Source organism: Lolium rigidum, chromosome 4 (genome assembly GCF_022539505.1).
Source record: "Lolium rigidum isolate FL_2022 chromosome 4, APGP_CSIRO_Lrig_0.1, whole genome shotgun sequence".
Lineage (NCBI taxonomy): Eukaryota > Viridiplantae > Streptophyta > Magnoliopsida > Poales > Poaceae > Lolium > Lolium rigidum.
In genome coordinates, this window is record NC_061511.1 from 32,144,315 (window position 1) to 32,216,403 (window position 72,089).

Here is a 72,089-nt window from a genome sequence, read left to right on the forward strand (position 1 = left end):
GCAACCCTCGCAACCACAAAGCAAGAAGTCTCTTGTGTCCCCAACACACCTAATAGGTGCACTAGTTCGGCGAAGAGATAGTGAAATACAGGTGGTATGAATAAGTAGTAGCAACGGCACCGAACGAGTGCTTTGCCCAGGACGAGTAAACAAGCAGTAGTAACGCAGTAGTAGTAACGCGATAGAAACAATAAACAAGCAAGTGATAACGGTATTTAGGAACAAGGCCTAGGGATTACACTTTCACTAATGGACACTCTCAACATTGATCACATAACGGAATAGATAAATGCATACTCTACACTCTTGTTGGATGATGAACACATTGCGTAGGATTACACGAACCCTCAATGCCGGAGTTAACAAGCTCCACAATAATGCTCATATTTTAGTAACCTTTAGTGTAAGATAGATCAAAAGACTAAACCAAGTACTAGCATAGCATGCACACTCGTAATCTTCATGCATATGTAGGAGGAATAGATCACATCAATATTATCATAGCAATAGTTAACTTCGCAATCTACAAGAGATCATGATCAGAGCATAAACCAAGTACTAACACGGTGCACACACTGTCGCCTTTACACACGTGCGGGAGGAATAAAACTACTTTAATAACATTGCTAGAGTAGCACATAGATAGTGGTGATACAAAACTCATATGAATCTCAATCATGTAAAGCAGCTCATGAGATTATTGTATTGAGGTACATGGGAGAGAGATGAACCACATAGCTACAGCGGAGCCCTCAGCCTCGGGGGTGGATTACTCCCTCCTCATCATGGAGGCAGCGATGGCGGTGAAGATGGCGGTGAAGACGGCGGTGGAGACGGCTCCGGGGGCAATTCCCCGTCCCGGCAGGGTGCCGGAACAGAGACTTCTGTCCCCCGAATTGGAGTTTCGCGATGTGGCGGCGCCCCTGGAGTCTTTCTGGAGTTCCGTCAAAAGTTATCGAAGTTTTAGGTCACGACGGCTTAAATAGGCGAAGAATCGGAGTCGGAGGGGCCATGGGGTGGTGCCACCATAGGGGGGCGCGCCCCCCCCCCCTTGGGCCGCGCGGCCAGGTGGTTTGGGCCCCCCTGGCACCCCTCCGAATCTTCTCTGGTGCTCTGGAAGGTTCCGGGAATTATAAGGCCCTCGGTCTTGATTCCGTCCGATTCCGAAAATATTTCTTTACTAGGATTTCTGAAACCAAAAACAGCAGAAAACAGCAACTGGCACTTCGGCATCTTGTTAATAGGTTAGTTCCAGAAAATGCACGAATATGACATAAAGTGTGCATAAAACATGTAGGTATCATCAATAATATGGCATAGAACATAAGAAATTATCGATACGTCGGAGACGTATCAAGCATCCCCAAGCTTAGTTCCGCTCGTCCCGAGCAGGTAAAACGATAACAAAGATAATTTCTGAAGTGATATGCCATCATAACTTTGATCATACTATTTGTAAACATATGTAGTGAATGCAGCGATCAAAACAATGGTAATGACATGAGTAAACAAGTGAATCATAAAGCAAAGACTTTTCATGAATAGTACTTCAGGACAAGCATCAATAAGTCTTGCATAAGAGTTAACTCATAAAGCAATAAATCAAAGTAAAGGCATTGAAGCAACACAAAGGAAGATTAAGTTTCAGCGGTTGCTTTCAACTTGTAACATGTATATCTCATGGATAATAGTCAACATAGAGTAATATAACAAGTACAATATGCAAATATGTAGGAATCAATGCACAGTTCACACAAGTGTTTGCTTCAGGTGGAGAGAGATAGGTGAACTGACTCAACATAAAAGTAAAGAGAATGGTCCTTCAAAGAGGAAAGCATCGATTGCTATATTTGTGCTAGAGCTTTTATTTTGAAAACATGAAACAATTTTGTCAACGGTAGTAATAAAGCATATGAGTTATGTACATTATATCTTACAAGTTGCAAGTCTCATGCATAGTATACTAATAGTGCCCGCACCTTGTCCTAATTAACTTGGACTACCGGATCTTTGCAATGCACATGTTTTGACCAAGTGTCACAATGGGGTACCTCCATGCCGCCCGTACAAAGGTCTAAGGAGAAAGCTCGCATTTTGGATTTCTCGCTTTTGATTATTCTCAACTTAGACATCCATACCGGGACAACATGGACAACAGATAATGGACTCCTCTTTAATGCATAAGCATGTGGCAACAATTAATAATTTTTCATTTGAGATTGAGGATATATGTCCAAAACTGAAACTTCCACCATGAATCATGGCTTTAGTTAGCGGCCCAATGTTCTTCTCTAACAATATGCATGCTTAACCATAAGGTGGTAGATCGCTCTTACTTCAGACAAGACGAACATGCATAGCAACTCACATGAAATTCAACAAAGAGTAGTTGATGGCGTCCCCAGTGAACATGGTTATCGCACAACAAGCAACTTAATAAGAGATAAAGTGCATAAGTACATATTCAATACCACAATAGTTTTTAAGCTATTTGTCCCCCGAGCTATATATTGCAAAGGTGAATGATGGAATTTTAAAGGTAGCACTCAAGCAATTTACTTTGGAATGGCGGAAAATACCATGTAGTAGGTAGGTATGGTGGACACAAATGGCATAGTGGTTGGCTCAAGTATTTTGGATGCATGAGAAGTATTCCCTCTCGATACAAGGTTTAGACTAGCAAGGTTGTTTGAAGCAAACACAAGTATGAACTAGTACAGCAAAACTCACATAAAAGACATATTACAAGCATTATAAGACTATACATCGTCTTCCTTGTTGTTCAAACACCTTACTAGAAATTATCTAGACCTTAGAGAGACCAATTATGCAAACCAAATTTTAGCATGCTCTATGTATTTCTTCATTAATAGGTGCAAAGTATATGATGCAAGAGCTTAAACATGAGCATAACAATTGCCAAGTATCACATTACCCAAGACAATATAGCAATTACTACATGCATCATTTTCCAATTCCAACCATATAACAATTTAACGAAGAAGAAACTTCGCCATGAATACCATGAGCTAAGAACACATGTGTTCATACGAACCAGCGGAGCGTGTCTCTCTCCCACAAAGTGAATGCTAGGATCCATTTTATTCAAACAAAAACAAAAACAAAAACAAACAGACGCTCCAAGTAAAGTACATAAGATGCGACGGAATAAAAATATAGTTTCAAGAGAAGAAACCTGATAAGTTGTCGATGAAGAAGGGGATGCCTTGGGCATCCCCAAGCTTAGATGCTTGAGTCTTCTTATAATATCCAGGGATGAACCATGGGGGCATCCCCAAGCTTAGACTCTTCACTCTTCTTGATCATAGTATATCATCCTCCTCTCTTGACCCTTGAAAACTTCCTCCACACCAAACTCGAAACAACTCATTAGAGGGTTAGTGCACAATAAAAATTCACATGTTCAGAGGTGACACAATCATTCTTAACACTTCTGGACATTGCATAAAGCTACTGGACATTAATGGATCAAAGAAATTCATCCAACATAGCGAAAGAGGCAATGCGAAATAAAAGGCAGAATCTGTCAAAACAGAACAGTCCGTAAAGATGGATTTTATTAGGCCACCAGACTTGCTCAAATGAAAATGCTAAAATTGAATGAAAGTTGCGTACATATCTGAGGATCATGCTCCTAAATTGGCTTAATTTTCTGAGCTACCTACAGGGAGGTAGACCCAGATTCGTGACAGCAAAGAAATCTGTAACTGCGCAGTAATCCAAATCTAGTACTTACTTTACTATCAAAGACTTTACTTGGCACAACAAAACTCAAAACTAAGATAAGGAGAGGTTGCTACAGTAGTAAACAACTTCCAAGACACAAATATAAAACAAAGTACTGTAGCAAAATAACACATGGGTTATCTCCCAAGAAGTTCTTTCTTTTTAGCCATTAAGATGGGCTCAGCAGTTTTAATGATGCACTCGCAAGAAATAGTATTTGAAGCAAAAGAGAGCATCAAGAGGCAAATTCAAAACACATTTAAGCCTAACATGCTTCCTATGCATAGGAGTCTTGTAAATAAACAAGTTCATGAGGAACAAAGTAACAAGCATAGGAAGATAAAACAAGTGTAGCTTCAAAAATTTCAGCACATAGAGAGGTGTTTTAGTAACATGAAAATTTCTACAACCATATTTTCCTCTCTCATAATAACTTTCAGTAGAATCATGAGCAAACTCAACAATATAACTATCACATAAAGCATTCTTATCATGAGTCTCATGCATAAAATTATTACTCTCCACATAGGCATAATCAATTTTATTAGTTGTAGTGGGAGCAAATTCAACAAAGTAGCTATCATTATTATTCTCATCGAGTGTAGGAGGAATAGTATAATCACAACAAAATTTACCCTCCATAGTAGGTGGCACCAAAAGACCACTATCATTATAATCATCAGAAATAGGAGGCAAAGTATCATCAAAGAAAATTTACTCCTCAATGCTTGGGGGACTAAAAAGATCATGAAAACCAGCTTCCCCAAGCTTAGAACTTTCTATATTATTTTCAACAATGGTGTTCAAAGCGTTCATACTAATATTACTACCGACATGCAAATAAGATTTCATAGGTTTTTTAATTTTCGCATCAAACCATCCATGTCTTAAATCAGGAAATAGAATAAGAAGCTCATTGTTGTCCATTATGCCAAACTAGTGTAAACAAGAAACAAAAAGATGCAATTGCAGGATCTAAAGGAAATAGCTTCGAGCACAAACACAATGGCGCCGTGAAAAGTACTGTACACGGAACCGGAGTATGAGTGCCTTTTACCTTTCCTCCCGGCAACGGCGCCGGAAAAGTGCTTGATGTCTACGGGAGCTTCTATTCTTGTAGACAGTGTTGGGCCTCCAAGAGCAGAGGTTTGTAGAACAGCAGCAAGTTTCCCTTAAGTGGATCACCCAAGGTTTATCGAACTCAGGGAGGAAGAGATCAAAGATATCCCTCTCATGCAACCCTGCAACCACAAAGCAAGAAGTCTCTTGTGTCCCCAACACACCTAATAGGTGCACTAGTTCGGCGAAGAGATAGTGAAATACAGGTGGTATGAATAAGTAGTAGCAACGGCACCGGAACAGTGCTTTGCCCAGGACAGTAAACAAGCAGTAGTAACGCAGCAGTAGTAACGCAGTGAAACAGTAAACAAGCAGTGATAACAGTATTTAGGAACAAGGCCTAGGGATTACACTTTCACTAATGGACACTCTCAACATTGATCACATAACAGAATAGATAAATGCATACTCTACACTCTTGTTGGATGATGAACACATTGCGTAGGATTACACGAACCCTCAATGCCGGAGTTAACAAGCTCCACAATAATGCTCATATTTTAGTAACCTTTAGTGTAAGATAGATCAAAAGACTAAACCAAGTACTAGCATAGCATGCACACTCGTAATCTTCATGCATATGTAGGAGGAATAGATCACATCAATATTATCATAGCAATAGTTAACTTCGCAATCTACAAGAGATCATGATCATAGCATAAACCAAGTACTAACACGGTGCACACACTGTCGCCTTTACACACGTGCAGGAGGAATAAAACTACTTTAATAACATTGCTAGAGTAGCACATAGATAGTGGTGATACAAAACTCATATGAATCTCAATCATGTAAAGCAGCTCATGAGATTATTGTATTGAGGTACATGGGAGAGAGATGAACCACATAGCTACAGCGGAGCCCTCAGCCTCGAGGGTGGATTACTCCTCCTCATCATGGAGGCAGCGATGGCGGTGAAGATGGCGGTGAAGACGGCGGTGGAGACGGCTCCGGGGGCAATTCCCCGTCCCGGCAGGGTGCCGGAACAGAGACTTCTGTCCCCCGAATTGGAGTTTCGCGATGTGGCGGCGCCCCTGGAGTCTTTCTGGAGTTCCGTCAAAAGTTATCGAAGTTTTAGGTCACGACGGCTTAAATAGGCGAAGAATCGGAGTCGGAGGGGCCACGGGGTGGTGCCACCATAGGGGGGCACCCCCCCCCCTTGGGCCGCGCGGCCAGGTTGTTTTGGCCCCCCCTGGCACCCCTCCGACTCTTCTCTGGTGCTCTGGAAGGTTCCGGGAATTATAAGGCCCTCGGTCTTGATTTCGTCCGATTCCGAAAATATTTCTTTACTAGGATTTCTGAAACCAAAAACAGCTAGAAAACAGAATCGGCACTTCGGCATCTTGTTAATAGGTTAGTTCCAGAAAATGCACGAATATGACATAAAGTGTGCATAAAACATGTAGGTATCATCAATAATATGGCATAGAACATAAGAAATTATCGATACGTCGGAGACGTATCAGCTACTCGTTCAGGCGGTAGATAAAACCAGCCCAATCTCTGACCTTATCATGTTGGTGCGCTCGCTGTCGTCCACCTTGAGTGCATCGTGTGATCGTGGAGCACTAAGCTTCGTCGGAAGAACGAGCACCATGTTTGTGCCAGCCGATGTTTCATCATCGGCTTTCCTTTGCTTGGGGCGCCACTCCATTTTCCGTGGGCGACCCTCTTCATCCAGGGTTCGCTGAACCTTCGCAGCCAGATCAGGCCTTGCCTTCCTCAATGTATGCAAATATAACCTCTCGGCTTCCTCCGGGCCGCGCAATCGCTGAACCCCTGCGTTTCGGGAACGGCTGAGTCCATCGAGGGCACCAACTTGGCCGGTGGTACCTGTCTTCTTCTTCTCCCTCGCCTTCCGAATCTTCGAGATCTTCCAACCGAGGGGACTCGACGACGTTTGCTTTGTGGCGGGAGAGGCCCTAGGCGCTTGAACACGGACACGTTGGCTGTCTCCTTCTTCTTCCGGTTGCATTCGGGCGGTTGCCGATTGTGGGCAATCGGCTCATTCCCGAATCCCAGCGAGTGTCCGAAGAAGGGACAGTCCCAGTGCCTATCCTCGTCGACTCGCTCCCCCAACTTTTCCTTGGCACGGCGCTCGTGCTCCTCCTCATCACGATCATGCCGACGACGTCTCCTCGTCGTCCCTAGCCGGACGATCTTCTTCATCATCGTCGTTGTATCGCCGGCGTTGGTCATACTCGACTCACATACTTGTTGAGGAGGTGGTCGGAGAGAGGTCGTTGATACCTTATGTTTTTCACCTCTCCCTCCGTGACGTAGCGCTTGCCGTCTTGGCGGAGCCGATCGCGTGGAGCGGCTTCCTCTCGTATCTTTGCTATGAGAGCAGCTGCCCTCATCTCCGTCCTTACCGAGTGGTGTCCAGGTCCTACCATGTTGATATTGCACGAGAAATCCGGCTGGCACCCTCCATGGTAAGTATACTCCACCATGTTTACGGCGGGGAAGGGGTGTGTGTCGACCTTCATGGCGTATTGGTTGAAAATCAACCGTCCGTTTTCTATCGCCATTTGTATCTGCTGCCGCCACACCCTGCAGTCGTTGGTGGTGTGGGTGAACGTGTTATGCCACTTGCAGTATGGCTTTCCGTTCAGCTCAACTTGTGGCCTTCGGGTACCTTTATATGCTTCTCCGTGAATAAGAGATCAAAAATCTGCTCAGTCTTGGTCACGTCGAAGTCGAACCCTTTTGGAGGGCCTTGTGGCTTCACCCATTTGCAGGTCACGGGGCCTGTCGCTCGAGTCCATTCAGCCACTTGCTACCTCTCGATCTCCCGCAGCACCTTCATCCTTGTCCGCCTCAACCAGGGTCACCGCACGCTTGAATTTGTCCCGGTAAACATCCGGGTGACGCTGCTCATATGCTGACGGCTTCGCACCATGTGCGCCAATGAAGGGTAGTCTGCTTGGGAGGCCACGTCCTTAATCGATGATGAGAGACCCACCACCGCCAACTCGACTGCTTCTTTTTCACTTACATGAGCCGAAAAGCATCGGTTCCTAATGGTCCTGAAGCGCTGGACGTATTCTGACACTGTCTCCCCGCGCTTCTGTCGTACTTGTGCTAGATCGGCAATACCAACCTCGGAAGCCTCTGAGTGATACTGCTCATGGAACTGTTCTTCCAACTGCTTCCAGGTCCGGATGGAGTTCGGTGGCAGCGATGTGTACCACCCGAAAGCCGATCCTGTGAGGGATCGTGCGAAGAACCTCACACGCAACTCGTCCGATGCTGAGATCGTACCCGGCTGTGCCAAATATCGGCTCACATGCTCGATGGAGCTGGAACCATCTGATCCACTAAACTTTGTGAAGTCCGGGAGCCGATATTTGGGTGGTAGCGGGATCGGTTCGTAGTCGTTGGGGTACGGCTTGGTGTAGCCGAACGTCTTCCTTTTCGGCATCATTCCGAACCGATCTTTCGAGATTGCACAAATCTGATCCGCTGTGATGGCTGAAGGTGTCGAACCCTGAAGATTCGCCGGGGTGGCATACTTAACCATCCATGCTTGCTTTTCCGGTTCTAAGCCAACTGCAGGAGCTGGGCTTTGGAGGTTTGTCGGAGTGGCGTACTTAGCTAGCCACGTTTGCTCGGCTCCCGATGTTCCTCCTGTCGTTCCAGAGGCTCCTGATGTTTTAGCCTGGTTCGAGAGTGCCCAGGTGTTGCAGTCTGGAACGTATGCGCACGCGTATCCGTGCGGGATCTCCTTGGGTGCCTCAGGTAGGAATTGGTAGTCACTAGGATCACCACCAATCTTGTAGACGACGTATGCCGATGAGTTCGGCAGTTCCGGTGCTGCCCATGCGAACGGCTGGGGCTGGAGTGGCATCTCTCCTTTGAAAGTCCCCAGAGCTGGTCCCGACGGAGAATACCGGTGGCTCATGATTTCCTGGACCACGCGAAGAGCGACACGCTCCAAAGTGTTTACCAGGCTCTCAGAGTGGCGGTGCAGCGACTGAGCCACCATGTAGTTGATTTCCTGCCGCAGCGACCTGGTGCGTTCTTCTGACGGGGCGGACAGGTCCACTCCATCGAGTGCGCCTTCAGGTGTGAAACCCTTCCACCTGACGCCATGGGAGCGGGTTCGGTGGAATGAGCCGATGAGTTCGGCTTCGAGGACTGCCTTGATTTCGTCATGCTTCTTCTTGAGCTCATCAGGCAGATCCTCGTACTTGACCGGAGTGTCTTCCGCCATCTCGGATGTAGATGGCGATGTTGTTGATGTCGAAGGTGGTCCCACCGGGCGTGCCAGAATGTGTTGACGTCAGAAACCCCCTGGCGGGCAGAGACGGGCAACACAGTAGAGCCGGGAACAACTAGGGCTGCGGCTGGCCCCGGTCCCTCGGAGCGACGGCCCGCAAAGCCTCCCGGTCGCACGTCCGATGCAATCGCAAGGGCGTGCCACCCGACCTATACCCGGTCGGGAAGGTGTGGATGATGCCTCGCTTAATTTCCTGCATGGCATACACGTAAACATTAAATACGAGCCTCGATCGGCTCTCGAGTTATCTCGTGAATCGGCTCAAAGAGCCGATCCACCCATGATTCGAACGGGGTGTCCGAATATATGGTGGTCCTGCTTGATCAAGATAAAGCTAATGAGATCTACGACGATTTAGGGTTTTCACCGCATAATCGGATCATCCTACTCACGATTGGGCCTCGCGCTCGCGCACGGTGACCGTAAGCCGATCCTAGACAGGGCCTAAAAACCAACACGAGGTTGATCCCCGGAACATCCTTTCTAGGGCTAGCAAACGTCACCCTACACGCCGCTGGATCCTCCAACCCTTTGTAAGGCCTAACTATTGCGGATGTTAAACTAATCCTTGATGAACAAGGAGCAACCGTAACGGATCAGATCTACTAAACTATGATCAAGCGGGTGCCGCCCCTACACCTAAGATAGGTGTAAGGGCGGCTAGATGTGCAAGGGTTGCATAACGAAAGCATGTAATTCGAAGAACAATGCTAACCCTAACACATCTAAGATAACTACGTTGCTCGCCATCAAAAAGGTTTCGAGCACGAGCAACGCATGAACAACGTAGGCAGGCTTGTGCTGCCTAGATCGCAAGATGCGATCTAGGCAGCATGGTGCTTACCGGAGAAACCCTCGAGACGAAGGAGTTGGCGATGCGCCGAGATTTGTTTGTGTTGAACGTTGGTTGTTGTTTATTCCATAAACCCTAGATACATATTTATAGTCCAAGGGACTTTCTAACGTGGGTGTGCACCTAACCGTGCACGGGTAAAACTCTAACTAACCGACACGCAATCTAATATGTTACAGATACAAGGGCCAACTAGCCCAAACTTTGCATGTAAGGCCGATTCACGTATTTCTTCTATACATATATCTTCAAGTCCATCTTGATCGCGGCCCACCTTTGACTCGGTCAAATTCTGGTGATAACAAATACTTAAACTTTAAGTAATAAAATACCCTTTATAGAAAAAAAATACGACTTCTGGACCTGTTGGCCTAATCTACAACGTTTAATATGAGCCGTTTGTGCAATTCATACCACATCCTCTATTATGAGTGGTAAAAGTACAAAGAATGAAAAAGAAACGACATGTGTAGTTCCAATCAGATCAGTCTACTCGAGTCTGAGGCTGGGATGAGTCCAGTCAGGATTAGTGGGCCGGTCAACAAGTGGCCTGCAGCCTGGTCGGTACGCATGGTGATGGGCTATCTAAACCTGCACTTTCTTTTACAGCACCTGCTGCACACTCAGCTTGACCTGATCGATCGCACGGGCCGCACTGCATGCCATGGGCTCTCGCGATCGCTATATTTCCCTCATTGCGAGTTTTTTTTTAGAAAGTTGTTAGTGTCAATAAAAGTTATGCACTCAGCGGGAAAAAAATACCTCTAGGGTTTGCCTACCTCTCCGGCGATCTCCGGGTTCCCGTCGAGAGGGCCTTCGTTTCGCCCACGTCCTGGCCATCCGCCTCTCCCGCGTGCCTTCTGTTCGGGCTGATCAAGGGGCCGGCTCGTCCGGCTACCCGGCCTTGGCAGATTCTCGTCGGGGAAGCGTAGATCGGATCAGGATAATGGCGGCGGCTAAGGAAACTGGTGAGGCAAGCGGATCGGATGATCGGGCTGGGAGGGAGTCGTCACTCGAGGAACTCCTCCGTAGCCGGAACCTGAAGGAATATGAGATTGGTGGACTTTTTGTGGCAAGGAACGAGGTTGAAGCGCTGAAGGAGAGCACCAAGTGGATGGCGGTGATGCGTGTGCTCACGTCCAAGGCTTTCAGTGCGACCTCGCTGAAGAAGACTATGGAGTTTGCGTGGCCTCCGGCGAAAGAGGTGACTTTTTCGTGACGTGGAGAATCATCGCTTCATTGTCTAGGCCAATTGCCATGGCGATTGGCAGCAGATCACCGAGCAGGGGCCGTGGATCTTTAGGGATCATGGCGTACTGATCGAGAAGTATGATGGGAGTCGGAAAGCGTCAGAGGTGGAGCTGTTCCGTATCCAGGCTTGGGTACAGATTCATGATGTTCCAGAACTGTTTCGGAAGAAAGCTATAGTCATTGGTCTAGCAGCGAATGTTGGAGAACTCATCTCCATTGATCTGGCCAACCCCACGGATGGGCGGAATTATGTGCGCGCTCGTGTCTGGATTGATACCAGGAAGTGCCTGACTCGGTTTGTGACAATTAGGCCGGAAGGAGAAGCCCCAGTAATCATGCAAGTGAAGTATGAGAAGGTGCCACGTTTCTGTGCGATGTGTGGGTTTCTGGGCCATGTGCAAGAGGAATGTGGCACTGGGAGCGCGCGCAGGAGCAGTACCCTTTGGGCTCTGGCTGCTAGCTGACACTGCCTGGAATAGAGCTCAGCTCAGGAAGGATGAAGATGCAAAGAGGCAGAATAGTCGACCACCTAGATGTGAGTTCCGTCCGCCAGGTCAGGATTCTGGTGGGCGGGGTGCTGGCCGCGGTGGGCGTACCTCTGGACGAGGTGGCCGAGGTGGTAGAGATGGAGAATGCGGCCATAGAGTTCTGCTGCCACCACACGATACCAGGAAGCATTCCTCCGATGAGGCATCACTATCGGAAGCTAGTCCAGCGAAGGACAATGCGGTGCAAAACCCTCCGTTGCTGTTGGAGTGGAAAGCACCGGGAGTTGTGGAGCCGACGGAGCATGAAGCAGCCAAGAAGAAGCTGGATTTCGGAGGGGGCAAGGTGCTCCTCCTACGTACGAGCCCCACTCGGGTACACCCCCTCCCCTCCATCAGCGAGGGAACAGAAAAGATCCAGGAAGAGTGGTACACCCAAGAAGGACAAGAATGCAGGATCGGCGGGCTCCAGTGGGGAGCTCCGCCGGGATCAATGAGTGTGTATCTCTGGAACTGTCGCGGACTTGGCAACGACATGACAGTTCGAGAACTTCGCGATTTCGCGAGGGAGTTTGCCCCGTCCGTACTCTGCATAGTGGAGACTCAAATCCATAAGAGTAGGGTGGAGATTCTTGCCAGTACCTTAGGTTATGATAATGATTTCTTTGTTAGCAGCCAAGGCCGTAGTGGAGGCCTTGGTATTTTCTGGAACAACGAAATAAAGATTGATGTTTTACCTTACTCTCAGTACCATATTGATGCTGTCGTGACGCCTAATGATATGGATCCATGGCGGCTCACTTGTGTGTACGGAGAGGCTAAAGCCAACGATCGCCACAAAACATGGGATATGCTCAAATTCATCAAGGCATCATCGCCGTTGCCGTGGCTTTGTATCGGGGACTTTAATGAAGTACACCATAGGGAGGAGCATATGGGTGTCCATGAGCAGTGTAATGCTCAAATCCAGGCATTCAGGGAGACTGTTGACGTGTGTGAGTTGATGAACTTGGGTTTCACTGGGAACCCATGGACGTTTGAAAAGAAGGTATGCCGATAAATCGAGCGAATCGGCTATCAGACTGAAAATCGGCCGAAATACCGGCGCAGGCGATAAATCTATATGCCGTAATGTTATCGGCTACCACCCGATTCATGATAAATCGGACGATAAATCGGTATCTCGGCCGATTTTTTGAACTGTGACTTCGAAAACAAAAATTTGAACAAAAAACAAAAGAAAAAGAAAAGAAAAATAAGCATGTATACATGTGCTGGTACGATCTGAACATGCGTTGATGTACCTGATCGCTATTCTTTCTTTTTAAGTGGCCCACGTTGCTCTTCGCTGGTCGCCTAGATGGACGCTGGGCTAGGCCCATCGAGCACGATATCACGAAATGGGTGAGTCGAGGTCCGGCATAAGCTATTGTTCAATACAATAATAAATTATCATATGATCTAATCCGAATAAGCAGTAGATTTTGCATGATCACGAAAGCAGGAAATAAACTAAACATATGAAGTAAGAAAGTAGATAAACAGATCACATCTGAACAAGAGATCACATCTACTCCGATTGTTAGAACAAGAAACTCTAGCAACATCTCAAAGAGGAAAGACATGATTACATACGATGCAGCAGCGGCAACAGCGTTCGCGCTGAGGGTGCCCATGTCACTGGAGAGGTTTTTAATATCCGGGAAGAAGTTGTCGCCCCCGCTAGAGTGCTCTATAAAAAGTTGATCGCCCCTCACCCATACAGATCTACGAGAGGCAGGATTCCAAAGACCTATTGTTCCATCCTTCAGTGTCTGCTTGAGTTCACGCCTAAGGTTATACAGTGCATGCAGGTCGGGTAGAACGTGGGGCGCAACCCCCGTCCGAGTTAACACAGCTCAATAGCCGCAATGTAGTTGCACTCAAGAAAAAGAAGGCTCTCATGTCTGTTTTTTTTTCTCTAGGTAGGGTATAGTTAATTTCCTTGATCACTAATTATGCGACCGTTCCTCTTTGTACCTTCTGACGTAAACGACAAAATGATAAGAGCTGAGTTTCCTCTCGATCAGCTTTCAGAAGAGGATGCTGCATGATAAGAGCATGTGCAACCTGCTGATCTCCTAGCTATTTCTCCCTAATTAATCAACTATATACTTGCTAGCTGCAGTAGCCAACAACTTAATTAACGCGTCACACATCCGTTCAATGGCTTAAGCCGTACGTTTCTGCTCTCCTTAATAAGTTCTTTCCAATGGATTAAGTATATTGTATAGATCTCTGCTTGAGCAGCTGCATTTTGCTACGTATGTGAGTATATTATTACTATTACAAGTATGAGAGTTGCGTTGGGATCTTGCTTCTCGATCGCGTACAAACACTAGTTTAGCTTAAAGATTCGATCGCTTTAGAAGTTAGTAACAGTGTGTGCTGCTCCTGGTTGGATCACACGACTAGTGGTAGACGGAATCATTCATCAAAGCTACGTATTCGTGTAGTATTATAAAAACAAGGGATGCTAAGTCGGATTTGTCAACAGATCGATGTGCTCATGCTAACCTCATCAAGCTTATTATATAGTTACGGGGAAGAAGTCCTTTTAGTGTTGCTGTATACAGGGATTCTAAGCTACAATGAGCACTAAATTTTCTGACAAAATCACATTTGATGTTTAAAACAACTGTGCAGAAACACTACATCAGCCTATAGATGTGTCGTACATGTCTATAGAATGTCACTGAGAAAATCTTTGATTGTTTAGATACACAAAAGAACTACTTCATTGATTTACATGTACATTAGTTTTCTGAAACTTTAAACTGTCGTTTTCATTTTATGTGAAATCAGGCTCAATGGAAGCTTAAATCAATGTGGGGTTCCCGGGTAATACCTTTAATTTACAGGATTTTTTTAAAGGATTTGTGTAGGATTGAGATTCTATGAAAAATTCCTGTGGAAGCCATTTGATTCATATGATCATACCCCACAGGGAGTTATTCCATAAAAAACTTGTAGTGTACATTTAATAGTAATTATTCAAGTAGACATGCATCCCAATACTATATGTTTTCTATATGTACACTTTTCTTATCGTATGAATCAAAGGAGTTCTGCATCAAAACTGTTTATTGTCGAAGACAGAGAGTCATTTGTTGATGTAAATTATTGTTCACTGGAAACAGTTGGACACCGATGAGTTTCTCTTATTGGCTAGAGAAGTATAAGAAGTAATTTGCACATTTCTTCAATTTACTAGCGGCACTAAATAACAAGATAACACTGGTATATAATTTTTGTTTTAAAAAGTGTATCAGTAACTAACTGTAATCTCTATTTCAGAAATACCGCCGAATAAATAATTAAGTACTTAAAGAGGCAACATTGCATGTATCAGCAACAAATAAACCACTACTTGAATTGAATAATTACATTATGTGAAAAAAAACACAAGATATATATACTTTATAGAGAATGCCATGAGATTATAATCTACAATAACTCATCTAAAGATAGTCTATTTGTGTTATGCGAAATTAGCAAGATGTACATATTCCACGTCTCTACTATACACACAAAAAAATTGTCATGTTTTCGAATGAATTTCTACTGGCACCAAATATGTAGCATTACACAAGTTACATTTCTTTTCATTTGTTCTGATTAAGCTAAGGTGCAAATTAAATTTAATCTAAATGAGTTTGTTAAGGTATGGAGTGCGGTTTTTTTTTCCAAATGTATGAAATTATATGAAAAGAAAACACCAACTAATATGCTCATGTATGTTCTACGCAGCAACATAAACAACAAATGTTTTTTCTTGTCTTTTTAGGGGATATAACTAGTCACATTTTGTATAATTCCTTTTGCAGATTATTATTTCACAGAGTTTCCGATATGAATGAAAACAATTGCCCTTATTTAGAACATCCGAAATAGAAACCATTTTTTTGTGAATGAAAACAAACCACTCGTCAAAACTAGGTCTGAATTCATGTAAACAGTAACAGAGATTTCAGTGGTAAGTGCACAAGGTAGTATTGTTGTTTAGAGTCAGGTTCGCCCTCAAAGTAATTAGCAGACAAAAGTAGACATTCTTACAAAATTAAATTTTTCCGACATACATACTAAAAGAAGCAAAATAACATGGAGCGCCAACTGAAACAAACATAAGATCTATATGCATTTTACTCTGAGTAAATAATTACATTACACACTTAGCCAAAGTTCTCTTTTACTGTCAACAGCAACTGGAAACCCCAAGGCATCAAATTGAGCACACTATCATCTCAGAAATAAATGATCTATGTGCCATGCCATGCCTTCGATTAGGCACTCATATATAGTTATCTACTGCTACAAAATGTGGATGAATTTCTCCATCCATGCAAAAATAAATAGAAGCAAAAGTAGTAGGCAGCACATAGAAAATATTTGCACTGTGCCACTCTCCAGCAAAAAGCCGGCAATGAGGAAGAGAGTGAGGCGAGCTAGTAGCCGACGCAGTCCACCGCCATGGTGCCCGTATCCAGGAACTGGTGGAACGTATACCCGGCAGCGGGGTCGTCGTGGCCGCACTCTCGGCTGGCATCGGTGTCGACGTCCATGCAGCCGTCGTCACCGCATGGCGGCTGGTTGAGGTCGAGCAACAGACGGCGGTTCATGCCACCGCCAACAGCGACATCGTCGCTTTCTGCACCTTGCTTCTTGATCGCTGCCACCGGCGGCATCACACCGCCTCCAGAAGCCACGGCGCGGTGGCGCCGCATGTGGCCGCCGAGCGCCTGGCCAATGGCGAATTCGAGGCCGCAGATAGAACATGCGTGCAGCTTGGGTTTGAGATCTCCGTCCAGCCGCGGCTTCTTGTGGCTGGCCCGGTGCCCTCCCAGCGCCTGGAACGACGGGAATACGCGGCCGCACGTCTTGCACGTGAACGCCCGCTCCGGTGCACGGTCACCGCGCCCAGACACCGGCATCGCCATCGCCATCGGCTGCTCCCGCGACACGAGCAGCAGCACGCGCGCCATCTGCGCTTCCTCGAACGAAAATCTGTTCATCATCGTTATTGCTTTCGATCTGCCAAATCAATCCTCGAACCCAATCGAATATCGATCGATCTCTGGCAAAGAAGAAGCTAGCTGAGATGAGATGGAGAAATGGATGAAGAAGAAGCGCATCGGACTGCATCCGTATTTATAGTCATGGTTTTTTCTAGCCATAAAGTAATCAGCCAGTAGCAAGGAAGCAGTGAATGGAACAGACTTTGCAGGAGTTCCTGATTAAAGAAGAGCACACGATGCCCCTACAATGAGAACAAGAAACGGTTGCTGTTCTCTGCATTTCGTACGCGGCGCCACGGAACCATGATGATTTGTCACTTCTCTTGCGTTAATGGATAAACTCGCAGCAGAAGGGTGATGCATGGTGCAGGCTTCCAATGAATTGAGGACTCCTGTGTCACCATGAAAACAAGAGACAGGTTTTGGCGATGTGAAAGAGCCCAGAATCTAGAAACCTTCTAGGTGATGCATGGTGCAGGCTTCCAAATGAAAACAAGGGTGATTCTGAGTCAACTGTTCTTCATCTAGAAACCTGTCTCTTGTTTTCAGACGAACTGGTGAAAATATAAAAAAAATCAAGTCAAGGACTCCTTCCCAAAATAAACAAATCGTAGAACTTGCAGTGTTAATAGGGACGTGAATATGAATTGAGGATGCGAATATGAATTTGCGTGTTGCAGATTCTTGCATTGATTCAGCCAAGTGTGGTAGAAGTAGAGAACAAGAAAGGACCTTCCATTCAGAATGTAGAAAAATGATGAGACCACATCAGAGTGCATAATCCACCATTAATTTTGTTTTGTTCTAGACGCACCATTGAAAATTGACAAGGCTCCAAGTTGGTCGATTATAATGTGGGATGATACTATTTTTTTACTAGGACAACATAGGGCCCAAACATACACTCTATATATGTCGATTATAATTGAGAATTTTAATATGCTTCAACTTTTAAAATATTTTAGGTCAAGGTCTCAAACAGTGTAACCAACGTTTTCCGTCTTGAGGGTCGTATTATGAGATGAGATCTTTGGAACTAGACCCCTTGTTGATATGATTTCTTTAATGTTTAAAATTACAACCCCACAGTTTATCAATTTTTTTACCACCGTATTTTTACTAAAGTCACCTGGTGTTATTGCCTGATAACAAAAGAGCCTAGATTTTTTTCTTGAAGCTTACACAAGAGTTTTGAATCGTCCATATGAAACCAACTGTAAAAAACAGATTTTCAACCGAGGAAGAATTGTTTGAGCTCCAGGCCATTTATAAAAATCAATGGTGTATCTAGCTTAGATCTTTTTATACACATGTCTACTTAGAAAATACTGATCCAAGCATATACATGCATGCATATACTGTTGCCCACAGAACCTCCAATCCTGCAGGGTTTACTTGAGTTGCTGTCAGCTCATGACTCATACATGACTAGACCAGCAGTACCTTTGAAAACAATTATGCCGATGACGATCAGTACCTGCTCGGTGAATGATGATCTCATGAAATGCCTCGTGGCAATTCCAACTTTCCAAGTGCCACATGGAAAAGTATCTTACATCTGATATCTGGGATATTCACTTTGGCTCATAGGACCATTTGCTCCCGTTGTGTGAATTTACACTTCGAAGTGTCAAAAAATTCTAAAGGAAAAATTTTCATGTACATCTACATATTTTTATATTCGTACACAAGTTTTAAAAAAAAACTAAAAAAGTTTGTGGCTCCTGTAAAAAAGACAAATTTTAATGCTATAACACGATTGCATACATGATTATTTTTTTTATCTTTTTTGTACACACCACATAAAATGTTGTTTTTCCATGAAAACTTGTGTACTAACATAGAATGTCACGATGTACACCAAAAAAATTATGTCAGAATTTTTTGACATTTTTAAAATTAATTTTTAATTATTATGTATAATGGGAGCATTTGCCCCTATGAGCCAAAACGACACCTCCCTGATACCTAGCTTATGCACTCACTCACACACATCGCTTGCTCGCAGTATGAAAAAAAAAGGTGTATTCCAATCTGAGGATTCATCCAGCCGAAAAGACAACTTTGAGTGTTGAACAACCATGTAGTAATTATCCGAGCATCTGAGAAGAGATGAATCTTGCCGGAGAATGGGTGAGGGAGATTTTTTCTGAAGTTTTCTATACCCATGAGAATGGAGTATCCCCTCACGGTGCGCCCCTAGCTATTGATACTAAATTTGCATTGGTCCTGTATACGAGGGCATACGTTGTAGAAACTGGAGAGTAGGCAATACTAGGTTCGCGCCAAACTGCTTCAGAGGGACAGATGAAACACCAAACAAGATTTACCTAGGTTCAGTCTGCAGATGTGGATAGCACTATGCCCTACTTGATCATTTTCTTATATTCTCATAAGGATTACATCGGTGTTTGGGACTAATCAGAGGGCTAACTCAATCTTGGCAACTAGGGTTTATGGTGCTTGTGTGTTGCGCTTGTGTTTCATTATGGCCTCTGGACACTTTTATGTTCTCCTTGTTTTGGCCTCTAAGGCGAGATCCGATCCGATCCAATCCGATCTGGGGACTTCGTAAATACTAACAACCTAACAAAGCATATGTCTATATCGGTTTTAGTCCTGATTCCTTGTCATCTGTCTTTGTCTACACAGTCATTCGGTTAGAAGTTGTGTGCTTTCGGAGACACACTAGTACTCGCACATGGAGATTCATCATATAATCATAGAGATAGGGTATTTATGGAAATATTTTGGTTCATCTGTTGGTAACAAGATTTGCACATCCGCATGATCCAAATTTATTGCTAAATCTTATTCAAACGCTGTTCCACCACCCCCAGCATGTACATTTTGACAATAATTTTGAGCACATGATTGTCCCTGCATGCAAAGGTTAGCCACAGTTTGATTACAGCAAGTGTCTCCTAAGCTTTCAAGGCGATAAGAGGAAGTTTGTAAATTACTTTCTGCAGTACCCAACAACATACATCATTGCATCCACGGATTGAATACATTTTCAGTCTGCTGGCCTCAAGAACAGCTTCAGTTTTCTGCGTACGTATGCACAATACCATTATTAATATTGTGAGAACAGCTGCAAGAAGAGTTGCAATAGAAATTTGCTTCCTTATATAAACTTTTTATATCATCAAGAAGGTCTGACTGTATATCAACGAGAACCACCACCATAGACTAAATTAAATTAGAAGAAACTAAGGCCAGATTCGATTGCTTTAGTAGTAACAGTGCTACGTGCGTCTCCATGAAGGAATCGATCGACGAAGAATCAGTTCTTGTATTGAAAATAATAGTTGGGGATGCTTTGCATTTTGTCAACAGATGTGTGCTCATGATAACCTCACCAAGCACTACATAGTTAGGGCGAATAACAGCCATTTTTGTACATGCAACTACATATAGGTGGGTATGATATAATCTGGATTGTGTAGTCCAACTTGTACGGCACTTGCTATGCAATTAACTTTAGGAATTTTTCAAAATAAATCAGGAATAAACCACTTTACAAGATATTATAACTCATGAGCTTGCACAGAAAATAAAAATTCAAATATGTTTCTATAGAGTATGCATCCATTTAAAATATAAAGCTAACAAAATTAAGGTAAAAACCTTACTACACGTACACATGGATTTTATATTTTCTTGTTTATTTTGTGATGCCACCATTCCAAAATAACATCTCAGCAAGTAGCTATTGAATCAGGATTCGTGGTTTACACGACGCTGGGTTTCTAGCAAAAATATGGCATGGAGGACAAATGTATTGCTACATAGCATGGCATATGTGTTACCAACAGATCAAGGAGGACCGGGTGCTCTAAACTTGACTACCTATAACAAAGCTCAGTAGCAGAAAATTTTCAGAAAATTCTATAATAAGGCTGGCGTACCTTTGATTAAACTTTACATTATAACAATACAGGATCATCAAAGGAAAACTTGGTCTGGTATATAGGGTAGTGGGTTCTTTCTTTCACAAAGTTTGTTTTTTGTTAAATCCAAAATTCGCATCAAGTGATACAAACAAAGACGACTCTACATCCAATATTTGCATAGATTGATAGATAGCACGCACACAACCAAAGAGAAAGAGCAGAAGAAGATCCAAATAATATGCATCTGAAAAAGTCACATATCATGCTATGGACTAAGTCTCGTCTAAAAGTCGAGCCTTTGGAAATTGGAACTGTTGTGAAGTGTATATGTGGATTGCCTAGCCCTTTCCATCAGTTCGGACTTTTGGTTCAAGTGGCTAGTGCATGAAGCTTAACATGGTATCAGAGCCCCAGGTCTCGAGTTCAAATCCTGGCTTTCACATGGTTTTCGCAATTAAGCCTAAAAATTGCTGTTGTTCATGGTTTTCGCAATTAAGCCTAAAAATTGCTGTTGTCCCCCTCTTTAGCCACCGCTGATGCCCTGTTTCGGTGTGCTCTTCTTCTTTCACGTGTTGACTTTCTCTTCTCCCGTCACACGCGAGTGGGGGTGTTGTGAAGTGTACAAGTAGATTGCCTAGCCCTTTTCATCAGTTCGGACTTTTGGTTCAAGTGGCTAGTGCATGAAGCTTAACAGGAACTAGACATATCATCATATTGGTCTTAGAGAGGGGCATTTCCTAGCCATTAATCCCCCGAGAAAGGAATTTCCGTGCCATAGATAATACATGAAGATCGAAGGTGGAATAAATGTTTCTTTGACGTCATCAAGCCGACCCAAATGTGCAAATTTATCGGTTTCCAGTAACTTTTCAGAGCATTTTTAGAACCCAATCTGATTTTATACACAAAACAATTGTATGTAAAAGCAGATTTTCCTCTATTTGTCACATGAATGTACTTCAAGCACACTTTTATCTCTAATTGTATACCAATATAAATCAAAATTATTAAATTTCAACATAACACAATACATCAGTAGTTGGAATTAGAATAGTAGATCAAATTATAAACTCAATAGATAACATTGGACCGGGTATGAATGCAACAAATGGTCCAAATCAGACATGAATAGAAATGAACAAATATAAAGGGACTATATCCCATGTAATTGCCACTGATGCTGGATGAGATTGTCGTGAAGCTGAGTATGCGAACCCCAGTCTTCCGTCTTCCAGTACACCTAAGGAAAAGCTTCAAACCAGTCCAGGTTCTTCCGAAGTTCCGCACGAGTACCTATATTGTCATTCTCGAAGTCTAAGCCCAAGGACCTCTCAGCCTCCATGATCTTGTTGCGAAAATCACACACGTGATCATGATGCTGGCAATGAACATCTTGTTCACATAACGAGCAGGACCCCAGATAATGGCAAACCGAGCTTGCAACACACCAAAAACTTGCCCAATGTCTTTCCGACAGGATTCTTGCGTAGTGGCAAACTCGTATTGATAGCCCTGATCGCTCACAACTCACGACAATGGAGATCGAAACTCAGAGAGAGATGACAGTAGACACGAGGTGTTTGGTGCTGTGTGCAACGTACAGCTTTTCTCTTCTTCTTTCTGTATTTATTCAGAGTTTACAACTAACACAACCGAAAAACTAGGAAGCGATCAGGCACACGACGCTGCCATCCCAACGTCACCTCCACGCCTCCCTTCTTTGACGCCATGATCCTTGATTCGTGCCATCCCACGAAAGACCTGGACGTCAAGCCTAACAGCTAGAAAAACGAATCCTAGGCTGAGACGCAGCTCAGTTTATTTTGACTGAAAAACTAAGCCAAACTGTCTATACTGACAGTGGCAGCTACAAACTCTGAAACTACTCGACAGTAGCAGCTGATAACTAACAATCTCCCCCTAATCAGCTGCCTACGTTGATCATCCCCAGCTTGGCTCGAATTTCCTGAAACTTGGGCTTGGGCAAGGCCTTGGTCAGTACATCAGCTAGCTGATCGCCAGTAGGAATATACTCGACGATGACTGAACCATTCTGGACATGCTGACGGATGAAATGATATCTTGTGTCGATGTGCTTGGTCCTGTCGTGGTAGACAGGATTCTTGCAGAGCTGAATTGCCGATTTGTTGTCGACGTAGAGCTGAACCTTCTCCTTCTCATCTCCAAGCAAATCGCCGATCATACGCCGGAGCCAGATTCCCTGGCATGCCGCAGTACTGGCGGCGATGTATTCCGCCTCACATGAGGAGAGTGCGACCACTTTCTGTTTCTGGCTCTGCCAGCTGATCACGCTCCCCCCAAACAGGAAAACCATGCCAGTGGTGCTCTTCCTGTCGTCGACATCTCCAGCGAAGTCTGCATCGCTGAAACCGACGAGCTGAGGCCTCGTCGTGCTGCGGCTGTATCTGCACCCGAGGTGCAGAGTACCCGCGATGTACCTGATCAGATGCTTCACCGCCGCCCAATGCTCCGTCGTCGGAGCCTCCATGAATCTGCTCACGAAGCCGACGGCGAACGATATGTCTGGCCGCGTATGCACCAGGTAGCGCAAGCTCCCCACTATGCTCCGGTAGTGGGTGGCGTCGACAGGTGGGTTGGAGCTCACCGTGCTCATCTTCAGACGAGGCTCCATCGGGATGTGCACAGGATTGCATCCCAACAGCCCAGCCTTTTCAACCAGCTTTGCCGCGTACGCAGATTGCCCGAGGACGATGCCGTCGCCGTTCTGCTTGACCTCGATGCCGAGATAGTAAGACAGCAGCCCCAAATCGCTCATGGCGAACATGGACTGCATCTGCTTCTTGAAGCGCTCGATGGCCTGCGTGCTCGTGCCCGTCACGATCAGATCATCGACGTACACGCCAAGCAACAGCCGCTCGTTGCCGTCGCAGCGCATGTACACTGCGTGTTCCGATGGGCTGCGCTGAAACCCAAACCCCAACAGTGTGTCGTCGAGTTTGGCGTTCCACGCCCGAGGTGCTTGTCGCAGTCCGTACAGGGCCTTTGACAGGCGCAGTACCTTCTCTTCCTCGCCGGCTCGCTCGAAACCGGGTGGCTGCGAGACGAAGACTTCCTCCTCAAGCTCACCGTTCAGGAATTTGACGTCGAGGTGATGCACATTCCACCCGCAGTGGGCGGCTATGGCGAGGAGCAGGCGGACGGAGTCGAGGCGTGCCACTGGTGCAAATACCTCGTCGAAGTCCACCCCGGCTCGCTGCACATAGCCCTTTGCAACGAGCCTGGCCTTGTGCTTGACCACCTCGCCGGCGGCATTCTTCTTGAGCTTGAACACCCACTTGAGACCTATCGGTCGTTTGCCGGCGGGCAGCTTGGCGAGCTCCCACGTCCTGTTCTCCTCGATGGATGCCATCTCCTCCATCATTGCGGCGCGCCAGGCAGCATGAGATTCTGCTTCCTGGAACGTGTTCGGCTCCCCACCAGAGGCAAGAAGCAGCTGCTCACCATCGGGCTCGTCGACGACAACGAGGTCGTCGCTGACACTCTCCAGCGTGCGGTAGCGGCGAGGCGCTTCCTCCCCCACCAGCTCGGCGTCCGGCGTGGCCCCTGCTGGCGGTGACACGTACCCCGCTGCCACTCCCTTGCCTTTGTGGGGCTCTGGAGCAGGGGTGGCCTCCGGTCCGCACGGCGTGGCCACAGGTGTACGGGGCGAGGACGGTGATGCGTCCGGGCTCGACGATGTCGCGGGTGGTGTGTTCATGCAGCTCTCCTTGTGCGGCGTGGGCGTTCTGACGACACCCACAGGCGAAGCATTGTCGATGACGAAAGAGCCAAGCTCCTGTGGAGGATCGTCCCAGCTCCAGCTCGCCACCTCGTCGAAAGCGGCGTCACGAGTGATGTGGACGCGCTTGCCGACGGGGTCGTATACCCGCCAAGCCTTGGAGCCTTGCTCGTAGCCGATGAACACCGTGCGAAGACTCCGGTCGTCCAGCTTTTTCAAGCCAGGCCGCGTGATCTTGATGTGCGCCACGCACCCAAAGGTGCGGAAGTGGCCGACGGCGGGCTTGGCACCGTGCCAGGCCTCATGCGGCGTCATGCCGCGAACCGCCTTCGTCGGCGAGCAGTTCAGGAGGTGGACGGCAGTCGTGACTGCCTCCCCCCAGAACTCGTTTGGCATCCCCTTCGCCTTCAGCAGACAGCGCGCCATGCCCACGACGGATTGGTTGCGCCGCTCGACGACGCCGTTTTGTTGAGGGGAGTACGGCGCCGTGAGGTGACGCCGAACGCCGCGATCAGCACAGTATTCGCCGAACTCGGTGGAGGTGAACTCGCCGCCTCGATCGGTACGGAGGACGCGCAGCTTCACCCTTGTCTCCACCTCGACGCCGGCTTGCCACTGCTTGATTGCCGCCGGAGCTTCGTCCTTGCTGCGCAACAGAGCCAACCACATGTATCGGCTTTTGTCATCCACAAGAAGCAGAAAATACCTTCTCCCACCATGCGTCGGCGGCGAGATCGGCCCGCACAGATCGCCATGGACCAGGTCCAGGCGCTCCGTGGCCCTGTAGTTGGCCTCAGCTGGGAATGGCGAGCGGCGCTGTTTTCCGATCAGGCACCCGTCGCACAGCTGCTCGACGTGCTCGATCGCGGGCAGGCCACGTACCATGTTGCCGCTGGCCAGCCTACGCAGTGCATCAAAGTTCAGATGGCCGTAACGCCCGTGCCACCTCCAGGCATCCTCACCGGCCGACGCGGCGAGGCAGACTGGGCGTGCGATCTGCAGCTCGGTGGTGTACAGGCGGTTTCCACTTCTGGGCACCTTGATGATCAGTGCATCCTCCGCGTCACGGACCACCATTTGGCCGCCCTTGACCAGCGTCGAGCACCCGACCTCGTCGAGCTGCCCGACGGAGACGATGGACGTGCGGAGGCGGGGGATGAAGTACACCCTGGTCAGCACACGGTGACGTCCTCCGTGCCCGGTGAAAACCACCGTCCCGCGCCCCTTGATCTCCACGACGGATCCGTCGCCGAAACGGACCGTGCCTGAGACGTGGCGGTCGAGCTCGGAGAAGACCGTGTCCATGCCGGTCATGTGGTTTGACGCGCCGGTGTCCAGGTGCCACTTGGGCTCTTTGACGTCACCCATGGCGCCGACGGAGGCCTTGGAGTCCTCCTCGTTGAGGTGCACGACCAGGTCGTCGTCCTCTGACGCGCCGTAATCGGCAGGCACCACCACCGCCATGAGGAGGGCAGGATCGGCATCCTCCTCTGCCTCAGCGACGTGCGCCTCGCCGTTGGCCTCGTCTCGTTCCTTCTTGCGGCACTCCCGGGCCCAATGCCCGGCCTTGCCGCAGTAGCGACAATTCCCGTCGCGGCGTGGCCCGCCCTTGCCGTTGCCACCGCGCGCGCCGTCCTTGCCGCGATCAGCGCGCCCTTTGTGCGGCTTCTTGCCGCCACTGGAGCCGCTGCCTGGTGACCCGCGCCCCGCACGGGCCCGCCACTCCTCTTCAGTAAGGAGCAGCTTGGCGCCTCCCTCGTCATCGGCGTCCTCCCTCTCCTCCGCCGCCTTGAAACGACCCACCAGTTCCTCGATGGTGGTCGTGTTCAGGTCGACGAGGTTGTCGATGGAGTGCGCGAGCTGCGCGTATCGCTTGGGGACGACGCGCAGCCACTTCTGCATGACCTTCTTGTCCGTTTCGGGATCGCCAAGTTCAGCGAGCCTCGCCGTGATCCCCTGCAATCTCAAGGCCAGATCATCGATTGACTCACCGGATTTGTGACGCAGCTGGTCGTACTCCGAGCGCAGCGTCTGCGCCTTCGCGTCGCGGACCTTCTCCGAGCCCGCGCGCATCTTCCGGATCGCCTCCCACACGTCGTGTGCGGTTTTGTGTTTCCGCAAGACGGGGAGCAATCCCGCCGGCACCGACTTGAAGATCAACTCCAGGGCGCCGCGGTCGTTGCGGTAGCCGTACTCGTCGTCGAGGTCCTCTCCACCCTCGATCGCCAGCCACAGGCCTCGCGCCTGCAGGCTCACCTCCATGAGGAGGCTCCACTCTCCATAGTTGGAGCTCGTCAGCGGCGGCACGTTGGAAGAACCCGCCACGACCGGCGCGTGTTGCCGCGCCACCGCCAGCTCGCGCCCCTTGGCGGCTGCGGTTGGGTTCGGAACCCTAGCGCGCGGCGATTTGCTGCCGTCGTCGTCCTTGCCCGACGATGAGTCGCCTGGTGCCATTGCTGATACAGAACCCTAGGCTCTGATACCACTTGACAGCCCTGATCGCTCACAACTCACGACAATGGAGATCGAAACTCAGAGAGAGATGACAGTAGACACGAGGTGTTTGGTGCTGTGTGCAACGTACAGCTTTTCTCTTCTTCTTTCTGTATTTATTCAGAGTTTACAACTAACACAACCGAAACTAGGAAGCGATCAGGCACACGACGCTGCCATCCCAACGTCACCTCCACGCCTCCCTTCTTTGACGCCATGATCCTTGATTCGTGCCATCCCACGAAAGACCTGGACGTCAAGCCTAACAGCTAGAAAAACGAATCCTAGGCTGAGACGCAGCTCAGTTTATTTTGACTGAAAAACTAAGCCAAACTGTCTATACTGACAGTGGCAGCTACAAACTCTGAAACTACTCGACAGTAGCAGCTGATAACTAACACGTATTGCTTGTTACCTTGAGGATTTGTAATTATATTCACAAAATGTTCGGCACGATGGATAGATGCCACCAACTAGATATACACATCAAACCGCAGCTATATTTATAGGCCATATGCACCATAAACTAATCATCCAGTAGTAACCAGGAGTAGTGACCGCTTCATCTACTGTGTGTGGCTACGAATCTACGATATTAAAATGGAGCAGCATAAAGGTTGCTGCCCCTAGAGGCAGATGAAGAGTGAAGAAGCGGCGCCGATGCCAAGTGGGTTGAAATCGAGCTGCGCGCGACGCGTCGCGGACCGGTGAATCTCTTTGCTTAGCGGAAAAAAAAATCTTATGATGCACGAAGGGGAGCAGTGAGTTTCTTCAGGTTTGACTTGTGCAGTTCATGAGCTTCTTCAGTTTTTGACTTGTGCAGTTTTAAGCCTAGCTAGTTTTAAACCATCAAACTGAACTAGTAAGAAAACCGTACGTGCTGCAGCGTTAAATTACAGTTTTTCTGCCGATGATTGGTTCTCGGAGTTGCTTGCGCACACTGCACCGGCCTGATTCGGCTGAACTGGTCAGTAATTGCTACCTGATGTCAGCAAGAAAGAAAGAAGTTTAAGTTACGCAACAGTATTCTTAATGCAACTTGTGCTAGTAGTGCCATGTTTGGCGTTTCATGGATCAGGATTCAGGAGTTCATGGCGTCTTGGATTGTTCCACACAACAGGAGTGTTTGATGGGGGTCAAATGGAATCTTTCCCATTTTCACATTTCAGAAGAAAAATAGGAAGTTGTGGAGACAAGATTCTGTGCGTTGGATCTTATCGAACTCTCGGTTGAGTCTGACTGATAAAACCTCTAAAAGAGACTAACCAGAAACTTAAGACTTCAATCAAAGCGTCTTTGGGAAATCCATTATATACCTGCTCCTCAGTACTTGAGATTCTTTAGGTTAGTAGTAGTACATTGATCGCGCGCATTATGCCTGTCTGTTTGCTGCACCTGGTCATGTTGGATGCAACCGAAAGAGCAAAAAATTCACAACGGCCAACTGGCAGGTTAGTCCTTTGTGGACCCTGAAGCAACACAATCCCTCAGTGCCCGTGATACGCTTAAGTCAGTATATTTAACAAAGGAGAGCAATTATTCTCTGTCAACCAGCTTCCCAGTTGCTGTAAAAGACTCAGGTAGCTTGCTGAACACACATTTCCCAGGAAACAGAAATGGGCAATTTGCCAATAGATAATATAAATTCTGCAGATGATTGGTGTTTGGAGTTCTAGTGGACCCTGCATCTTAATCCAATTGGTCTAGCCTAATAATCACCATCATAGCACATAAAATATTACAGAAGTAACTTTCATGTCCCTCTGAAGTCTCAATATGAATTTGGAGCATAATTTGTGCTCTGTGTGCCCCCATTCTCCGCATAGTTGAGCTAAGATAGAAACTTGCTTCCTTGTCCTTATAAACGACAATTGGAATAACCCTGCTGTTTTTCCGCATAATAAATGGTGAAAAGTAGAAATTTGCTTCTTCGTTTGTTTCAAGATTCAGCAACAAGTGCACCAGATTGTTAAGCTTCATGCACTAGCCACTTGAACCAAAAGTCCGAACTGATGGAAAGGGCTAGGCAATCCACATATACACTTCACAACACAGATATCCCAAAACTCCTTTATCATCATATGTCAAACGGCTGACTCAGAGTTCCCAAAACCTTTGGTCCCTCTCAAGCGAGTCTCCATCTAACCTTGGATCATGTTCTACACCTTCCGGTCACCACATAATTGAGCAATAGAACTTTGCTTCCCTTTTGCAAAAAAGAACTAGAACAAGGCCAGCTTTTTGCCGCATAAATGGTCAATAGTAGAAGTTTCCTTCTTGATTTGCCTCAAGATTCAGCTACAGTTGCACCTGAGATTCCAAAAACTCCCATATCAGCATGTCAAACATATGCAGAGATTGTTTAAACTGGCACACAGCTTTTTACCAAATGCTGAAAATTGCTTTTGTTGACTTGCCTGCTATGCTAGTTATATCTGATTTCTTCGCACTGCAGTATCAAAGCAAAGATTTGATACTTTTTTAAAGAATATTCTCACTACGTAAAACATGCTGAGCACAACATATATGAACAAAATATACATTAGAGGAGCAATGTCAACCATTTTTTCTGATGGAAAAAACCTAAATGCATCTACTTGGCAAGTGACAGATTGAGGCATCAAGCGGTTCTAGTTTTCTGCATCCACTTGGTAAAATATGCAGTGTGCTGACCACTGAATGCATAAGAATCATCCAGGGAAGGGACAGTACTTTAGATATATACTACTGTTACATTTAAAAGGTTGGGCTACATAATATGATATTTAGGCGCTGTGTCACCATTGAATCTACAGTTTCGGGTTGCGAAAGGGCAGTATATTCCCTAATGATTCTTTGGGGTCAAAATTAGCATCAGTTATGCAACACCTTGCTACTCAAGAGCCAGTGTCTTAATTTTGTGAAAGACATGGACAAGCAATCTGGACAGCTACAAATTATTTTCATCGCTGATTTTTTCTACGCTTTGGAAAATCAAACTGAACTGAAAAATCAGAAAGCAATGACCTGTTATAGGATATGCAACACTGTTCTGCTTAGAACCCTAAGATACTGCTTTATGATTTAGTTTTCCTGACATGTTCTATCCACTTCTCTTATGTGTCACAGTTTTAGGCTCCACCAAATAAATTAATTTTGGAGTCTTAGAGAAATTATGAATTGTATACTTTGTGCTAGTAGTGATGTGATGCAGCTAATATCACTCGAATTCTTTTAAAGAAGAAATATTCGATTAGCACACCACACAAAGGGTAGAGATGGATGACTTAACAAAACGACAGTCAAATAAACTTAATTAGGAGTTTTTCATAGTTTTTTGGGTGTGTGAAGGAAACATCACAGAAGGATCATGAGCTTTTTTTTGTACAATATTCAAGATGGAAAAGCGGTTGATGGCGGTGACGAATTTTGAAGCGAGTGCATGAAGTGCTCGCCCAGGGTCTGCTAAACCATATGAGTGCTCCTGTTTCCGCCATTGGGTGACTCGGTGATGCCCTGGTATTTAGCTGATGTGGTGTTATTTCTGTTTTCTGGGCACAAAGCCCCGACGACATGTTTCTTGACTCATTGTTGGGTCTGTAGACATGAAATGGTGGCTTCGGGTTTTGTGATGTATGCTTTGACAAGTTTTTGTTGAATAAAAATATAAATAAAGTCCGTATGCATCTCCTCGGTGCAGAGGTCAGGGGTCTCATCCTCTATTTTTTTAAAATTGAATAAAATAAGATTACCAAAATGTTCATTAGGTAATTCTTCTTCGTTACCATAAAATTCCTTCTCTTCAACAAATTTAACAATCCCAGGGTTGACGCAGAATTCATAAGCTTCATAATATCACACATGTAGTAGGGGCATAAAAACTATCGGCCAGAGAGAAAATCTTCAGTAGAGGCTTATTACCTATTGAAGCTTGGAATCCCTCGGAATATTTAATAAAATCATAGTTCATAAATGTCCCAGTAAAATCATTGCATTGAGGCCTGAGTGAACTAAGGTTATAAGGAGGACCTTTTCGGGTCAGCTGGATCAAGCATTAATGTTGCATGAACACATTAACTCCACAAATTATAGCTTTCCCCTTGACATCCTATTATTAAGTGTCGGGGTCGCAGGTTCCAAACAATAACAGGTGAAAGAATTTGCAGGTATGATCCAAATGCAAAAAATATTGTCAAACAATGTAAGGTTTGGATCTGCAATCGTGTCACTCGGACCCTATTAACAAGCATTACCCATTGCAAAGTTGCATAAACATATCAACAAGAACATACTCAAGCCAGGCAACATAAATTCTTATGGATATTCATCATTACCTGATTGATCTCATCCAATTCTTATTCAACACATATACCTAAAGAGAATTACTCACACGTGATGGATAAATTTCAAGGCATGGCGATGGATATTTGCTAGCCGACGGTGGTGGTGATGATGGGGTCATAATCCCCCTCTTCAACGTTGGGAGAGAGAGAGATCAATCTGTTCCCAAAAACAGTGGTCGTGATGATGACGGTGTTGTGTTTCGCGAAATACTCCATGCCTCTCAAGGGAAAAAAAATACTTAAATGGAGTCGTCGGGAAAAAGGAGAGGGTGATCCAAGCAGCTGGTGGAGCTGGCCCCCTATTGCATGGCTAGAAGCATAGAAGGGGGCGCCTCATGGCCCCAGCTCCCCGAGGTGGCCTTCTGGCCTCGCTCTTCGGTGTGCTGACTGTTGGATCTCTCTTGTTCCACGAAACATTTCAATACATTTTTGTTTGTTTCATTTCCGTCGTTTTCTGTTTTCTGGACAAAAATATATTTTAGCTAAAGACACATTAATTTTCCTAACAATGTTTTATTATGAGACACCTTTGCAGAAAATTCAGGTATTCATCTAGAATTTTTCATTGTTCATGTTCGGTATAACCAAACGTTAATTTAAGTCTCCAGTTGGAATCTTTTTCTAAGATTAAACTTGTATGCCATAATTAGCACGTAATAAAAGAGGGGACATAAGATAGAGCACCAAATGGTCCACAAGCTCCATATATATTTTACTCTCAGGCTGACCATAGTGCTAGTATCATAAGTAGTATCATGCATCTTAGGCCCACAAAAATGCTGATGTGGCATCTAATTAATGAGGAGAGACAAGATTAGAGTAACATAGGTGGATACTGTATCATAGCGCACATTACGAGAAAATTTAATGCTAAATAGATCTTGTACACACATTTTGTATTGGGATTCTACAAAACAATAAATTTAGAAGATTATGATACTACTCTATAATACCACCCACTATAGTGATAGTATCATAGATAAGTATCATATGCATGATACTACAATATGATACTATGCACTATGACCAGCCTCACTAACTATGTTACATTGAGCCAATTGACAAAGGGTTTTTTCATCAATGCATATATAACCGGAGAAATAATGACCGGTAAAGCCACGGTAACTAGCTCTGGTGAGCCTACAAGCCACCAAATTGAGCACATCACCTAAAAAAGAAATGATCTATGTGACATGCCTTCCATATTAGGCACTCATATCTACTGCTACAGAAGTGTAAAAGGAAAATACTCTACTATCCGGCAAAAACCCGGCAAATGAGAGTGGGAGCAGCTAGACGCAGTCGACCGCCAAAAACTGATGGAACGTGTACCCGGCGGCAGCAGCTTGGTGGCCGCACTCGCCGTGATCGGCGTCGTCGCCGCAAGGCGGATGGTTCAGGTCGAGCCACAGCCCGCGCTTGCTGCCGGCGCCAACAGCGATGACCCCGCGGGGCTTCTTGATCACCGCCAGCGGCGCCATGGCTCGGTGGCGCCGCATGTGGCCGCCGAGCGCTTGGCCGATGGCGAACTCGAGGCCGCAGACGGAGCACCCGTGCAGCTTCGGCTTGAGGTCGTCGCCGTCCAGCAGCGGCTTCTTGTGGCTGGCGCGGTGCCCGCCCAGCGCCTGGAACGACGGGAACACCCGGCCGCAGGTCTTGCACACGAACGCGCGCTCCGGTGCCACTCGTACCGGCATGGGCATAGCCATCTGCATCGCTTGCTCCCGCGACACGAGCAGAAGCACCCGCGCCATTTCATTCTCCTCGAAAGCAACACTCTTCATCATTGCTTTCACTGATCAAATCTCCTGAAATGCTAGATCGATCTCTCAAGAGGAGGAGGAAGAAGCTTGTGAAGAAGCGTATGAAGCCGCATCTGTATTTATAGGCCATATTCGCCCCTAAGCTAATCATCTAGAAGTAGTGACAGTGTATGCGTCTCCGGATAAAGAAATGGACAACCCGCCCCTAGAGGGCCATCAAGAGAGCCAAAACAGCGGCGGCGAGTATTTCCTCCTTCAGAGCTGCACGCTACGCGTCGCCGAATGGATGCATCTTCTCGATCGGGATAAATGAAAAAAATATGCAGCCTGATGACGCACGGCCGATTGAGTTTAGAACATCAAACAGGTTTGACCTGTGTAGTGTGTACATGTTCATGAGGGGCCTTTCTATATATATATTCTGAAGGTTAATTAACTGTTCCCTCTTCAGAAACCTGTCTCTTTTCGAAATTTTGAATTTTGTTGTAGGCACTTTTATTTCAGAAATCAAAAAAAGGACTGCAAGATGATGACAGGGTACTTTGTGTCAATGAAGATCTTTCTAGGGATGCATGGTGGCCCAACCATAGTTTAAAATAGCGGGCTATCTCGTTTAGCCGCAAGTTTTTTAGAGGCTATAAAAGGCTATAGCCGGGTTATAGCGGACTATTCCATTTAGCCTTTTTCAAATTTTTGAAATATTTTTGTCATATCTTACGAAAAGAAGAGGAAAACTATGACTCAAATACGATTCGTGATACAACTTATTTAACTATTCAAGACAAACAAGTATTCAGATATTCAACTCACAAGTTTTATCTAATTATACTGAACGCAAATTCGGAAAACAAGAAATAAAAAAATAAAAGAGAAGATAAATTCAAAATACAGGAGGTTTAGCGGCTAAATTAGAGGCTAAACAGGGGTTAAATTAGGCTATAGCAGGCTATTAGCGGTTTTTTCTCATTTAGCCTACAAAGGGCATAGCCGCAGCGGCAGGTCTCCTGAAAGGCTATAGCCTATAGCCGGATATTTAAAACCATGGGCCCAACTAGTTGCAGTTCTGCTGAGTTTACTAATGTCACTCAGTCCCATCAGTTTCAGTCATGGCTAGCTAGGCTGACTGATTAGTAGGGCAATCTGGAAGTACAATTAGATTAGCATCGATAACGATCGCATTGTTATTGACGAGATGGCTCATGCCTGCTCCAAATGCCACATGAAAACAGTAGCATCTTCCCATTTTTGGTTCTGTTTTTTATTTCTTGGGGGCATCTAATTCCTTCTACACTTGGTTACTTGCAATGCTGGTACAGTATCAGAGATGGCTCTTCCAGTCAAAAGTAGCAAGGGTTAATCAAAACCAGCAGCTAGCATCATCTGAGAATGAATTAAACTAATCCAACTCTCTGCACCTTAATTGGTTTTCGCCCCATCGATGATTGGTTCTCGGGCTTGCTTGCGTCCACACCGCACTGGCTGATTGGACTGAGCTGATCACTAATTGCTAACTGATGTCAGCAGCAGGCCCTAGTTGTGCATACTCTACTTAGTACTAATTTCCGTATCGCAACAGTTTCCATTTTTTATTGCAACTTGTGTTTGGCAGTGGCTTCTGTTTCTGTTTAATAGATGAGAGTTCATGGCATCTCGGTTTGTTCAGAGAGATGAAAGTATTTGGAAGGGATGAAATAGAATCTTGCACATGTTCACATCTCGAAATAAGAAGATACTGCCAGAATAAGATTATACACCATGAATCAAACTCTTGCCATATGGAGGATTAAACCTCTTTAAAATATGTTTTTGCTCACTGGAGTACTTGAGATTCTTCGGATAAGTAGTAGTGCGTCGCATCTATTCGCTGCGCCGCGTCATGGTGGGTGAGGTGCAAGGAGCAAAGGATTCGCAAAGGCCACTTGTCAGGATAGTCCTTTGTGCACCCTGAAGTCACATAATCTTCGGTGCACGCGATACGCTCAAGTCAGTACTAAAAAAAGAGCACTTATTCTCTGCTCACCAGCTGTCCTGAAAGATTCAGATAACTTGCTGGGCACACATTTTCCAAGAAACAGAAATGGCCAATTTGCAGTTTGCTATAGATTGGTTCTTGGAAGCTGGAGTTCTAGTTGTGCCAGCAACCTAATCCCATTGGTTTAGCACATGACATATTAACATAAGTAACTTCTGTTTCCGTCTGAAGTCTCGGTCTAACCTTGGAGCCAGCCGTGCATCTGCCTTTCCCCGCATAATCGAGCAAAGATAGAATTTTGCTTCAGTTGTAGAATAAATAACTGGAACATGGCTTTATTAATTTAAAGCTGGGCGTAATGCCTTATGTTTAAAAAAATAACTGGAACAAGCCTGGTTATTCGCCGCATAAACAGTTAAAGAACAAGTTCCCGTCTTCATGTGCCTCAAGATTCAGAAACAGCTGAATCAGAGATCCGAAAACTTCTTGTATCATCATATGTCAAACAGGTGACCTGGAGTTACGAAACTTTTGGGTCCCTCTCAAGTGAGTCTCCATCTGACCTCGTAGCTTTCTCGATGTCTGCTGCTGTTCCCCGTGTAGGCTTTTGGGGAAATTGTGGATGGGTTGGTCACTTGGACCTCCACACACTCTCATATATATAGCTCAACTTAGGCTTACATGTTAACTCATACACTAGAATAGTCTAGACACTACTCCCTCCATCTCATAGCTTAGGGCGTAATATTTTTTTCGTTTTTTGGTCAGAGCTTAAGGCGCGCATGGTGTAGAAACCGGAACTTGTCAATTCTGCCCCTCCCTCAGCCTGGAAACAAGGAAACGATGCGGGTTGTGATTGGCTGCCCATGGCTGTAATTATGGTTAGTTGGTTGTGTGTGGCTGGGCTTGAAATTAGGAGGTGCATGCAACGAATCAGTGGGAAGGATCTCAACCGTGCTAGCTAGTTAATAGGGGTAGGACCGGCCAAAATGAATTTGCATGCTTCTCCTTAATCGACGTGCGTAAACTTTTACGCCCTAAGCCATGAGAAGGAGGGAGTACTACTATACTAACACTCCCTAGAATACTCTAGACTTTGCTAATAAACTAACTTAGATTCTAGCACACTACTGGAATATTCTAGACTTTCCTAGGAGACTACTAATCTCCAATTCCCCTAGAGCATTCTAGACTCTACTAGAGTACTATTACACTAATCTTAGATTCCAACACTCCCCCTCAAGATGGGCGATGGATATCTATCATTCCCATCTTGTTACATGCCAACAAACATTCCTTACTACCTAATCCTTTGGTTAGACAATCTGCTATTTGTTCTCTAGAGGTTACATGGCTTAACTTCAAGGTTCCTTCGTCAAGCCGTTCTTTAATGAAGAATCGATCTATTTCCACATGCTTTGTTCGGTCATGCTGAACGGGATTGTTAGCAATGTTTATTGCTGACTTGTTGTCGCACCAAAGATTCAATGGCCCTCTCCGCAGTAGCTTCAATTCTGATAGGAGGCCTTTCATCCATAACATCTCACACAAACACACCGCCATTGCTCTATACTCTGCTTCTGCAGTTGATCTTGAGACCACATGCTGCTTCTTCTGTCATCAAGGCAACTTGCCCAATCAGCGTCACAATATCCCTCCACACTCAAGTGCCCATTGGCCTTGAACCATAGACCTTTTCCAGGACTTCCTTTCAGATAGCGTAAAATTCTATAAGCTGCCTCTAGATGTCCACTTCTTGGGTCATGCATGTAGCGGCTCACCACACTCACGGCATAAGATATATCAGGTCTCGTATGGCATAAATAGATAAGTCGACCAACAAGCCGTTGGTAGCGCTCTCTATTAACTGGATCTCCTGACTGAGCACATAGCTGGTGATTTTGCTCAATAGGAGTTGAAGCGAGCCGACACCCAAGCATACCGGTCTCATTGAGTAGATCCAACACATATTTCCGTTGAGAGATAACTATTCCTTTAGGAGATCTCGCAATCTCAATACCCAAGAAATACTTGAGTTGTCCTAGATCCTTAACCTCAAATTCTCTCGCTCAATCTCATCTTCAGCTGGCTTATTTCATCATTATCGTCTCCGAGTGATAACAATGTCATCCACATAAACTGCAAGGATGGTAATACGACGCCCTGAATGCCTATAGAACACGGTATGATCCCTATTACATTGCTTGTAACCCATATTGCGCATGGCTCTCCGGAACCTATCAAACCATGCCCTTGGTGACTGCTTGAGACCATATAAAGACTTCTTCAATCTGCACACCTTCCCCTGGGTGTTGGAGTTACTAAAGCCAGGTGGAATGTCCATATAAACTTCTTACCGGAGATCTCCATGCAAGAAAGCACTCTTGACATCCAGCTGATGCAAGGGCCAACCAAAGTTAGCAGCACAAGAAATAAGAGTTCTTATAGTACTCATCTTTGCAACGAGCGCAAAGGTCTCGTCATAGTCAATCCCATATGTTTGACTCGTAACCCCTTGCCACCAACCTTGCCTTGTATCGTTCTATTTTCCCTTCAGGGATTGCTTCACGGAATACACCCATTTGCAAGTAAGCTGGACGTTTTCCAGTTGGAAGAGTAACAAGATCCCATGTATTGTTCTTCTCAAGAGCTTTCATTTCCTCCAACATGGCCTCGTACCACTTTGGGTCTTGTTTTGCTTCTTTCCAATCTCTTGGGATCACCACAGATTGCAATGATGCGATGAAGGCCCCTGTAGTTCGTAGATAGAGATGCATATGATACATAATTAGCAATGTCATGCTCCTCCCGGTACCAATTTGGAGGTTTTCTAGCTGCAGCTCGGGTTCCTTTTCTTAAGGCAATGGGCAAGTCCATTGAATCCCTCGTAATAGATGGACCTGCGTCATCAGACAATTCATCAGTTTCAACACCTGTTGGAGCATGTTGCTCCCCTGCACCTGTGTGTCACTTGTCGTGGGAACCTGTTGTTGCACATGTTGCTCCCCCTGCACCTGTGTGTCACTTGTCGTGGGAACCTGTTGTTGCTGCTGCTGCTCATGCTGCGACTTTCTCCGTGTATACACTTTCAAGTTCTCTTCCTCGTTTGGCTTTCTCCATCTCTCTTCACTTGTAGCTTGTCTCCTTGTAGACACCCTTAGATTTTCTTCCTCATTTGGCTTTGTCCATCTCTCTTCACTCGTAGGAGATGGAATTGAACCAACAACAACTCTGGATGGTTCATGTTCCTTTGTCCTCAAAAGTTCACTCTCCCCTCTCGACTAGCTTCGATTGTGCTAGGAGAGTCAAAGTCAAACAACGAGCTGAGGTCCGTCTTCTCTCCATAGAACGGCTCAGACTCTCTAAATGTCATATCCATGCTAACAAATGTTCTCCGCTCACTAGGGCTCCAACACTTGTAGCCCTTTTGTCCGGATGGGTATCCAATGAAGATGCACTTCACAGCACGAGGATCCAATTTTCCCACCGAAGGTCTATGGTCTCTAACAAAGCAAGTACACCCAAACACCTTTGGCGGAACGATGAACTCATTTTGGCCATAGATCATTTCATATGGAGTCTTCATCCCAAGCACTCTTGAGGGCATCCGGTTGATGAGATAAGTAGCGATCATAACCGCTTCACTCCACAAGAATTTGGGCACATTCATGGTAAACATAAGTGATCGAGCCACCTCCAGCAGATGACGATTCTTCCTTTCAGCTACTCCATTCTGTGGAGAAGTATCAGGACATGAAGTTTGATGAAGTATTCCTTTTTGGAAAAGAAAATTGCCAAATTCATTGTTCACATACTCCGTCCCATTATCTGTCCTGATAATTTGAATACTAGCGTTGAAGCGATTTTGGACATATGCATAGAAGTCCTTGAAGCATGTAAGCACCTCACTTTTATGTTTAAGAAGATATATCCAAGTCATTCGGGAGTAGCAATCAATGAAGGTGACAAAATACTTCATCCCGCTAACAGAGACCACTGGGGAAGTCCATACATCAAGTGAATCGAGTACAAAGGGCAACGTGCTCCGCAGATCCACGACTCACATATGATGTCCTGGTGTGTTTTCCAAACTCACATGCATCACACACAAGTTTTTCTTTGTCCACCTTCTTCATTTCTTCAGGGAATATCTTACTCATAGTATCAAAGGACATATGGCCCAATCGACAATGTTGGAGTATCAACCTTGCCTCATCATCATTGGTAACAACTGTGAGAGCAGTGCACAACGCTTCATCGGTTTCCCTTCTATCCAAGTACCACAATCCCTTATGTCTCACACCTATCCCAAGTGTAACATCCCAAACATTTCAAAACAAACAAAATGAATTTCCCTAGTTCCAAATTTTGGAACCAACAAAAACTTTTATTAAATTAAGTTGATACATAGAGATCTTGTTTAATTCTTGTGCTATTGCCATGATTGCTTGTTCAATTAGTATTGAAATACTCTTAAACCCTAAACCTCACACCCCTTTTACCATCCAAGTTAAAATAAAATAAAAAGAATTTAAATAAGAAAAGGTATATGTGCCTATGGCTATTTTTATTAAACTTTACCCTAGACCTTTCCACTTTATTTAGAGGTTTGGAAAACCTTTATAAACCTTATATAGTACTTCTCAAAACCAATCCAAAGTGAAACAAAGGATTTTTAAAAAGAAACTAATAATGCCAAAGAGGCATATGAGAGCAAATATCAAATTTGTGAATTTGAGAATCTTGACCCTAGGACTTGATGTGAATGGTTGGATCACTCCTATATACCATTTCAACACTCAACAAAATCAAATGGGCCAAGAACAATCAAATTAAAAATCAAATGCAACATATGCATGGAGGCATATGTGGCACATAGCCATTTTACCCAAATCTTGACCTATGCACTTCTACCTTGACCAAATGGTGTGAAACCATCTCTAAACCTAATCTAACACCAAATTGAACCTCAACCTTGCCCAAGTAAAGCAAGGAGAACAAATTACAAGAATAAGAAAATTTGACACATCACCTCTTATGTGTTATGGCCAATTTTGCAAATCTTTGAGCTAGACCTTTTGGAATGGTTTCAATGATTTGGAAATGTTCCTAAACTAATAAGAATCACTTTAGAGTCAAGCAAAATCAAATCAAAAAGAGAGAAATCAAATAGGGAGAAAATCCCATTTTCACTCACATATGGCCTATGCCATTTTTGCAAATTCTTAACCTAGACCATTTTGGTTTGCACCATTGGTGGTAAATGGATACTCAACACTTATTAACACTTTTGGAAACAATCAAACTCAATTCAAATCAAATTTGAATCAAATTTGTGATCACATGTGATTATGGTCATATGTGACAATTTCAGCATGATACCCACTTTGAGCCCCTGGTTTTCAACTTTCTCCTTCTACACTTGGCCAACTCTTTGCACCTCTTCCAAGATCTCATCAAGGACTACAACTTTGCTCAAGGGACCCACCTCAAACTCTGTCTCTATTTCAAATGACAAGCAAGCAAAGTGGAGACTTTTTAACATATGTAAGATCACATGACATATGTGATCTTGCAAACCTACACCATTTTGACCACCACCACCTCCATTCTACTTCTCTTATTATATGATTACAACCCACCAAAAAGATTTTCAAAATTTAAAAATAAATTTCTTGCGGGCATTTAATCGAACACCTTGCAGGCAGAAGTAAAATTGAAGCCCATGCTCGAGTTTGTGCTTGGACCAAGTCCACCCCCGGCCCTCCTATGCTGCCCCGACACATCACCTCACCCCTCGGCATCCATCAAAGCCACTGCACCCCTCTCTCTTGGTCACCATGACCAGAACCCAAACCATGCCGGCCCTCATGTCACTCCCCATGCCAAACCCCTCTCTGGTCAATTCTACCATGCCCACCCATGTCCTGGAGGTTCTCCACGTCACACTGGACTCGCTCGTGTCAGCCCTTGCTCGAGGAAACGTCGCCACTGGCCAGGAACTGACGTGCCCAGACGCGCCCACGACGCCCAGGGAATGCCCACGCGCGCCACGGTGCGCATGGTGACGCCCCAGAGCGCGACAGGACGCCGCCATGCCCCGTCGCCTCACGCCTCCCCTCGCTCTCCCCAGGCACCAGTCGCTTCGCCACGATGCCCTCTACCTCCCAGACAACACCAGTTGGCCACGGACCTGCTGTAGACGACGACATCGTCCACGACTTTCCGCCACCGTACTGCCCTGCTGCGAGGAAGAGAACGACGCGACCCTTCCTACCACTGCCTCGCCACGACGCTCGTTAGCCTCGCCTTGATGTCGCCCACGCTCAGAGCCCACTCCTTGCCTCTTCACCACCCTGGAACGACAACATCAACGCCGACCTCGCCTGCTCCCCGCAGCACCTCTGGCCCCTATAAAAGCAGGCATCCCCGGGACGAATTCATCACACCCTCGCGTTCCCCTCTCACCACTGAGCCTCCTCGACCGCCCCTCTCACTCAATTACTCACCGGAGCCGCCCAATTGATCGCCGGAGCCCGCGGAGGAGCTGAGATCACCGCCGTCGATTGCGGCCACCATTTGAGACGCCGCCGGTGCCATCTGCTTCCCCTTCCTCGACAACCTCGCCGTAGCTCAACTCCGACCGTCGCCGTGCCGCCGGTGAGCCTCCCACCCCCCACCGTCGCTACGCCAGTGAGCTCTCTCGTCTCCGTCGACGATGAACTCCAGCCGTGCGATCCTCTCCTAATCCTACGGCGCAGACAGACTCGTACCGTTTCGCTGTTAAATGGCGCTGACAGTGGAGCCCACTGTCAGGCGGCCCGTTAGCATCGCCAGCATAGCTGGGCCGGCCCGTTTAAGTTTCCCGCGCGTCGGTTTAATTTGAATTCGTTAGAATTAATTTAACTCAAATTTGAATACTGGTGCTGTGTTCAAAATTGCATAACTCCAAATCTACTGAGCCAAATTCGACAAATTTTATATTGTTAGAAAGCCCATGAAATTCTCCATCCAACCCCACTAGTTTCAACCTCATAGCTTGTGTAGAAATTGAATAGCAAAAATAACAAGTCAGGGACTTTTGTGACTTAGAACAATTATTAAAAATCAACCAAAAATGCTATTTAGTTGATTCCAACTCCTATAATTCACTTTTCACTTGTACTAATTGTTTCTGCAAAAATATGCCATGCTTACTTTGAATGATCATGGCCTAGTTTAATTAAAGGACTCTATGGCTATTTCTAGTCAATGATATTGTCCAAAACTATTAATAAATCATATGGGAGTCTTTCTCTCATTTAAATCTTGTCATGAACAATTCAAAATGAGGTAGAGACTCTGGTCATTTAGGTCTCATATGAATTGTGGATGATATTAAATCATTACCATGTTAGGATTAAATTGTATGAGGTGCTTCACCTCATTTAAATCATTTTCTTAAATGAGGAGTATGAAGAGGTGACTTTGGTCAACCTAGGTCATATATTCATCATGAAGGAAATTAAATCTTAAACAAGATTCAATGAGAGGAAATTATTTCTCTAATAAATTAAAAGTAACACCCTAATTAGTATGAGAGGAAATTATTTTTCTTAAATAAGAAAAACACATCCACCCACTTAATAGTAGTGTGTGATGCTAGATTAAGTTGTGTGACTCATGTGTGTGCTTAGTTTTAGTACATAAGTTTGGTATGATGATTGTATACCCCGTATTCGTATTTTAGACGCTAGTCCCAAGGAGTATCCAGAGGAGGAGGAGGTCTACTTCCAAGGAGAAGAAGATCACTTTGACCAATTCCCCAACCAAGGCAAGCTAGACTAATGCAAGTTATATTGTTGCTAGCTAATATTCTTGCAAAGTGCAAAGCTCTACTAGAGCAAGGCACACTCACCAATTACTTTATGCTTCATGATCCCATCCCAAGTTTTATTCTTCCAAACTTTTACTTTGATTTTTATAACTTGCTTTTATAGTTAACTTTGGTCTAGAGATAGAGTACTACAAGAGTATCAAAGTTAGCCTAGAACAATGAAAGCTAGATAGCACCCCTCATGATTAGTTGCTAGTGCTAACAAATAAAATTGACTACTCTAGATGGGAACTTGTGAAACGAAATGACTTCGAAAACCTTGGAATGATGAGTCATTCTATTGAAAGATTTTGAAGGTGAATATGACTGGTGAATGACATGGTGAACTTTACAAAAACTGATGGTTGGGTTCGGATGCGATACCATTCCAATTTTACAAGTACCCCCACAATACCTGATATGGGTAGGGCTTAACTAGAAATTTATATATCTTAGTATGGGTTCCCTCTAAACAAGCGTCATCGGGGTTATGCCAAGGGCTGCCTCCATAGAAATATGGAATGATGTGATATGACGTGAATATGAGGTGAATGTCCGGCCCAAGCCCTGTGCAGTTCCCAGGCTGACAGTTTGTCTTCACTGGGAGGCCAAGCTCATGGGGAGAGGTGCCTATACTAGGGTATGTAAGTGAAAGGTTATGGTTGGTAGTCCGCACACGGAGTGTGGTAAATCAGGGCCGATTAACCACGACGGATTATTGCAAATGTTGTGGCACAAGTGTACGACCTCTGCAGAGTGTAGATCTATTCGAATAGCCGTGTCCACGGTTATGGACGGTTGGAAAGGCCATATTGTTCCGTCATCAGACCATTTTCAAAATGTGACATGTGAAGGGTGACTTGTGACTTGAACTTGAAAAGGTGAATGGTGAATTTGACATGAATCACAACACAGTTGTGGGAATGACACTAATGTTCCCACTTGAGTTAGTTAGCAAATGAAGAGGCTTTTACTAAATGTTTGTGAACTAAAATTGGCTTTATGCAAATAAACTTAGAGCTTAGCACCCCCTTACTGTAGTTGATAGTACTTACATTAGTATTAGTTTGCGAGTACTTTAAAGTACTCATGGCTTTGTCCCTGGCTATTCAAATGGCCAGACTATGAAGGAGAACAACAGTACGAGGAAGATGGACAGCAGGACGTCTACGACAACTAGGATCACTCCTGACGTCAACAGTTGCCTGTGGTATAGATGGACCACAACCGCTACTACTTCGCTTCCGCTATGTGTTTTGTAACAGGATCTCTAGATCCACTATGATGTATTAAGACTGGATCATGTGATCCTTTGTTGTAAGACGATTATGTGTTGTAATGAATGATGTGTTGTGATATCAATCTATTATGTCTCGCAAAAACAATATTCCTGGGATTGCGATGAATGGCATAATAGGCATCCGGACTTAAAAATCCGGGTGTTGACAAGTTGGTATCAGAGCCATTGTTTGACCTTAGGAGACCCTAGTTAGAATGGACGTCTGCAAAACTTAGTTTCAAAACCAAAGAAGTGAATATTTGTGAAAAACTTATTCTCACTCTTATCCTTGAGATCTTTTTCAAAGAAAGAAATCCATACCCTACTTTTCCTTGTAATGTTACATAAAATTTTGCACACTTGATCACTTCTCTAACTTACTCATCCTAATTGCTCACAGATGGAGTACCAATGGGAGTTCTATCAGCTTGGTCCCGAAGGCGACCTAGGGTTCGAAAAGGATTTGAAGCAACTAGTGGAATACCTAGGCCACCCGTATCCCGAGTTCTTCGGAATACCCCTCAACAACCACTCCGGAGAACCACCTCGGTGGGAAGTTTCTACTGATCTACGAAGAAAGCTTGGAGCCCCGGTATGGGAAACCATCTGGTTTTCTGTAACGGGAAACACTTGGAAGGAAGGACTAGTCAGAGCTATGCAAGAAGCAATTTCCCGTTTGTGTGGGCAAAATGAGAACAAGATCAAGAACACTCGCTTCATCTACTACCCAAGACATGACTCCATGGGAAGACCGATGACCATGCCCCCGCTCACGGAGATGAACCACTATGTAGCACACCAGGACTTCAGGCTGTACAAAACCCGCAGGGATTTGGACAACGCCCTCGCCTCTCGCCAAGCACATCACCCGTGAAGACGAAGAATCCACCCTGAAGAGTAGTATCACCCCAGCACTTAAGTAGGTGTGAGTTGTATCAGGATTCCCTTGTATCGTAGAGCGAATGAATGGTTCTTCAAACCAACGGTGTGTTAGATTTGTAATGTGTGATGCTTGGTATGAATGAAAAAGTGTTGTTGGTTTTTACCCCCGCAACACTACTCAAAATTTCAAATTGTGAACTTTTTAAAATTTAACAAAACAAACCATAGAAATTTTCCTCTTATCTTATCATCTACCTCGATACTCAGATGGCCCCCCCAACCCGCAGCGCCAATCAAGACGCCATGATGCAGATGTTGCAAACCATGCTGGAAGATAGGCAAGCTGAACGAGCTGAACGCCAAGCCAACATTGCAGCACTTCAACAGCTTGCAAACAACAATCAAGGCCATCATGATCACCCAGGATCGAAGCTCAAGAACTTCCAGAACACCAACCCTCCAATATTCAACAAGACTGAAGAACCCCTAGATGCTGATGACTGGCTCCAGACAATGGAGAACAACCTAGAAGTTGCGGGAGTTGAAGCCGCAGAGAAAGTGTTGTTTGCCACGCACTACTTAGCCGGACCAGCAAGAGCTTGGTGGACAAGCACCCGTGCAATGAACGCAGGACAGATGATGACCTGGGAAGACTTCAAGCTGAAGTTCAGCAAATACCATGTACCCCAAGGACTGATCAAGAAGATGAGAGACGAGTTTCGCGAACTCAAGCAAGGAAGAATGTCCGTGGTGGAATACCGCGACAGGTTTCTCACTCTGTCAAGGTATGCCCCGGATGAGACCGACACAAATGAAAAGAGGAAGGAAAGATTTCTGAACGGACTGCATGACGAGATGCAAACTGTGTTAGTGAACATTCCGTTCGCTGACCTCGAAGCCCTGGTGGACTCAGCCATCCAGATGGAAGGAAAGCTGCATCAAGCCAACGAGAACCGCAAGAGAAGAATGATGAACCAGAATGGACCCAACCACGCCCAGAAGTACCGCAACAACTCAACTGGAGGATTTGCCTCAAGATACAACAAGCCCCCAGCTCAGATTTACCGCCCAAGCAACAACAACAACAGCAACCAGAACAACGGCAATCGCACCAACAACAACAACCACCCCAATGGCAACAACAACCACCCCAATACTGCCCCTGTGACTTGGGGTAACGTTGTTCCCGTCAACCCCAAAGACAAGTCCACCTTCAACTGCTATGAATGTGGAGTTGTGGGTCACTACTCCAATGAGTGCCCCAAGAAGCTTGCCAGGATTGCCGCCAACACCGTAGCACCTGCTCAGCAACAGCGCCGCTTTGCAGGAAGAAGGAACCAGAACAACAACAACGGCCGTTTCTACCACATGACTGCAAATGAAGCCCAGGAAGCCCCTCAGGCCATGCCAAGTATGTTATCCGGTTAATCGCACTGCTCAATCTTTCTTAGGAACCTAACTTTTCTTAAAATCTCGGGACGAGATTTCTTTAAGGGGGAAGGGTTTGTAACATCCCAAAAATTTCAAAACAAACAAAATGAATTTCCCTAGTTCCAAATTTTGGAACCAACAAAAACTTTTATTAAATTAAGTTGATACATAGAGATCTTGTTTAATTCTTGTGCTATTGCCATGATTGCTTGTTCAATTAGTATTGAAATACTCTTAAACCCTAAACCTCACACCCCTTTTTACCATCCAAGTTAAAATAAAATAAAAAGAATTTAAATAAGAAAAGGTATATGTGCCTATGGCTATTTTTATTAAACTTTACCCTAGACCTTTCCACTTTATTTAGAGGTTTGGAAAACCTTTATAAACCTTATATAGTACTTCTCAAAACCAATCCAAAGTGAAACAAAGGATTTTTAAAAAGAAACTAATAATGCCAAAGAGGCATATGAGAGCAAATATCAAATTTGTGAATTTGAGAATCTTGACCCTAGGACTTGATGTGAATGGTTGGATCACTCCTATATACCATTTCAACACTCAACAAAATCAAATGGGCCAAGAACAATCAAATTAAAAATCAAATGCAACATATGCATGGAGGCATATGTGGCACATAGCCATTTTACCCAAATCTTGACCTATGCACTTCTACCTTGACCAAATGGTGTGAAACCATCTCTAAACCTAATCTAACACCAAATTGAACCTCAACCTTTCCCAAGTAAAGCAAGGAGAACAAATTACAAGAATAAGAAAATTTGACACATCACCTCTTATGTGTTATGGCCAATTTTGCAAATCTTTGAGCTAGACCTTTTGGAATGGTTTCAATGATTTGGAAATGTTCCTAAACTAATAAGAATCACTTTAGAGTCAAGAAAAATCAAATCAAAAGAGAGAAATCAAATAGGAGAAAATCCCATTTTCACTCACATATGGCCTATGCCATTTTTGCAAATTCTTAACCTAGACCATTTTGGTTTGCACCATTGGTGGTAAATGGATACTCAACACTTATTAACACTTTTGGAAACAATCAAACTCAATTCAAATCAAATTTGAATCAAATTTGTGATCACATGTGATTATGGTCATATGTGACAATTTCAGCATGATACCCACTTTGAGCCCCTGGTTTTCAACTTTCTCCTTCTACACTTGGCCAACTCTTTGCACCTCTTCCAAGATCTCATCAAGGACTACAACTTTGCTCAAGGGACCCATCTCAAAATCTGTCTCTATTTCAAATGACAAGCAAGCAAAGTGGAGACTTTTTAACATATGTAAGATCACATGACATATGTGATCTTGCAAACCTACACCATTTTGACCACCACCACCTCCATTCTACTTCTCTTATTATATGATTACAACCCACCAAAAAGATTTGCAAAATTTAAAAATAAATTTCTTGCGGGCATTTAATCGAACACCTTGCAGGCAGAAGTAAAATTGAAGCCCATGCTGAGTTTGTGCTTGGACCAAGTCCACCCCTGGCCCTCCTATGCTGCCCTGACACATCACCTCACCCCTCAGCATCCATCAAAGCCACTGCACCCCTCTCTCTTGGTCACCATGACCAGAACCCAAACCATGCCGGCCCTCATGTCACTCCCCATGCCAAACCCCTCTCTGGTCAATTCTACCATGCCCACCCATGTCCTGGAGGTTCTCCACGTCACACTGGACTCGCTCGTGTCAGCCCTTGCTCGAGGAAACGTCGCCACTGGCCAGGAACTGACGTGCCCAGACGCGCCCACGACGCCCAGGGAATGCCCACGCGCGCCACGGTGCGCATGGTGACGCCCGGAGCGCGACGAGACGCCGCCATGCCCCGTCGCCTCACGCCTCCCCTCGCTCTCCCCAGGCACCAGTCGCTTCGCCACGATGCCCTCTACCTCCCAGACAACACCAGTTGGCCACGGACCTGCTGTAGACGACGACATCGTCCACGACTTTCTGCCACCGTACTGCCTCGCTGCGAGGAAGAGAACGACGCGACCCTTCCTACCACTGCGCCTCGCCACGACGCTCGTTAGCCTCGCCTTGATGTCGCCCACGCTCGGAGCCCACTCCTTGCCTCTTCACCACCACGGAACGGCAACATCAACGCCGACCTCGCCTGCTCCCCGCAGCACCTCTGGCCCCTATAAAAGCAGGCATCCCCGGGACGAATTCGCCACACCATCGCGTTCCCCTCTCACCACTGAGCCTCTTCGACCACCGCTCTCACTCAATTACTCACCGGAGCCGCCCAATTGATCGCCGGAGCCCGCGAAGGAGCTGAGATCACCATCGCCGATTGCGACCACCATTGGAGACGCCGTCTGCGCCATCTTCTTCCTCGTCCTCGACAACCTCGCCGTAGCTCAACTCCGACCGTCGCCGTGCCGCCGGTGAGCCTCCCACCCCCCCACCGTCGCCGCGCCAGTGAGCTCTCTCGTCTCTGTCGACGATGAACTCCAGCCGTGCGATCCTCTCCTAATCCTACGGCGCAGACAGACTCGTACCGTTTCGCTGTTAAATGGCGCTGACAGTGGAGCCCACTGTCAGGCGGCCCGTTAGTATCGCCAGCATAGCTGGGCCGGCCCGTTTAAGTTTCCCGCGCGTCGGTTTAATTTGAATTCGTTAGAATTAATTTAACTCAAATTTGAATACTGGTGCTGTGTTCAAAATTGCATAACTCCAAATCTACTGAGCCAAATTCGACAAATTTTATATTGTTAGAAAGCCCATGAAATTCTCCATCCAACCCCACTGGTTTCAACCTCATAGCTTGTGTAGAAATTGAATAGCAAAAATAACAAGTCAGGGACTTTTGTGACTTAGAATAATTATTAAAAATCAACCAAAAATGCTATTTAGTTGATTCCAACTCCTATAATTCACTTTTCACTTGTACTAATTGTTTCTGCAAAAATATGCCATGCTTACTTTGAATGATCATGGCCTAGTTTAATTAAAGGACTCTATGGCTATTTCTAGTCAATGATATTGTCCAAAACTATTAATAAATCATATGGGAGTCTTTCTCTCATTTAAATCTTGTCATGAACAATTCAAAATGAGGTAGAGACTCTGGTCATTTAGGTCTCATATGAATTGTGGATGATATTAAATCATTACCATGTTAGGATTAAATTGTATGAGGTGCTTCACCTCATTTAAATCATTTTCTTAAATGAGGAGTATGAAGAGGTGACTTTGGTCAACCTAGGTCATATATTCATCATGAAGGAAATTAAATCTTAAACAAGATTCAATGAGAGGAAATTATTTCTCTAAGAAATTAAAAGTAACACCCTAATTAGTATGAGAGGAAATTATTTTTCTTAAATAAGAAAAACACATCCACCCACTTAATAGTAGTGTGTGATGCTAGATTAAGTTGTGTGACTCATGTGTGTGCTTAGTTTTAGTACATAAGTTTGGTATGATGATTGTATACCCCGTATTCGTATTTTAGACGCTAGTCCCAAGGAGTATCCAGAGGAGGAGGAGGTCTACTTCCAAGGAGAAGAAGATCACTTTGACCAATTCCCCAACCAAGGCAAGCTAGACTAATGCAAGTTATATTGTTGCTAGCTAATATTCTTGCAAAGTGCAAAGCTCTACTAGAGCAAGGCACACTCACCAATTACTTTATGCTTCATGATCCCATCCCAAGTTTTATTCTTCCAAACTTTTACTTTGATTTTTATAACTTGCTTTTATAGTTAACTTTGGTCTAGAGATAGAGTACTACAAGAGTATCAAAGTTAGCCTAGAACAATGAAAGCTAGATAGCACCCCTCATGATTAGTTGCTAGTGCTAACAAATAAAATTGACTACTCTAGATGGGAACTTGTGAAACGAAATGACTTCGAAAACCTTGGAATGATGAGTCATTCTATTGAAAGATTTTGAAGGTGAATATGACTGGTGAATGACATGGTGAACTTTACAAAAACTGATGGTTGGGTTCGGATGCGATACCATTCCAATTTTACAAGTACCCCCACAATACCTGATATGGGTAGGGCTTAACTAGAAATTTATGTATCTTAGTATGGGTTCCCTCTAAACAAGCGTCGTCGGGGTTATGCCAAGGGCTGCCTCCAAAGAAATATGGAATGATGTGATATGACGTGAATATGAGGTGAATGTCCGGCCCAAGCCCTGTGCAGTTCCCAGGCTGACAGTTTGTCTTCACTGGGAGGCCAAGCTCATGGGGAGAGGTGCCTATACTAGGGTATGTAAGTGAAAGGTTATGGTTGGTAGTCCGCACACGGAGTGTGGTAAATCAGGGCCAGTTAACCCTGACGGACTATTGCAAATGTTGTGGCACAAGTGTACGACCTCTGCAGAGTGTAGATCTATTCGAATAGCCGCGTCCACGGTTATGGACGGTTGGAAAGTCCATACTGTTCCATCATCAGACCATTTTCAAAATGTGACATGTGAAGGGTGACTTGTGACTTGAACTTGAAAAGGTGAATGGTGAATTTGACATGAATCACAACACAGTTGTGGGAATGACACTAATGTTCCCACTTGAGTTAGTTAGCAAATGAAGAGGCTTTTACTAAATGTTTGTGAACTAAAATTGGCTTTATGCAAATAAACTTAGAGCTTAGCACCTTACTGTAGTTGATAGTACTTACATTAGTATTAGTTTGCGAGTACTTTAAAGTACTCATGGCTTTGTCCCTGGCTATTCAAATGGCCAGACTATGAAGGAGAACAACAGTACGAGGAAGATGGACAGCAGGACGTCTACGACAACTAGGATCACTCCTGACGTCAACAGTTGCCTGTGGAATAGATGGACCACAACCGCTACTACTTCGCTTCCGCTATGTGTTTTGTAACAGGATCTCTAGATCCACTATGATGTATTAAGACTGGATCATGTGATCCTTTGTTGTAAGACGATTATGTGTTGTAATGAATGATGTGTTGTGATATCAATCTATTATGTCTCGCAAAAACAATATTCCTGGGATTGCGATGAATGGCATAATAGGCATCTGGACTTAAAAATTCGGGTGTTGACACCAAGCCTCCTTCCAGTCTTCCTCTCTTCAATTATACAATTATATCGATCGGCAATTATTCGACAATCAATATCATCAACCAAAGAGCTCATAGACACCAAACTCACCGGAAACGATGGAGCATATAATACCGAAGACAATGTAATGGACGGAGTGCATTTCACTGTGCCGACCCCTTTCACAGGTTGATAAGTTCCATCGGCTGTTTGGATTGTCTCTTTATGCATGGGTGGATGTGGAGTATATGATGCAAACTCACTCCACTTACCCGTGACATGTGCTGATGCTCCCGAATCCAGAATCCAATTTGAACAAGTTCCATTTAATGCGAGAGCCGACTTGAGATTGCTTCTTCGTTTGTGCAATATTCACACAATTTCCTAGGACAGTTGTTTTTCCACTTTGTTTTGGAATTTCTGCACTCTCCCTTGATTGTCTCAACTTCTCAATCTCCTTGAGCAATTGAGTCATTTTCTCAAGTAGCTTCTCAATTGTTTGATTCTCCCCCATTGATCAATATTGCTGAAAATCACCAACAAACCAGCTTATGTGCTTCTTCTCTTCTCGTTATATTTGACCTACTCTTGCAGATCTCACGACCCCTCCGGATCTTTCTTCGGCTGCACACGCAGCTTAGGTCTCTCCTCTGTCCTCTACTCGCACACGCGAAATCAGCACCTTTGCTTCTCCCTCTTCACCGCAAGCCACAAGCAGTCGCACCTCACCCAGCTGCTCCCTTCACCACCACACCGAACTTTGCAAGATTCACCACCACTCCGAACGCTGCAGACGGTTGGCTCCGCACCTCTGCGGCAGCTCACATCAACACTTCTACCCGGGCAGCACTCCACTCCTCTGCTCGTCCGTTGTATTTCCCCTGGATTTTGCGGAACTCCACCTCACTCCACCGAATCACCACAGGCAGCCCGTAGCACACACCATCACTGCCTCTAGCTACGATACCATGTAGGCTTTTGGGGAAATTGTGGATGGGTTGGTCACTTGGACCTCCACACCCTCTCATATATATAGCTCAACTTAGGCTTACATGTTAACTCATACACTAGAATAGTCTAGACACTACTACTATACTAACACTCCCTAGAATACTCTAGACTTTGCTAATAAACTAACTTAGATTCTAGCACACTACTGGAATATTCTAGACTTTCCTAGGAGACTACTAATCTCCAATTCCCCTAGAGCATTCTAGACTCTACTAGAGTACTATTACACTAATCTTAGATTCAAACACCCCGCATAATTGAGCAAAGATGGAACTTGGCTTCCCTTATAAAAAAACTAAAACAAAACCGGCTATTTCCCACATAATAAATGGTAAATAGCAGAAGTTTCCTTCTTGATTTGTCTCAAGATTCAGCAACAGCTGCACCTGAGATTCTGAAAATTCCTATATATCATGTCAAACCTATGTAGAGATTGTTTATACTGGAACACAGCTTTGTTACCCAATACTCAGAATTTTTTGTGTTGACTTACTTGTTGTGCTAGTTGTATCTGGTTTCTTAACACTGCAGTATCAAAGCACAGACTTGATACTTTTTTTTTTCAAGAATATTCTCTCTACGTGATACATGCTGAGCACAACATAGATGAATCAAATATGCATTAGAGGAACAATGTCAACCATTATTTGTGATGGAAAGATCCTAAAATATGATAAGTGACGATCAAGGCGTCGAGCGGTTCTAGTTTTCTGCATCTGCTTTCTAGAGTATGTTGTGCACTGACCACTGAATGCATAAGAATCTCCGGGGAAGGGACACTACTTTCGATAAAACTAATTGATTGAAAAGGTTGGCTACATAATATGATATTGAGGTGATGCGTCACCCTCTGCGGTTTTGGGTTGCGAAAGGGCAGTATATTCCTTAATGATTCTCTGGGGGCAAAATTAGCATAACATATGCAACGACTTGCTACTTAAGAGCCAGCGTCTTAATTTGTGAGAAGAATAGATATAGAATCAGGACAGCTATCAGTAGTTTTCATCACTGATCTGAAATGACAAATTAGAAAGCAATGACCTTTTATACGCTACACAGTAGTGTTCTGCTTGGAACCCTAAGATGCTGCTTTATGATTCAGTTAGCTTGCCATGTTCTATCCACTTCGTTTATGTGGTGCCGTCTAGGCTGCACCAAACGAAATTAAGTGGTTAGTTTTACAGCAACTATGAATTGTATACTTTGTTCTAGTAGTGCTATGATGCAGCTAAGCATGACTTCAATTTTTTTAATAAATATCTGATTAGCACACCAAAGGGTAACAGAGGTGAATGACTTTTTTAGTAAGCAACAAGGCTGTAAAACTACATTGATAGGAATTTCACATTTTATTTTGGGGGTGTGTGAAGGAAACATCATGAAACGGCAAACATTTGTGATGCGCCAAACATCCCCATGGGTACTGAAACCGTCTAACAGGAAGTAATCTAAGAAGTAATCTAAGGTGGATAATTATTTGTTATGTCCACAAAGGTGTAATTTTTTCTTCCCTTTGGCCACTTAAGAGGCGTGTAACACCAAACTCTCTCTTTTCAATCAAATGAAATGTAAAGACCTTTTGCGTTTTCTCGAAAAAATATTTTTTTGTTTCTTCTTCCATGGATAATCAAGGCAATTGAATCTCTCTTTCCCTGTCTTTGTCCCTCTCCCTCTCCCCCGCGCTCTCTCTTATCCATTTGACAAATGTATAATCTTGAGCAAGTTGTTCCTCTCCTACAAGACAAAATTTGTGGAGGAAACTTGCTTTTGGAAAAAGAGTTAAGTCAGTGTTAGAGAAAAGAACAGCCGGTTACATTGTTTGCAGATGGAGATCACCTAGTTAGGACCTCTCTGGTTTTTGTTCGCTCCACATAGGTCGCCACTAGTGTGATGCAGACTGCATTGCCGCAAACCGTAATTAGCTTAATTAATGCAATGACGAGGATATACATGTCACTAATGATTTTTCCCGCAATAAAATTTCTTTATGGGTCTAACAAATTTCTTTATGGATCTAACAAATAATGCAATCACCAGGACTAGAATTTGTCAAGCTGGGCAATCCCATTTGTAGGGGCGGATTACTGCGTAGATTTTTCGCGCGGATTATTTGAGACGGCCGGAAATTTTCTTAGGCTAGATTATCCGGACCCAGTTTTTCCCAACAGCTACATTTTGGAGGGGGTATAAATACCCCTCCCCTTCTTTAAGATTGAGCTGCTCGTTTTCCCCTGGAGAACCCTAAAATCTGAGCCACTCCAAATTGCTAAATCTCCTCCATTACCAAATCAAACGAGTTGATCTTTGGAGAACTTAAGGATAAGACTTAGATCTACAAGCTCACCAAAGCGATTTGAATTTCCTCCTCATTCACTTGAGGATCTTGTGCCTAGTGGTTTCCTTTGGAATCCCTAGGTGTTGATTTCTTTGTGCTAACTTGTTTTTGTGTTGTAAGACCTTCATGGTAATCTTGGGAGCCTCTAATTCAATTGTGAATGCGTGCCCCAAGCTTTGTGTAGGTTTCGGTTTTCGCCTTCAAGGTTATCGCTTAGTGGAGCGTGAGCTAACCTTCGTGGTTTGTTCACCGGGGAATAAGGTGAGGCCTCTGTGGTGTTGGTTGGCCTTCGTGGCACCATGCCCCTCCAACGTAGACGTATTCCTCAAAAGAAAGGGAAGGAACTAGGGAATCATCCCTTGTGCCTCCGTGTGCTTCACTATTGGTTACCTCAAACCTTTTACCGCACCTTATTACTTGTATCTTGTATCTTGTGTAGATTGCTTGCACCTTGTCATATAGGTAAATTCACATAGTTGTGTATCTAAAAAATAACCTTTTATGTCAAGCCTAAATTGAAAAAGAATTAAATTTTGATTAGCACTGGGATGCTCATACGATCGTTTCACACGTGCTATTGTAGAACTATATTTATACAACGTAGTCATATGAATCAAGATTCATAACTCTGCTGGACACTTAAACTCTACAATAGACAAATTGAGATGATGGGTCTTGTCTTTTGGCGTGCAAAACACCATGATAAGCATTCAATACAAAATTACATAATGAGCACTATAGAAGAATCATTTGTTGTAAAAATACGGAGAATAAACATTGATGCAAAATGTTGATAACTAGAAACAATTGCGCGCATGTGAATTGGAGAGACAAATATATAGTCTAGCTAGTACATATCTATAATGTTTTAATACTGTAAATGATAAAATCATGGAAGCTAAGAGAACAACTTTTCTTTAAAAGATTGATTAGCAAAACTGAGTATTCATTTGTATCGTAGTTCAGTTTTTATAATTTATATTTTAAAATTTAAAAGAAATTCATTTTGAACTCTGAATTACGGTGCTTAGTGTCACTCAAAACCTGAATTATGAAACGATCCATGTTAAACCCTAAAGTTTCTAAAACCATTCAACTTAAACAACAACTTGGTTTAGGATAGTGATTTTGTATTTTTTTTCCTAGATCTGTGGCTTTGTATTTCAGAGTATCTAAACAATGTAAAATTCTATACATTTAAGGAATGACATGAGACTATAAGACACAAGACTTCATTGAAAAGTTGATTGGTTGTGTCATGTGCAGAAATAAATAAAATGTTACACTTGTCTTTTTTGCACAAAGATAAATTGTGGTACCACACAATTGTTTGTAGATATAATAAATTTGAAGAAAAACTCATGGTATGGAGAATGCAATAAATGAGAATAAGAAAAATTGTCCACGCACTGATACGAGCATTTTTTTTAATCGATGCAAAATCAAAGAAAACGCCGCTATTCATTTTTAACATGACAAGAAAATTCATATTTTGGATGAATTGCGGCTTATCATTTCATAGTGTTTCGGTGATCCACTTTTTAAGACCAAAACTAAACACCGCTTTTAAGAAACGGGTTTAAATATGTTAAATAATATAATATAATAAAAATGATGGGTGTATCATTTTGATGGAGAGACCGGGTTTTCAACCTTCTTTCCGAAAAATTTGACCTTCTTTCCGAAAAATTTGAACTTATCTAGGAGAATTAGCACATAGTAGAGATAGAGTACTAAATGAAAATCCACAAGCTCCATATTTATTTTACTCTGACTAATACATATATAATTACATTAACTTAGCCACTTGACCAATGGGTTTCTCATCAATATAACCGGTAAACCCAAGGTAATTAGCTGTGGTGAGCCTACAAGCTACCAAATTGAGCACAATATCACCTCAAAAAGAAATGATCTATGTGCCATGCCATGCCTTCGATTAGGCACTCGTATATATCTACTGCTACAAAATGTGGACTAATATCTCCACCAATGGAAAAAAAATTGATAAAAAAAAGTGTACAGCAACACACATGAAAATATCCTACTATCCGGCAAAAACCAGGCAATAGAGAGGAAGAGTAGCTAGACGCAGTCCACCGCCATGGTGCCAGTGTCGAGGAACTGGTGGAACGTGTACCCGGCGGCAGCCGCGTCGTGGCCGCACTCGCCGTGATCGGCGTCGTCGCTGCACGGCGGATGGTTCAGGTCGAGCCACAGCCCGCGCTTGTTGCCGCCGGCGACAACAACACTGCTGCCGGCGCTGGGCTTCTTGATCACTGCCAGGGGCGCCATGACGCCGCCCATGGCGCGGTGGCGCCGCATGTGGCCGCCGAGCGCCTGGCCGATGGCGAACTCGAGGCCGCAGACGGAGCAGCCGTGCAGCTTGGGCTTGAGGTCGTCGCCGTCCAGCCGAGGCTTCTTGTGGCTGGCGCGGTGCCCGCCCAGAGCCTGGAAGGAGGGGAACACGCGGCCGCACGTCTTGCACACGAACGCCCGCTCAGGGGAGCGGTCACCGCGCCCAGCCACCGGCAACGGCCCCGGCATCGGCATCGGCATGTGCATCGCCTGCTCCCGCGACACAAGGAGCAGCACGCGCGCCATTTCCTTCTCCTCGAATGTAACTCTCTTCATCATGGCTCACTGCTCAATCTCTCAACTCTCAACCCAGTTGATCGATCCCTGATACTCTGAACAAGAGGCAGCAGAATAAGATGAAGAAGCGTCCCAGGCCGTAGCTGTATTTATAGGCCATATGAACCATACAATCATCCACTAACCAGTAGTGACGCCTCCGGATAAAGAAATGCACAAGTTGCCTCTATAGAGGGTAATGAAGAGGGCGAAACAACGGCGTCGAGTATTTCCTCCTCGATACCGCTGCTCGTTTGCAGAAGTGGATCAAAGCCGAACCGCAAGCGACGCGCGTCGCAAACCGGATGCCTCTCCTGGAATTAATGGAAAGAATATGCAGCCCGGTGATGCACGTAGCTGAGTGTGCACTCCCCTGTTCGATCGGTTCAAAGTCATCAACCAGGTTTGAATTGTGCACATGTTCATGTGAGGGGCCTTTCTGCATATTCTGAAGAGCAACTGTTCCTTCTCCAGAGACATGTCTTGGTTTGGAGAGGCTTAAAAGTCTCAAGAACAAAAACTTTGAATTGTGGAATAACACTTCATTTCAGAAGGATCAGCTGGGAGTTGAGCTTAGAAAATTGTACCTCTGTTCCAAATTAAGTAACGTAGTTTTGTCTAGATACAGATGTATAGAATTCTAGACACATTTCAATGTGTAGATACGGTGTCTAGATACATCCGTATCTACACAAAGATGCGTCACTTGATTTGGAATGGAGGGAATACTTGTGAAGATTATTTTATGACATGGTACATTGTGTCAATGAAGATCTTATTTTCTTTTCTAGAGATGCATGGAGGCCCACTGAACTACTTGCAATCCTGCTGAGTTTACTTCAGCCAGTCAGTCCCATCAGCTTTGGCCATGGCTAGGTAGGCTGATTAGTAGGGCAACCTGGAAGTACAACTAAATCAGTGTCGATGATGATCGCTTTCTTAATGACGAGCTTATAAAACGCCTCATGCCTGCTCCAAATGCCACATGAATAGTCTTCTTATTTTTCTTTCTTGGGGGGCATCTAATACCTTTTTGCACTTAGTTACTTGCAGTGTTGGTAATAGTATCAGAGATGGCTCTTCCAGTCAAAAGTAGCCAGGGCTAAATAACCAGCAAGTAATGTCATCTGGGAGTGGAACTTAACAAATCCAACTCTCTGCATGTTAACCGGTTTTCGTGTCGTCGATGATTGGTTCTCGGGGTTGCTTGCGTCGATACCGCACTGCCTGATCGGACTGAAATGATCAATAATTGCTGCTTGCTTGATGTCAGCAAGGACTAGCTGTGCATTCTCTACTTGCTAGTAATTTCCTATTGCAACTGTTTCCCAGATTGTTTTAGTATAGCAACTTGTCTTAACAGTGGCTTCTGTTTCTGTATCATGGTTGAGAGTTCATGGCGTCTCGGTTTGTTCCATGCAGTGGAACTGTTTGACGGGGATCAACCGGAATATTGCCCCTGTTCACATCTCATAGAAAAAAGAAGAAACTGCCAGGTTCATATTTACATGTCATGGATCAAACTCTTGTGTTATGTCTGATTAAACAACCTCTATAAAATAAACCTGCTTCTCAGTACTTGAGATTCTTCAGATAAGTAGTAGTGCATCCCATCTGTTTGCTGCGTCACGTCATGGTGGATGCGGTGCAAGGAGCAAAGGAATTCCCAAAGGCCACTTACCAAGATAGTCCTTTGTGCACCCTGAAGCAACATAATCTTTTGGCACCCGTGATACGCTCAAGTCAGTACTAAAAAAGGAGCAATTATTCTCTGTTCACCAGCTGCCCAGTTGTTGTAAAAGATTCAGATAACTTGCTGAGCACACATTTGCCAAGAAACAGAAAATGGACAATTTGCAGTTTGCTATAGATAGAGCTAGTATTATCTACATGCTGCTGATGATTGGTGCTTGGAGGCTGGAGTTCTAGTTGTCCCGGCAACCTGATCCCATTGGTTTGCCCTGCGTCTGCCGTTCCTCGCATAGTCAAGCAAAGATTGAATTTCGCTTGCCTTGCAGAATAAATAACTGAAGTAAGCCCGGTGATTTTTCACGTAAATAGTCAAGAGAAGAAGTTTTCTGCTGCACGTGCCTCAAGATTCAGAAACAGCTGAATCAGAGATCCCAAAACTTCTTGTATCATCATATGTCAAACAGCTGACTCAGAGTTCCCAAATCTTTTGTGTCCCTATCAGGTATCGGAGCGTCTGCTGCCATTCCCCGCATAATTGAGCAAAGATAGGACTTTGCTTCCATTTCGAAATTAACCAGAACAAGCCCGGCATTTGCTCCATAAATCGTCAAAAGTAGAATTTTTCTTCTTCGTTTGCCTCAAGATTCAGCAACAGATGCACTGAGATCCCAAAACTCCTATATCATCATGTCAAACCTATGCAGACAGCTCTGTTGCCCAATTATCAGAATTGCTTGTGTTGACTTGCTTACTATGCTACTTATATGTAATTATATCTGATTTTCTGGTACTGCAGTATCAAAACACAGGTTTGATACATTTATTCAAGAATATTCTAACTACGTGATACATGCTGAGCACAACCTATATCAGCAAAATATACATTAGAGAAACAAAGTCAACCATCATTTCTGAAGGGAAAAAAGCTAATTAAGAGATGGTAAGTGACGGTCGAGGCGTCGTGCGGTTTTGGTTTTCTGCGTCTACTTTTTAAATATGAAGTGTGCTGACCACTGAATGCAAAAGAATCTTCCAGCGAAGGGACACTACTTCAGATACTACTGATTGATTCAAAAGGTTGGCTACATAATATGATATTGAGGTGTTACGTCAGCGTTGAAACTGCAGTTTCGGATTGCGAAAGGGCAGTATATTCCTTAATGACTCACGAGGGGGCAAAATTAGCATCAATAATGCAACCCCTTGCTACTTAAGAGCCAGCATCATAAATATAATGAATCAGGACAGCTACAAATGATTTTTCTTCATTGAATTATTTTTGAAGTCTTGAAAAATTGAACCGAACTGACAAATCAGAAAGCAGTGACCTGTTATAAGCTAGGCAGTTGTGTTCTGTTTAAAAACCTAAGATGCTGCTTGACGATTCAGTTAGCTTGCCATGTTCTAGCCACTTCCTTTCAGTGTTGAAGCTCTAGGCGGCACCAAATAAAAGTAAACAATATAAAATGAATTGAGTATAATTAAAGCAACTATGAACTGTATAACTTGTGCTTGTAGTGCTGTGATTTAGCAAACCATCAATGCAATTGTTTTATCCATTGAAACAGAAATATCTAAGCAAAGCAAATAAAGGTAAAAATAATAATTTCAAGCAAAGCACAGAAATATCCAAGGCGCTACGACAACTGCCTTTACATGCTAGACCTCCTGATGTTAGCCTTGATGAGGAGCTTTTGGTCTAACTAAGTTAGCCTTGTACAGTTCTTTTGCTTTCTCTGTATTTCTGTAGCTCTGCTACCCTTGTTTGCTCCCGTCTTCTCGACGGCTTCTTCTAATATATAATGACGCATGCTTTGGCATGTGTTCGAGAAAAAAAAAATCCTTATTTAAGACTAGGTAAGAGTACATGTGTAGTAAGAAAGGATTCAAAAACCAGATACCAGAAAGTAGAAGATTGTGCCGCCTCACTAATACCGGATACCGGCAGAAACTTTTTCCTGGCCAAACAAGTGAGATGACCATTTTTCTTTTCCCTTTTAATCCTTCTCACCGCATTATAAGTCAACAACAGAGTAAAAATTCGTGGACAATATTATGAGGTGCCGAAAACCCCCATGGGTTAACAAAACTGCATAAGCCGGAACCAATCTAGAGCGGATATATTTTTTTGTTCTGCCAATGGATAAAGAAGGCAACTGAATCTCTCCATCTGTACAAATTTAACAAAAGAAGTTCGCTATCATGATGAGTGAGCTGTTGCTCTCACAAGTGACAGACTGGGTGAAGCAAACTTGCTTTTGAGAAAGAGTTAAGTCACTGTCAGAGAAAAGAGCAGCAGCGAGTTGCTGCGTTTAAGGCTGGAGCTCGCCCAGTTGGGGCCTCCCTGGCCGAGAGAGAGAGAGCACTTCGCTTCTTGCCTGGATTTTCTAGGATTTTGGTTGCTTTCTCCACGTCCGTCGCCACCAGTGTGGTGCACACTGATCTGCCTCCAAACCCTAATCAAGTTGGAGTGTTAGCCTAGTTAGCGCAATGACAACGATATACATGTCATCACACGCACAGAGCAAGTGGTCAGTGGTGATTGAATCAGATGTTAGCACTCACTAATAGTAAGCATACTATCAGGTCAAGATTATGTGTTATGTCTGATGAACCCTCTAAAAAATATACCTGCTGCTCACTACTTGAGATTCTTTAGATTACTAGTACATCGATGACAATGCGCATCTGTTCGTTACGTCACGTCATATAATGGATGAGATGAGAGGAGCCAGGAATTAGCAAAGGCCACTTGGCAAGATAGTCCTTTGTGCACCCTGAAGCAACGCAATATCCCTCGGTGCCCACAGATATGCTTAACTCAGTATATTTTTTTATAAAAAATAGAGCAATTATGCTCTGTTCACCAGCTACCCAGTTGCTCTAAAAGATTCAGATAACGAACACATTTTCCAAGAAACAGAAATGGCCAATTTACAGTTTGCTAAATATAGAGCCATAATCTACATGATGATGACGATTGGTGGTTGAAGACTAGAGTTCTAGTTGTCCCTGCAACCTAATCCTATTGACTTAGCCATAATAATCACCAATGACAGCACATAACATATTACCTTATGTGTCCTTCTCAGGCCTCAATCTGAACTTGCAGCTTGCGATGGGTCTGCTGCCGTTCCCCGCATAGTTGAGCAAAGATAGAAATTTGTTCCCTGTCATACTACATGGCTAGAATAAACCCACTGTTTACTGTGGCATATATGTTCCAAAGTAGAAGCTTGATTCTTCATTTGTTTCAATATTCAGTGGCACGTTCACAAGAGATCCCAAAACTGCCATATCATCTTGTCAAACAGCTGACTCGGATATCCCAAGACTTCTGTGTCCCCCGTAAGTTTCCATCTGACATCAGAACTTGTTCTACGTCTGCCATTCACCACATAATTGAGCAAAGATAGAACTTCGCTTCCCTTTCCGAATAAAGAACTAGAGCAATGCCGACTATTTGCCGCATAAATGGTCAATAGTAGAAGTTTTCTTCTTAATTCCCTGCAAGATTCAGCAACAGCTGCACTGAGATCACAAAAACTCATGCATCATCATGTCAAACATATGCAGATTGTTTAAAACGCAGCTTTGTTGCCCAATGATCAGACTAGCTAGTTACACCTGTTTCTTGGTACTGCAGTATCGAAGCACAGGTTTGATACACTTCTGGAGAAAAAAGCTCATTAAGTGATACATGCTGAGCACAACATGCATCAGTCGATGCAGAGGCTGGGGTTGCTCCTCCATTTCGAAAAAATGCTGAGCACAATATGTATAAATAAAGTATACACTAAAAATGTCAACCATCATTTCTGAAGGACAAAAACTACTAAAGAGATGGTAAGTGAAGATTAAGGCGCCAGGCGGTTTCAGTTTTCTGCATCTATGGCCACTGAATGCGGAAGATTCTTCCAGTGAAGGGACACTACTTTAGATACTACTGATTGAAAACATTGGCTACATAATATGATATTCAGGCGTTACGTCACAGTTGAAACTATGGTTTCAGGTTGCGAAAGGGCATTATATTCCTTGATGACTCATAGGGGGCAAAATTAGCATCAATTGTGCAACCCCTTGCTACTTAAGAGCCAGCATCTTAATTTTAATGAATCGACAGCTACTAATGATTTTTCTTCATTGATTTATTTTGACAGGCCTTGAAAATTTGAACTGGACTGACCAATTAGAAAGCAATGGCCTATTATAAGCTAGACAGTAGTGGCCTGTTTAAAACCTAAGATACTACTTTGTGATTCAGTTAGCTTACCATGTTCTATCCACTTCCTTTCTGTTGTGGTGCAGCCTCAAATACAATAAAACAATATAAAAATAGCATGTATGGAGTATTAAAGTAATTTTGAATCGTATACTTTGTGATTGTAGTGCTGTGATGCAGCTAAGCATCAGTGCAATTATTTTTATCCATTGAAAGTGAAATAACTGAGCAAAGCCCACAAAGGTAACAAAAATAGATTTCGTATTCAAGATTCGTTAAGAATAGATGGGTAGTAAGCAGGGATTCAGAAACCAGATACCGGAAAATACAAGACTATGACGCCTCACCAATACAAAATATCTGCACATTAGCTGTTTTGTGAACCAAACAGGTTTGGAGATCAAAATTGAAATTGTGATCTGATTTTTTCCTGGTTTTAGGAATCTATGTACAATATTACAGGTGTCGAAAATCCCCGCAGGCGACAAAACTGCCTTAGTGGGAACCAGAAAATGTGATTTTTTTTTGTTATAGTTGTTGTTGGTGTGCCAATGGATAAAGAAGACAACTGAATCTCTCCATCTTTATCATTTTAACAAGCTGTTGCTGTCACAAGTGACGAACTGGGTGAAGGAAACTTGCTTTTGAGGGAGTTCAGTCACTGTCAGAGGAAAAGAACAGCAGCGAGTTGCTGCGTTTAGGGCTGGAGCTCACCCAGTTGCAACCTCCCTGGCCGAGAAAGGGAGCACTTCGCTTCTTGCCTGAATTTCCTAGGGTTTCAGTTGCCTTCTCCACGTAGGTCGCCACCAGCATGATGCAGACTGCTCTGCCTTGAACCCTAATCAAGTTGGAGCATTAAGAATGATCAACGCAATGACAAGAATATAGGTACATGTCATCATACACACAAAGCAAGTGGTCAGTAGCGATTGAATCAGGTGTCAGCATCCAGTAGTAGTAAGCAATATTAATTTGTTGGTGATTGAATTAGATGTCAGCATCCAGTAGTAGTAAGCAGATGCCGGAAGCGGACTCTTTTGTGGGTTTATCATCAAGAATTAGTAGAAGCTTCCATTTTTCCAAAATAAAACAAAAAAAAATACTTCTTACAGTCTGTCGGTCTACCACTTGTATATTTTTTTGGTTCACCAATTCTGTGCAATTTGAACCAATTCCTTTTTGAGATATATCTTTGAAACCAAATATTAGTATATATAGTAACAAAACAGCGGTATCACAAAGAAGACTCTCTGATACAAGATGTGCTTTTAAATGTTTTGACAGATAGATATAACGCATTAGATCAATGTTATTCCTGGTATAAGTATATATGATGCAACCAAAAAGAATCTCCAGAAAGTAAATAAATGAAGCAGTCAAAATTTGACAAGGGTAAATGGAAGATACAACACTTCTTTGTTGCATACACGATTGCCCTCTAAAATGACTTATGATCATCCTATAGAGGACATGCTACAGAGGAACAATTTCTTCTCCTTTATATGAGAAATTTTTTCGTGGGGTTCAAACGATGGGCACTATCTATCAAAAAGCAACTGGTCCACCATGATCATTTCAACTAAGCAGCTGCCTTGTTGGGGCATTCTGATGAGAGATGACCAGCTATGCCGCATTCATAGCATGTCCTTCTCTTCTTTTTCTTTGGAGGCGCCGAACTTGTATCGTCACTAGGCTTCTTTTCACCAGAAGTGGTAGCAGGTACTGTACTTGAGTCACCAACAGATTTAGCTTCATCGAAATTAGTTTCAGTAGCCTTCTTGTTGGGGCAAGCTGACGAAAGATGACCAGAGATGCCACATTCATAACACTTCCTCCTCTTCGAAGGTGCTGAATTTGATCCATCGCCTATTTTATTTTGCTCATAAGCCATTGAAGGTGCAATTTTTGGTTCATCAAAAGTCTGTGTGTTAGAAACAACCTCAGCAGAACTTTTGTTTGGGCAAGCAGATGACAGATGGCCAGGAACACCACATTCATAGCATGTCCGCCTCTTCTTTGATGATGTTGTGGCTGCGCCAATATTAGCCTTATTTTCATCACCTATGGCTTCAGATTCAGAAGCCTTTTTGTTGGGGCAAGCTGATGATAGATGGCCAGGAACGCCACATTCATAGCACGTGCGCCTCTTCTTCGACGATGCTTCAGCTAAATCAACATTAGCCTTCTTTTCACTAGATTCCACTTCAGAAGCCTTCTTATTAGGGCAAGCAAAGAGAGATGGCCAGGAGTACCACATTCATAGCATGTACGGATCTTATTCTTCGATGAATCTGAGTTTGCATTGTCATCTGATTTCTGGGTTTCTTTCCTGGGAACAGCACATCTAATTCTGACTGGTCTACCCTTAATCACGTTCTGGTCAAGCCTCATAGCAACGGCAAGAGATGTACTATCAGAAAAATCAACATGTGCAAAGCCTTTGAATTCACCTGTCTCCTTGTCTGTTCCAAATCGGATGGCTGAGATCTTGCAATCAGAAAAGAACCTCCTCAGGTCATCCTCTGTTATGTCCCACGCTAGGTTTCCAACATACATCCTATTGTATCCCTCTATCATCTTTGGTGCAAAGTCTTCCTTCTCATGGTTAGATTTGACTTTTTCACGGTTAGCTTTGTAAGGCTGGACTTTCAAAAAGAATCCTCCCCTGTGATGGTTAAAAAGAATGCTATCACTTATGAATTACAATTAAAACAAAGATGGGGTTACAGATACATTAACGTAATGTGCTTACATATCTGCACCATCAAGAGCTAATGCCCTTTGTGCAGCCCCATCAGTCTGCACAAGGAAACTTAGTCAGGCTCCAACCTCCGAACAATGATATTGGACAAAAGCATGCTATGATGTGCATGACTTATGATAGAAAATTAGGAGCATCATATGCTGGTAGCAAGCTGACTCCAATGGATTATATAACATTAAATGGTGGGTAAAAGCTTTGCTAAAAAGTAGTAACAAAAGACACAAGGGTACACAACCAATTACCACCAAGAGCTTCTAAAGATAAGTATGGCATAGAGGTTTTGGAAATTAAACCTACAATTCAAGATTAGAACAGTGAACAAGTCAGACTGCCATCTGTGCAGAATTAGTTAACTCAAACGCCAGCCTTCAACATTCAGTACACTAACAAGATGTCTTAGGTTGTTTGATACACTTGCGAATTGAGCATACCTACATGAACAGTAATAAGAAAAGTAGAGCAAACGTTTCGGAGCTGACCTTGAATGTGAGAATGGCAATACCCCTGAATTTCCCGCTCTCAGGGAAAGTCATGCAGTCCAGTGCAGTGATACTGCCACATCCTTCAAAGAAACTTCTAATGTCATCCTCAGATGAATAGTATGGGATGCCACCAACATACACCTTCTTTATACTTTGCCCACTGAAACAAAGACATTAAAATATAAAACAACTTTTGTCGACAAGGCCAACATCCTAGAAGAAACTAATCTCCATCCTGTGCAACGCATTCTTACCAGTCCAAAGAACATACAACCAGGAAGCAATACAATTACCATATCATTTCCCAAAGAAAAATGGGAGGGAGAACTTTGTCACAAAAAAATCAGATGATCAAGCAATTTTCTATGTATTGTGGAATGAATGCACTATTCGAGTCAACAGAAAAACTAGACAGTCCAAGTTCAAGTAACACCTAAATGTATTCTAAGTCACTATATGGTAATGTAGTCCCTTTAACTATTTCCTGAAACATTTGTTGTCTTCAAAGCCACTATCCGATAATTTCTTTGGTTCTCACGCCTATCCAACAGGAAAGGAAGTACTCGAACACCACAACACCTATCTTCGAAAGCTTCAACTCACCTATCGTGCGACACAATCGGATTGTCAGATCTGGCTTCATGGCTTGCCTCTTCTGACTTAATTTTCATCGCCTTTCCCTCCACCTTTACGATGTCTAGATTGTTCGCCTTTTCTTTCACGACTGCAATGTCTATATTATGTTCACTGAAACAAAGACAAGAAATTACATTACTCACATAAGGTCAATACAAGGATCGCAGGTAAATAATAACACCACGGACCACCTCACACTCATCAATATTCCATACAAGAAGACATCGCTAGAAAGCGATCAAATGTACTGTCATTTACTTGAATGAAGAATCAAATAGTCTCGCTTCATAAATAGTTAAAAGTGTTATCTTCCAGCATGGCAAAACATCGTAGTGTATACCCCCGAGTCCCAGACCACAACCAATCCAGATGGCGAGACAACTTTTGTGTACGATTGTATTATTATGGGACTGCTTATGAATGGCAACGCTAAATGGCTAAACAACCGAAAATCCACTATGACCCCTGCAATGATTCATCGTTTAAACTGCTACATAGAGCTACTCTGAACTCGGCTCACAGTGTACGAACTCCCTATGAAACTATCTCTGTTTTTCTTGATTTTCCCTCACCTTAGCATCAACAAATTCAACATTGCTTTCCTACTTCAAGTAATCTAACAACAAATGGGGTACTCGAGCACAAAAGCACCGACCTCCCGAAACATCAACTCACCTGTCGTCTGGGACGGCAAGATCAGCGCCGGTCACTTCCGACTCCTGGTCCTCCGCGTCGGACTTCTTGTTCGCCGCCGCTTCCGCCTCCATCAGCCTCCTCACCCTCCTCTTCTCCTTCTTCTCCTTCCTCCTCTCCTCCCTCCGCCGCTCCACCTCCGCCTTCAGCGCCAGGGCCGCCTCGTCCACCGCCGGCTCCTCATCCGACTGCTCCCCCTCCACCTCCTTCTCGCCTTCTTCCTGTTCCTCCGCGACCACCTCCTCCACCACCGGCGCGGGTGTCGGCTTCTTGGGACGCTTAGGCCGGGCCCGCTTGGACGACACCAGCCGCACCTTCAGCTTCTTCACCTCCGCGCCGGCCCCCACCCCGGCGTCGCCGCCGGGGAGCAGCGTCCGTATCCTCTGCTTCAGCTTCTTGCGCGCGAGCACCATGGCTGCTGCTGCGGCGGCGCTGGAGGCGGCGGCTGAGGTTTTCGGTCGAGTGGCAGAGGCAGACGGCCACACGGCAAGGTTTATACTTGGGCCGGGCTGGTACAGGCCCACATGGGCCGGGCCCATAACGGCCCACCAAGGCCCATCGGATTCGGACGGTCTCGCTCGTCTTACCCTAGGCCGCCGTCGAGCGGCAGAGGCCACCCTAGTTGAGGAGGAGGAGATGGCCGGGAAGGGGGCGGCGGCGGCGGCGACGGCGGCGAAGTGGGCGGAGGGGTACCCGTGGAAGGAGAAGCTGGCCAAGTACAGGGGGGAGCTGAGCAAGGGGGTGTGGGGGTACTGGGAGCTGGGCGCGTGGAAGCCGCTGGGCATCAGCGGCCGCCAGCGCGCGCGGCTCCGCAAGGAGGTGCTCCTCGCCGGCGAGGACTGGACCTACGACGCCCCCCGCGGCGAGATGCGCACCAAGCGCAAGGGCCACAAGGTCGACCGCATCGCCGCCGAGAAGTGAGCCCCCATTTCCTCCGCTCCTCACTGTGATCTTCCTCTTCTCGGTGCTTAATCTGGTCTGTTTTCTTTTCTTTCAGGCGTGCCAACACTGTTGAGCTGATGAAGAAGATGCCCCAGATGCTCCTCGACTACAAGGTTTGTCGCCGCCGCCTCCTCGTCTTGTTTCCATGGCCATGCAGTGTGTCTGCACATTGCATTGGTACTAGCAAGTAGCAACCCTTTTGTAGAACCAATTAGCCGTGCCATTTCATGTAATCATTGTACTTGTCCATGCATTTTTCCAGCTGATAGTGGTAGCTTGGGTGTGTTGATTTAACTGCAAGTGTCTATTACTCGAATAGAAGTCGGTATTAGTGAACGGATGTTCCTTTTTTATTTGATCACACTGATAACTCTCGGTGTACACGCCATCTATCTGCAACATGCTGAAGAAGAATGTAGAGATGTTGTTTTGTAGCATTTACAAAAACCTTTCAGAATTGTTGGTGTTGTAGTGAGTGAACCATGTATAGACAAGCCGCAAGAAGTTAGGCAAAAGAGATTTCAAACCTCAGCAATCTAGTAACTTTCCCATAGAACCTCCTAGAAAACCAACATTTACACCCCATTTCTCCCAACTGCAGCTTATCTCAGCGGTGGATACGTAGGTTGCAGCGGGGCCTTGTGAGTCCATGCCTTCAGTTGCTGGCATACCATTTAAACAACTGTAATTCAGCATCAAAAACGAGCTTGTACTGTAGATTTTTTTATTAAATGATATGTGCCCAGTAAGGCTGCTTATACGATTAGCACAAATTGTTTCAGTTAGACTTGTGATGGAGCACCGGTAATAAAGTTCTGTGTTAATAATTATATTCAGTTGTGCACTCTTATCATGCATAGACTGGTAACGGCTCAATTTGACCAGAAAATATTTTCATTTGATGGTTACGCTGCTAGTTCTGGTTGAGCTGTTACCGAAGTGATGCATACCTTTGTGTGTTTTAAGAATATATAAACAAACTGTGATGAAGGCATGCCTCAAACAAAGCATCTGACAACTGTTTGCTTGAATCGTTTTTTCTTCAGAAACGTAGATGGGATAAAAAGATGAAAGAGGAGGAAGCGGCTGCGGCGAAGGCTACTTAGGGGACCAGCATGTGCATCGTTTTGTTGTTGCAATGGGGGAGGAACTGGAATTTTGGAGAAATAGCCTGCAAAAGCTGAAACTAGTCTCCCTTTTCGTTTGCTAAGACCAAACTCTTATTCACACATTCAGTGTGTTGTCTTCTTGAATAAGGTTGAACGTGATTTAATGTAGGAAGTTCATAGGATGACTTAATGGCTTGTGGTATCTTTCCCCACCTGAGCCTGTCACACTTTGTAATGCAGATTTTTATTTTGTTTATATGGTCCCTAAAACATTGGTCTTCCGGTGTTGCTCCATCACACTGGCTGCCGTGGTTTCATTCAAAGTTTGATACCCCGGAGACAGGTTGGAATTCTGAGCACCTAACCTGCTGGTAATCAAATATTCAGCAAATCTTTGTTGGGTCAAGATCATCATTTCTGTCCTGCACCCACCATAGCCAGCCCTCATCCGATTCTTTATCCTGCCAACCAATCGGTTTTGAAAGAGGACTGGTGTGGAGCCGAGTTAGCGTCCAACCTCGGCTTGATTCATGTCTCACATCTTAGGAGCATTGTTTGATTCATGTCTCACATCATAGGAGTATCTTGGCCAGGACCGGCAATCTTCTCTCCTTTTATTTACTTTGTTGGGATATAATTCAGTATGATTTCGTTGTTGTAAGTATACACTTGAATTATCACTCAATAAATTTACATGAATTTAACAAGGGCACGGCCATACTTAGATACTTGACTCTACATCAAAGATATATCGATCAAATATTTGATGCAGACAACATCCAGGAATTTATGTGAGCCTCTTTCAGGTATCTACTTTCCATCATTTGAGGTACAAAACTATTATCTTTTGCAAGCTCTGCGAAACAAGGAAACTTTTATGCACACCTCAGTTTTATACAACAGCACCTGCAACGGCATGAAACAGCTATGGCCCTTAACATCTCAAATGACCAAGTAGGGGTTTGATTATGGATAGACAAACTGGACAGCATACAGATTCAAACTTTAACCATAGTTCCTTTAACTTTTGCCACCAAATCCATGTATTTATTTCATTGTCATGATAATTTACTTATTTTTCTCAAGTCGGAGCAAGAGAAACTTCAAAATTACAGTACAACCGAACTGGTTGTGACAACTCAAAACAAGATAGCTTGTTATGCCACAAGCGCAACCTAGCTTGTCAACTATAGTTCTCAACGTCAGCTCAAACTTTTGGCAGTACTGTGGTGTCATATGGGATGGATGGCTTGACCTACAAAAAAAACAATAAATCTAGTGTTAGAACTACCAGATTCCCAGGGTGAGAACTTCAGTAACTATGATCAGGATTTGGGATATGGTAGATGATGGAGGATAGCTAGGCTGCCAAGTGGGGACATACCGCAAGATACCGTGCCAGCAGACTTGCGCTGCTGGGGTTAAAGCCCTCGACGGGCTTTCCTTCCATTCGTGATGCATGCAGCTGTTTCCTCACTTGAGAAGCCAGTGACTGAAACATCAAGTTCCATAGATAACACAATCAATATCACAGACCCAGATGAAGACAACTTTGCTTTTGAATCAATGACGGAAATATCGGACGAAGTAATATATCATGCACATACCTTGCCCAGTTCCACTCCCCACTGGTCAAATGAGTTGATTCCCCATATGAAACCTTGAACTGCGATCCGGTGCTCGTAGATGGATAAAAGCTGAAAGGTACAGACTATATAAGTACATTTACGGGAACAGTGACAACAGAATTTGGAGAGCCTTGTACAATATTGGAAATGGCAAGTAAAATAAGAAACTGCACAGGGACATGAGTACCGATCCAGATCTTACAGAATAATTTATGTAAATTATGCATTTGATATAGGCTTCATATAAAGGTGGAACAAAAACAGCCTATTTAGAGAGCTCTTATATTTCGGAATGGAGGTAGTACTATTCAGGGTTGAAGAACCTGCAACTTCAAATAGTTTAGAGAATGTAATTGGCATACCTGTCCAATCTCATAGGCAGATAATGAGGATAGCAAGAAACTCAGTGATGGCCGGTTGCCCTGAAAAGTCTGAAG

At 44.4% G+C, this 72,089-nt stretch overlaps 5 protein-coding genes and 1 pseudogene across 5 annotated transcripts in view; 1 reads left to right on the forward strand and 5 right to left on the reverse strand.

Annotated features, from left to right (window-relative positions):
- Positions 1-16,221: 16,221 nt before the first annotated feature.
- Positions 16,222-16,791, reverse strand: LOC124705762 (zinc finger protein ZAT12-like). The gene has a single exon (XM_047237459.1). It carries the CDS (start codon positions 16,789-16,791, stop codon positions 16,222-16,224), a length of 570 nt encoding a protein of 189 aa, XP_047093415.1.
- Positions 16,792-32,554: 15,763 nt separating this feature from the next.
- Positions 32,555-33,049, reverse strand: LOC124705841 (zinc finger protein ZAT12-like). Its single transcript, XM_047237534.1, has one exon. The coding sequence runs from the start codon at positions 33,047-33,049 to the stop codon at positions 32,555-32,557; it is 495 nt and encodes a 164-aa protein (XP_047093490.1).
- Positions 33,050-56,863: 23,814 nt separating this feature from the next.
- Positions 56,864-57,542, reverse strand: LOC124705629 (zinc finger protein ZAT12-like). The gene has a single exon (XM_047237338.1). It carries the CDS (start codon positions 57,482-57,484, stop codon positions 56,933-56,935), a length of 552 nt encoding a protein of 183 aa, XP_047093294.1. The 5' UTR covers positions 57,485-57,542; the 3' UTR covers positions 56,864-56,932.
- Positions 57,543-64,752: 7,210 nt separating this feature from the next.
- Positions 64,753-68,512, reverse strand: LOC124646851 (annotated as a pseudogene).
- A 97-nt stretch (positions 68,513-68,609) lies between these two features.
- On the forward strand, positions 68,610-70,318 carry LOC124708294. Its single transcript, XM_047239977.1, has 3 exons — positions 68,610-68,890; positions 68,971-69,028; positions 69,962-70,318. The coding sequence occupies exons 1-3, from the start codon at positions 68,610-68,612 to the stop codon at positions 70,019-70,021; spliced, it is 399 nt and encodes a 132-aa protein (XP_047095933.1). The 3' UTR covers positions 70,022-70,318.
- A 703-nt stretch (positions 70,319-71,021) lies between these two features.
- LOC124707005 (glucose-6-phosphate isomerase, cytosolic-like) overlaps positions 71,022-72,089 on the reverse strand; it is a 6,263-nt gene continuing 5,195 nt past the window's right edge. Inside the window, exons 20-23 of the mRNA XM_047238669.1 lie at positions 72,015-72,083; positions 71,632-71,721; positions 71,409-71,516; positions 71,022-71,279 (exon numbers count right to left, since the gene is read on the reverse strand). Coding sequence (XP_047094625.1) covers positions 71,232-71,279; positions 71,409-71,516; positions 71,632-71,721; positions 72,015-72,083 — 315 coding nt within the window. The 3' untranslated portion in view covers positions 71,022-71,231. The remainder of the gene's footprint in view (positions 71,280-71,408; positions 71,517-71,631; positions 71,722-72,014; positions 72,084-72,089) is intronic.

Bases quoted from the DNA above. Each gene is read 5' to 3' on its own strand.
- LOC124705762 (XM_047237459.1), bottom strand. From the start codon at position 16,791: ATGATGAACAGATTTTCGTTCGAGGAAGCGCAGATGGCGCGCGTGCTG.
- LOC124705841 (XM_047237534.1), bottom strand. From the start codon at position 33,049: ATGATGAAGAGTGTTGCTTTCGAGGAGAATGAAATGGCGCGGGTGCTT.
- LOC124705629 (XM_047237338.1), bottom strand. From the start codon at position 57,484: ATGATGAAGAGAGTTACATTCGAGGAGAAGGAAATGGCGCGCGTGCTG.
- LOC124708294 (XM_047239977.1), top strand. From the start codon at position 68,610: ATGGCCGGGAAGGGGGCGGCGGCGGCGGCGACGGCGGCGAAGTGGGCG. The intron at 68,891-68,970 runs GTGAGCCCCCAT...CTTTTCTTTCAG, and splicing joins GACCGCATCGCCGCCGAGAA to GCGTGCCAACACTGTTGAGC. The intron at 69,029-69,961 runs GTTTGTCGCCGC...TTTTTTCTTCAG, and splicing joins AGATGCTCCTCGACTACAAG to AAACGTAGATGGGATAAAAA.